Raw genomic sequence first — 72,089 nt, 5'->3', positions numbered from 1 at the left:
GGGCTTAATAACTGATGTGTTTTGCTTGGTATTAAGAATATTTTAGTAGCAGTTAGAGATCATCTTTCTGTCTGCTAAGTAGTCACGACCTGATAAACTTTAAGCTCACACAATATTCTCCTGTCTGTCTTAGATGATTAAGGAGGAAAGCCTCCTCCAATATTCAGACTCATGATACAATTTAACCCTGGGAAACAAGAGAAAATGATTCAGAAAATTTTCCAAATTGGATTTGTTATGGGAAAAGAAGCAAATGCATCAACTTCCCCAGATACATTGTTGGAAGCATCCCTCGTTCAGAACGGTCGAGCGTTCACATGGGTCTCCACCCAGATGCATTTCCTCCAGGAGAGTCGGAACACCTGGCCAATTGGCTTTAAAAAAAGGCCATGAGCGTGGGAAGAGCTGCTGGAACTGATCTCCAGAACCCTCCGAGACTGAGACTCCGAAATGTGTGTTTAACTATCCTTCGAAGCTCACTTTAACGAGGCCTATTCAGGAGAGTTGTAATGTGATTGCCCAACGCCCTCTGGGACTCTGAACTGTCTTTCTGACCAAGTGTTCTTAGTTACCTTTTCGATATGGATGCCATTAACACAAACCTGCAGGATGGACTCAAAACACAGAAACAAGACCCACACCATGTATCTGCAGACGCTAAGCCACATAAACGTGTGTTCATGCTGCCTCCCCCATAGAACACGCTTCCTCTCCTCACTTCAGCGAGTAGAGGTTCTCAGGCATGTAGGAAAGAGAAGTCCAAGCCTATTAAGGCCAGAACAAAAGCATTGGACTGTTCCAGCCAAAACACTGTTTGTCTAGAGACACAGATTGGCCCAGAAAATTTTCAGCAAGATTTTGATGGCTTAAATAGTCTAGTTGGTATTTTACGTTAATAGTTAAAATTGGCTAATGCTGAGGCTGCTTGGAGCAGGGAGTGAAGATTTAAATACACACACACAAACACACAGGCACAACACATGCACACACAGATAAACATTGACACACACGTACACAGAGACAAATGGGCACACACAAACACACGTCACAAAACACACACCATACACACACACACACACACACACACACACACACACACACACAGAGCAATATAAAAGCCTTTGAACTTTTGCCAGCCAGTTTATAGCCCCTCGCTGCCAAGAACCCTAATTACTTAACTTTCAAGCTGCACCCAAAGCTGAGAAAGATTCTCGGCAGTGAAGGTGCCGGCCCCAAACAGGCAAAGGACTAGACTTCAACCTCACACACAGCTGTTGTCCACTTCACCCACACAGACATGGAGTTCTCAGGAGACAGGAGATGCTAGGTCAGTGGAGCATCCTGGAGATGGGGTGGGGGAGGGGAGGAGGCGGGGTTGGGGGGAGGCCTGACTCAACAAGTCACATGTCTCTATTGTTCATGACTATGGAACTGTGGTGTGCCTCACCCCAGTGGTGTCAGTTTGAACACTTGATTCACTGTTGGTTATAAGCCAGTCTAGTATGTTCTAATTATTCAATCTACTGTGATAGAGAATGATCAAGAATAAATTTTTCCTGGAAACAAAAATACGAAGATCTGGTGGCTGAGGGACCTGATGAGGGGCTTAACCCATCCCAGGCTTCAGGCAACCTTCTTTCTAAGACTCGGTGAGTTAGGGTACAGCTGAATAGTTTTCCCAGGAAACTGGCTACATGGTGAGAGAGAGGGCCAAGGCCACACCAGGCACTGCACCAGGCCCACAGACAGTAATGGGACAAAACCATGAGAACAGCCGTGTAGTGTGGTGACTTGGCTTTCTCATAGATGTGGGAGCCACACACATGAGGCTGGGCCTGCGGGCCGGATGCCGCAGCAGAGATAGACAACCTTATCCGATGGGCTGTGCAGGGTCTTGCAAGCTTTGCTTAGGAGACTGGTGGAGCAGCTGGGACACAGATGGCTACGAGGGGTCAGATGAGCTGGCAGAGAGCCGAGATGGTGGCTGGGAATGTGGGCTTTGTGAGGAGGATTAGGCTGTCTGTGAGGGTGTCGATGATACGGGGAGGGGACAAGGCTCATATCTGAAAAATGGAAATAAGATGGCGTTGTGGATGTGAGATTGAGGTGAGCAAGAAGAAAATGCCTGGCTCTTCAGCCTGAGCAGGTGAACGAGAACCCACCCAGCAGAAAGGACACCCCACCCCCTTAGAGAACTGGACTTTAAGTTCTCACAGTCTCGTAGATAATGCATTCTGCCTAAGAGAAATGTGGCTCCCAGAGTAAAGAGCTGGGCGTAAACGCTGTCACCTAACAGGGAAAGGCAGTGCATTTGCTGGCTGAGTGCCCTCCAGGGCCACACTCCCCTTACGCCATCCTTTCACAGCAGCAGTGGTCTAAGGATCAAATGAAAGGGGGCGTTAAAGATCAAATGTGGAAGTAGCCAAGGTGTTTCCTGTCCTGACCAGTTTCTCCAAATCTGACCCGGAGGAAGTGCTCCGTGTAGTCCCTTGAACAGACTTTTGCACAGGTGATAATCTGAATACGATATTAGCTCCGAGCTACGTGCCAGGCCCTTAGTCACTGCAGCCTCTTGCAGCTCTTGCTGTGTGAACTGCTCCCATTCACATTTTACATGGACACAGAGGGCCAGCACCCCACACAGGGAGGGGTGTAGCTAGAGCTCGGTCTTTGACAAACTTAACAATTTTTTGTTTTTTCATTCGGACTCTCACATCGATCAGAGTTCGCTTAAACCTATTTGACAAGTGCTAGGATTACGGACAGGTACTCGCCCTGTGTGAAGGATATTAGCTTTCTCATGGGCTTCCTGCATGCTGGGCAAATGCCCTACCAGCTGTGCCACACCTATAGTGGGATCCTGGAAAGCCTAGCTGTCCAGTCTGTGCAGGTCAGCTCTCGAGGAGGGAGGAGGATGGCTCCCACACCGGTGTGGACTCTCTCCATGTTAAAATGGAACCCAACGGCAGTCACATACACTGTACAGGGATAGTTTATATTCAATGCAACATTTCTCCAGAGCATTCTAGAGTAAAATAAAACTGATCAGTTTGGCACCACGGCCTAGGGGCTTGGGGTGGAAAGGCCTACCCCCAGCCCCCAGCAGGGTCTGAAGTAGCAGACTTCTGCTCACATTGCAAACCAGCTCCAAGGCTTCTGTTCCTTCCTGGTCAGCAGACACTTTTCAATCATTTTGAGCACTTTGATTCATTTAGTGAAGTATTATTATTTAAATGAATACTGTCTTGTTCTGATAAGATACATGTTTCCAGCCAAAATAGTGATTAGACATTTAAATAAGTCCTAAATCAAAGAGCAAAATTATGAATTGGTTAAGCATCTGTAATCACCGTAGTTCAGGGTGTGAGCAAACAGATCCGCAGTTGAGCAGTGGATCTTCATCTGTAGCTGGGTCGCTGCGGTGGGAACCTTTAGGGGGTAGAGCCTCACTGGAGAAAGTGGAGAAAGTGGCTGGGATGCAGACCTAAGGGACTAACTCATTCCTGCGTCCATATGTCTGACGAGAGAGGCCTCTCGACCACGTTCTGCTTCCATGGCTGTCCCCACTGTGATGGATGGTATTTTTTCAAACTGCAAGTGCCAGCAAATCTTTCCTGTCTTAAGTTGCTCCTGTCGGATGACAATGACAAGAAAGAGTAACTGACTCGGGACCCTTTCTGTCCCAATGACAAGAAAGAGTAACTGACTCGGCGAGGCTTCGGGAGCCATCGCAGAAGTCAAGGGAGTTCTCTGGAGATCTGGCAAACAATTCCAACTGCTGGAAGTCAGAAGAGCTATAAAATATAAACTGTGTCAGGGCAAGAAAAGGGGCACTTTCACACCCATCTGCCAATGAGAAAACAACGAGGATGGTTTCTACACAGATTTCTCAGCTTGTATTTTTGTTCTCACTGCAAATATGCCTCTCTCCATTTCACACATGTTTGCAGTACTTGAGAAAACAAATATTAGTGTTTATTGAGAATTATATGACCAGGACTTTTCTAAGTATTTTATAAGCACTGCTTAAACTTCTCTTTAAACCTTAAAGAGCAAACATGCCAATATGCCTCCCTCAAGGCTATCAAAATAGGCTAGTAGCTTACATGGTAAGGTCACATAGCTGGTGAGAAATGGAAAATTTGCAGAAGGTTAAGCCAAATTTTTCCTGTTGCATACTTTCATTATTTTAAAATCATGAAGAGATTTTCCCCCCACACCAAATTATGATACAGTACAAGTTCAACTGCCAGCAGAACTTGTTTGAGCCCAGATCATGGTATGCCAAAGCAAAGGAGAGCCCTTGTTTCTGGAGCAGCTGGAGAGGCTTCATGGGAGTCTTAGTACCCAAAATACAGCACTTGCATTTTTTCAATATAAAATGAGATCACGTGGCGGAATTTAGGACAGACACCGAAACAGAATCTGTTCTTCTTTGTCTTGAGATGTGAATTTGTGTTAGGAAAAGTGATACAATTATGAGGCGACCCAAGTCACTTTCATTTCTAGGGTGTTTTATCACATTTGGTTTCAGGCAAAATCAAAAAATCTTATTCATTTCTTTTCTTCTTCCACAAAACATCCAATGATACTTAAGCTATTTCACGTAAGCAGTTTGAAGCTAGCGGTGAGGAATTTCTTTCCGTCCCTCTGCAGCACACAGGAGACAAACTCGACATTACAATACAGGGTTTGGTATGCTGACGGTCCCAGCTTACGAGGGTCAGACCTACAAGCTTTTTATTTTAGGACGCAGCAAAGGCGGAATACACTGGGATGAAGCCCCGCTTCAGATGTTCATGGTGATCCCTTCCTGGGATGGCCGTTTCTGACGCAGTCCTGTCCTGCCTATGTCAGTCAGGAAGGTCAAGCCTGGGCAGCAGCTGACGCTGACTGTTCAGGATGCAGTTATGAAAAGTGGTAAAGCAGGCTTTGTCATAGACAGCTCTGATAGCTGGAGCTCACAAACGCTCTAATACGCCTTCTCTGTGATGACCCTCGACTGCCTGAGAAACCTGGAGCATTTCTCAGCAAATGAACAGATAAATGCACGCTATTTTATACCAGCCTTTGAGCAACACTCAACAGTGAAACAAATCATCTGGCAAGACTTGAAAGTCAGAGCTCGGAGCAGGTCAAATGGGTTCACGTACGAAGCACAGGCTAATCGGTAGTGCCAGAAGAGAGGTGGGCGTGAATCTGAGGAAGGAAAGTAGGGATGGAGGAAGGGGAATGTGCAGAGGAAGGGGAAGAGACTTCTTGGTGACATGCCGTCTCGGCAGTCTCTGCTGTGGTGGTGAGGTGTGGCCTGATCTCAAATGAAATACAAGGTGTGGGATGTTTATATTAAAATTAAATAAACGTACGGTTTTAGGGCTAATTCAACAAAGAAAAGAGTGACTGCAGTCAGCAATCAAAACTCTTTCTGTGTGCATGTCTGTGAGCTGCTTGCATGTATGCATATGTGTGCCTGTGTGTGTACAAGTAGGTGTATGTTAGCACAGGTATGGGTGTGTATGTGTGTCTCTCTCTGACTGGGAACTCCTTCAGTGGGCTAGGCTGGCTTGCCAGGAAGCCTCCCGTCTCTACGTCTTCAGTCGCTGGGGTGGTAAGCAAATGTCACCACACCCCACTTTTTCTCTGTGAGTTCTCGGAATTGAACCTGGGTCCCTGTACTTTCACAGCGAGCGCTTTACCAACAGAGCCGTTTCCCCAACCCCTGGACATTTCATTGCCGGGGATTGCCTGCCATCCCCGCAGAGATCAACGATGGGTTCTCTCCAGCGGCAGCTGCTGTAGGGGGAGCATGACACACGGCTTCCCCACGGCGCTGTGTAGCCTAGAGCTTTTAAACACTTTGTTTTACCTTTGCTGTATGTCCGCTGTGTGTCTGTGTCTCTCTGGGTGTGTATGTATGTGTCTGTGTATCTGTGTGGGTGTCTGTGCGTGCGTCTGTGTATCCGTGGAGGACAGAAGATCACAAAGGTCCCCCGGGACTGGAGTTCCAGATGGCTGTGAGCGCCCGTGTGAGTCCTGGACACGGAGCCTGGGGCCTCTGCGGGAGCAGCCAGGGTCTCAGCCCTGCTTGACTGTCTTGATGAGTGCATTTGAAGTGATCTTTCAGAGGGGCCTTTGTACTTACTGTGAGATTGACTAATGAGCATACTGAGTGTGTTCTTGCTGCTAGTTTCCCATAAGAGCTGCTGAAAGGAAATGTTTAACACCCACTAGGGAGGGAAAATAGACTCTGTCATAAGATTATTAGGTTATTGATTTTTTTTTTCCTTTCCAGAAAAATCACTTCCACTTACTGATAATTTCTAGAAATGGGCTGCCGGTGCCTTCTTTCATGTAAATGTAGAGAAAGGGAAATTATTTCCCCATCCTCAAATTCCTTTACATCACGAGTGGGCAAGCAAAGTGTCATTATCTACTCACTGTGCAGGCTGAGACCTCAAGCAGCCTCGGCTCCCCCTAGTGGTGTCTTCTGGATTGGCATTGTAGTTTCAAATGAGTGGCTTTCTGCTCTTTAAAGCTCTGCTTTTATTTAAATTGTTTTGATAAAATTATAAAATAAAAGCCTGTCCCATTTAAAGTAATATTTTTACAAGATTTTTAGTTTCTATGCTTCTTCCATTTGTCCATTCTTACTAGTATCATCATTAGCACTGTTTTATTTGATTTATGCTCAATGGACCTCTTTTAATGGGAAGTGTAGTGAAGGATGCCACCAGGCTTTCTAAGGGAGTCCATTACTGAGATCATGTAGCCTCTTCGTGTCTGTAGGAACTCAAGGTGTAACACATGGAGTCTGTCCTGTAAATCATGCGGAGCAGCAGCCTTGGGTCATGGATGTCAGCTCCCTGAAGCTCACTTACTGCTGCGGAACACACAGCTTCCTCCGCAGAGCACCGAGCTCCAGTGTGTTCTTGGCCCCGGAGGACTGACACTTTAGTTTTGGTTCTAGTGGCCCCTTTGGAACTGTGTCCAAAGCACAGCGCACAGTGGCCAGCTCCCGAGGACACCTCGAGGCTGCTTTCCTCCATGGTGGGTGGTGGAAGGAAAGCTGTGTCCTTGGGGAAAAGTCAGTGTGGGAAGGCACCAAGTGAACTCTGCCTCGAGGAAGCTCATCACCAATAAATGCCGAGCGGAGAACAAGCAGACAATTAAGCCTGCACCTTCGTTCTGTCTCTGATTTTGACTCTAGACGTAGAGATGCCTTCCCCCAAGCCCGAGTCTAAATTAATACATCTCAGAAGTGCCAGGATACACAGCCAGAGTCAACACACGTGACGCTGGTGTTTGCTGACCTTTCTTAAGACAAACTAGAAACTGGAACGTTTTACACAGATGCTGACACAGCTACTGAAATTCGAAGGGAGAAAGATTGGGGAATGGCAGGAGCACAGAGACTTTATTAAGACTTCAGACATCACCTTCTCCTCTGCCCCCCTCCCTTGCCTTTGTCTCTCCAGGTCTCCCTGTGGGCTATCTCTGCTCCCTCATGAACCTGGGAAGGCAGTGAGTACACTGTCCGAGTTGCAATTGGTCCTAACTCTAAGTTCCCAAGAGCATCTGACAAGCTAGGCTTGGCTGTTCACCTGGCCGGGTAAGCTGTATTAAAATGGAAGATGCCATCAGCAGAAACAGAATAGCCAGGGCCGTGGTACTGCAACTCCTAGGATAGCCGGAGAGTTTCTGGAGCTTTCTCTCTCCTCACCAACCTTGGGCTTGCTACCCAGGTCACCTGCCTCACTACTTTCAAAAGCCACTGAAAGTCCCCAGCCATCTTTAGGCCGTCACACTATCTATAAAACCCTCTGTCAGCCTGGGGATTTGGCTGTTGGCAGAATGCTTGCCCGGTGCGCCTGAAGCCCTGAGGTTGATGTCCAGCACTGCATGAACCAGGAGTGCTAGGCATACCTCTGCCATCTCAGCCCTGAAAAAGCAGAGGTAGGAGGATCTGCAGCCATCCTCTGCTATACAGTGAATTACGGCTAGCCTGAGCTACATGAGACACTGTTTCAAACAACAACAAAAGTGTCTCGAGGGGTGCCGATGTGGGCGGAGCTTAGTGTAGCATGTGCTGGGGATTTAAGCTTTGACTCAACATTGCATGCAAAGTGAAGAAAATATAGCTAGAGAGACTTTGTTTTCTGCTATTATCGATGGAATCTGCCTCTACTTCTTTATCAACATTACACGATACAAAGAACTTCAGCAGCCAAAATAATGCCCTCCTCCCCCCAACTGTAGACTCAGTGCAAAAGAAGTGCCAGGAGGTAAGGGGTTCGCCATGCAAGCATGAAGATCTGAGTTTAGATCCCCAGCAGCTATGTGATAAGACAGAGACAGCCACATGTGAGTTTGTAAACTCAGCTCTGGACTTCAGAGACCAGGCAGTCTTGCCAATTGATGAGTCTCAGATTCAGTGGAAAATTGTCTCAGGAAACAAGGTGGAATGGAGTTGGAGACATGGCTCAGTGGTTAATATAATCCCTGTGCTGGAAGGTTCTCCCAGAAGTCCTGAGTTCAATTCCCAGAACCTGTGTCAAGCAGCTCAAAACTGCCTAACTGTGGGGCTAATCCATGCTGTGGAGCCACAACGTATTCAGATGTTAATTGCTTATTCCCTGGAATTCTTACTCTTCTACAAGCAAACCCTCAAGTAACTGAAAATGACATTTGTGAACCTTGCCTCCAAATAATCCCTGTTTGACCAATAAAAGGCCGAGACCTGAGCAGGGCAGACATGAAGTAAACAGGGCTAAAAAGGTTCAAGGGCTTGGAGAGGGCAGAAGGATCATGGGAAGAGGATGGGAGAGGCACCCTGAGAGGACAGGAGGAGAGAAAGAGAAAAGCCAGCTTGCCATGGGTTAAAGAACCACATAGCTGGGAGGAGCTTACTCTGAGGTTTACTGTTGGAAAGAAAGAGGCCGGATGAGAGGCCTGAGCAAGTATGTATGGAATTGCGGACAGGAAGTAACCCATTTAGGAATGATAAAAACAAACGGCTTGGGATATGGAGCTGGGAGGTAACAAGGTAGCTTGGGGGGTTGACATCTGCCCATCCCCAGGTTTATGGCAAATTAGAAATATAACAGGTATCTGTGTCTTTTACTGATATGATAGTGGGCTAGAAAATAACCGCATTAATAATTTCATGGTTAATAGTGATTATTAATAGACTATTTTCAACAACATGTAACTATAGCTGCAGGGGACCTAGTGCCCTCTTCTGGCCTCCACAGGCACTGCACTCAGGTGCGCAGGCTCCCCACACACAAATACATACACAGACGCGTAATATATTTTTAATTAAAAAAAAAAAAACAAGGAAAGTGATATAAGAAGACACATGACATCAGCCTCTGGCCTCCCCACATGCATAAATGAGTGTGTGCCCCTGTGTGCCACCCCCAACCCTCATATAAGAACAAAACAGTCCAAAAGGACCTGGCTCCTTCCCAAATCACTTGAGTGAAAAGGCTATGAGCATATGCAACCAGAAAATACACTTTGACTTCTCCAGAAAGCCAGTATCCATTACTTGTAATCGAATGGCTTATCAATACTTAGAGCAGCCTAATTCTGACAAGCTTTTCTATTAGAATAATTGCTGTGACAAACCCAGGGGTGATTCCTAATCAGAGTCAGCAGGAACTGCACCAGTATCACTAGTTCGACAAATCAAACTGAGATATTTACACACACACACACACACACACACACACACACACACACACAATATTCTTCAAACATGGAAGGCTGGTGCCTATGCCCATTTCTCTACAGCTTCAAGGCAGAAGCATGTGGCTTCAAACATACATCCATTCATTTTGGTTGGTGTCAGGTCAGTCTATTGACAGGAGTTCACATCATATGGGGAACCTTAGCAATTAATTTATTCAAAGGTCTTCTTTATTAACCTGTATTTTTTTCTCATCCATTCATACATAGTATGCATGTATGTAGTGTGTGTGTGTGTGTGTGTGTGTGTGTGTGTGTGTGTGTGTGTGTGTTTGTGTGTATGAAATGTACTGGTTGACCTAGGCCATCGGTTCTCAACCTATGGGACACAATTCCTTTGGTGGTTGTGACGAACAACCATTTTGCAGGGGTCAGCTACAAACATCAGAAAACACGGGTATATACATTGTGATTCATAACAGCATCAAAAGTATAGTTACCAAATAGCAAAGAAAACCATCTTATAGTTGGGGGTCACCACAACATGAGGAACCACACTAAAGGGTCGCAGCTTTAGGAAGGTTGAGAACCACTGAACTAGCTTCTTACGTACTATCGCCTTGTCCTGTTTGAGACAGGACACCGCTCACTGATAACTAGGACTTGCCATTTAGGCTGGGCTGGCAGGGATCTGCCTGTGTCCACCATTCCGGCTCAGAGCTTACATGCATGTGCCACTATGTCCAGCCTTTTTACATGGCTGCTGGGAATCCACATCACGGCCTTGTGCTGTGTGACAAGTACTTTAACTGTTAAACATCTCCCCATTGGCATAATATATGTGTCTTGGCCAAGATAAGGGGTCTCATTGTGACATTTTCAGGCACACACGACATGCTTTGTGTTTCTGCGCCCTGATTCCTGCTTCCACCACCACCACCTGACTTTGAGCTGAAGTTGTCAGATGCATAGCTCCATCCAGCCTCAGGCTGGGCACTGTCCCTTCTGTGGACTGTCCTCACCGTGTTCTGTCCCTTCTGTGGACTCTCCCCCACTCTGGCCTCCCGTAGCAGCTGTTCCTCATCTTCTCATCTTTCTCCTGGAACATTAAATTTTCATCCAAAAGACATGCTCTCTCTTTGCCAAACACCCCATATGTAAGCTGGAGAGCAGCTTCCTTGAGTCTCCAGAGATTCCTGGTTTTAAGTTTTAAATATTGACTGAACAACATCGCTTTTCAATTCATTTTTCTTTAAACAAACTTTCATGAGGGTTGCAAGCTTTTCAAACATCTTCTCTCCCGTTCCTTAAATCCAATTTTTCTAAAACACTGTCTAAAATCTGCCTTCTCTCTCAGGAGCATAAAGCCTCGAGACATCTACCGCAAATTATGAAAACTGCAGTGCTCTTTTGCTAAGGATATATGAAACATATCTGTGAATCCAGCACAACTTCAAGAATGCCATCGCCTTTCCATTTCTCCATATGCCCACTGGAGGGCGGCCATGTCCTCCATTTTTATTTCTGGGAATTTGGCTCCTAGAGGAGATCCTGCCTGTCATGTCCTTCACATCTCATTCTCCCTTGGGACACTCTGCAAAGTCATAAGCAAAGAAATCATCACAGAGGAGGGAATCTCCTGAGTGCAGACCCCCAGCCCTGTGCTAAAACTTGCTCTGAGTATGCGTATATTATCAAATACATTACGACAAGATGAATACATTTAGGAGATGACAACAGTGCCAAGGTTAGTGAGAAGAATATACTATCCCACTCAAGGTTTCCACTTGATAACATTTACAGAGGGGCTTTAATGAGCTTAAGTATTTTAAGTTTGACGGAGGTTCAGTGGCAGCTATGAGCTTTTTTTATTTCAGAGGTAAAAGAATTTGCCAAAGCAGAAGACTAAGTTTCTCTTGGTTGTATCACCACCCAGCAGAACTTCCCATCCCCCCCATTTCCCGAATGAAGTCCTTGGGTTTTAGAAATACAGCCTTCTTACACATTAATCACTACCCACAAAACATGCGGGTTCCACCTAGAAGCAGCCCGGGGGTGACTCACACTTGCCTCTTCTGCAGATAGGCCCGAAGAGTCTGGAAGTTTCCAGCACTAGAAACATCGACTCTACTGTCGTTTCGAGCAACGTCCCACCAGCTTCTCTCACTATGTATGCAGGCAGTCCTCAGTGGAGACAGAACTAGTTTAATCTCAGTGTCTGCTCCCGTGAAATCTAAAGCTGTGTCCTGGGACGTGCTGGGGGTTCTTAATGGCGGAGGTGATTAGAAGATTAGAAGATTGGGTGATTAGAAGATGATGTCAACAAGAATACGAACGTATGGCCACTTCCACTTAAACAAGGTCCAAATAAATAAACGAAGGTCAAAAAATGTGATCAACAGGAAATGTATGGAATAATAGTCTTTATTAATTTGTGTTACTTTCATCAACCCCCCCATGTGTGTGTGGGGGGTGTGTGTGTGCGTGTTCGGAGGACAACTTGGCTAGGGTCGGTCCTCTACTTCCACTGTACAAGCACCAGGGATTAACCCACGCCATCAGTCTTGGTGACAATCATCTTTACCCACTGAGCCACTCCGATAATTAATCAGTTTTTGCCCATTGAAGAACATGATTACCTGGTGAACTTGGGGGGAAAAAAATCAGATTTTGCAACAAAAACTACATCTAGTCATATAAAGAAGCCAGGCTGTTTCTTCAGAGTGTCCTGGCCAGGAGTTTTTTCTCTGTTAGAGCCTGTGGGCTAGGCACATGAGCTTATGCCAAAGAAAACTGAGGAAAGTAAGAGGTTGGAAAGGCCGTCAAACACAGCACAGCTCTCACAGTGGCACTGGCTTTGCTTGGAGGAAAGGAGTGCCTGCACATACAAGTCCCAATAACATATGGCGACAACCCACCCATGGTGGAAGATCCCAGTGAGGAGGGGGCCTCAGGAATAGTCTTTAAGTGCCATCGTTCTGGTCTTGGTGTCTCACTCACTAGTTCTCCTACTGTTGAAGAAGGAACATGGAGAAAGATGCAAAAGCAGTTGTATTTGTTTGTTTGTTTTATTTTGTAAAGTAAAATTCAGCAAATTCATCATCGTATGGTACTGTGAAAAGGTACTTGCCTCCTAGTTAGCATCTGAGTTCAGTCCCCTGAACCTACAGGATGGAAGCAAACAAATGACTCCCACGAGTTATCCTCTGTCCTCCACGAGTGCTCTGTCTAGCCTACCCAAACACATAAATAAGTGAATGTATTTCCCGGATGGGGAAATCCAGTCGTTGAAATCCAATCCTTGTCCAATGGTTGTTGTCCAGTTGGACAAGGCTTTGAGTGTTTGGATCTGTGTCCATTGTTTTCCAGGCACCATCACAGCAACCTTAGCTGGTCTGGGAAATGGCTGCCCTGTGCTGAAGGTTTCTCGGTTTCTCTCCTGATGGAGAACACTCCGCGACTTCTGATGCCCCAGCTTCTAGAGAGCCATAGCTTCCTCCCACACACTATCTCCAGGCTATTCAGGGGTGTCACTGAACTAACTGGGACAAGTGTAGCCAGTTCTAATCTGTTTTCTTGGCTGATTTCTTTCTTGGAGTTGTTGTTTTTGTTTTTTTTTTTTTTTTAAAGATATTTGTTATTTGAAAGACACTATATACTCTAAAGTACATGTTCCTTAAACAGGTGAAATTTTGGTCTTATTTTTAAAGATTTATCTTTATTTATGTGGTACGTGTGTTTTTGTGTGCCAGTGCCTAGTGCCTATAGAGAGCAGAAAAGGGTGTCTGATGCCCTGGAGCTGGAGTTCCAGGCCACTGGGAGCCTTGCGGTGTGGGAACTGAAATCAGGTCTCTGGGAGATCAGCCAGCCCTCTTAAACATGAGGCCAGCTCTCCATCCCTGGAGCTTTAGTTTTAATTTTTATAAAGGCAATCCTTGTTGCTTGTATCCAGTGTTTGTAGGTGAATCAAACCAAGCAACTGACAGTTTACAGATCAGTATGGATCACATAATTTCTCTCCATCAGAGAGCATGAGGGAGTGCAGAGGCAAATGCCTGGTCTTGATGGTTTAGAAAAGACAGAAGAAAAAAAAATTAGTTCCTGCATTACAAACACACAGTGTGGTGATACATTCCCAAATATCTACTTACAAGGGGACTGAACTTTTATCCAAAATTGTGAGACAGCCTGTCCTTCACTTGTAACTGTATTTGCAGAATGATGAAATTACTGAGCAAATTACTGCTCTGCATCCCAGCTCAACACCAGCAACCCTTCCCTTTTAGACTTTAAAAACAAACGAAGAGGAAGTCAAAATGGAGCCCTTGTAACGCTCTCAATGATCCCTTGTTCAAGGAGGGCCGGCTGACCACAGGTCTAGCCACTGTAGACTGGACCTGTCTGCTCTCCCCTGGATCAGGGACCACGCACATGCTTTTGTGCACAGCTTTCTCCTGGCACTCGAGGCTGGAGAAAGCTCATCCCCTGAGAGGCAGGAAGAGAGGTCTGCTTTCCAGAACCCGCCCTCACCTCATGTTGACCCTCAACACACTCTCCCTTTCTTGAGCTCCACTTCATGGTTTGTAACTAGAAAGTTTAGTCTACCTGACATCCTGCCTGTGGCTTTGAAATCCTGACCCTAAATGTTTATTCCCCAGCCTGCTTGTTCCCAGCTCACGTACAGTCTAGGCCTCCTCCTAACAGTGTCTCTCATGCTGGTTGAGGTGTGCCGACTGCTCCTCAATTTCAGGGAATCTTATGAATGTGGAGGAATTGGTCCAGGGACAAGAAGGGGTGGGATGGGGCTTTTTCCCACCTTTTACCAGTTTCCAGAAGCAATCTTTTGCTGCTGAGGTGTAATGTAGGCAGAAAAGTGCCCCCAGGAGATATTCCAAGCCAGAGCTTGCTCCAAAAGAGGCTCAGCTTAGTCATCCAGTCCACAAAGCTGTGTTTCTTTGGGGTCTCAGACACAAGCACAGCCCCGTGTTTTGAGGAGTTCTTGTTTGCTGTTAGAGCTTAGGGATGAGTCCTTGGCTCTATGCTGAGTGAGCAAGGCTGCACTTGTAGACTGGCTCAATTGCAGTATCTTCTCAGGGAGGAAAACCAGATATGACACCATGTTACCGTCCAGACTCTAGGGGCGTCAAGGGGTCAAGGTCGGGGCTAGTGCTTTAGAGTCGCCTGCTATGCTTACTGCACTGGCTAAAGTACGCAGTGTTGGGCTAAAAATAAAGGCTTGTAGAGATGCATATATAAATACATGTGCATGATTTGCATTTTAAAAGATGGCCTACGTTCTTAAACATCCTCACATGGTTTTTAGAACCTGTGCTGGAGCAGTAAGACTAGCATCTAATTAGTTGCTGTGTGCGTCAAGGGGCTGGCAGTCAAAGAAGCCCTGACTATCCTGGGGTCTCCGCTCAGCTCCGTTCCTGCTGCTTGGCATGATGCCCTGGACTGCTGCGTATCCATCCATCCATCCATCCATTTGGAATCAGTCCTATACCTTGTCTCCATGATCTTTTGCCTCTATATCTTTACTGGAGTCTATGGCCATGTGCAGCCCTGCACCCTTTGGAAGCTCTGTGTACCTCTAGGTCTGCAGCTGGTTCCTTGCTATCTAATCTAGCTGCTGCAGTCTCTCTCTCTCTCTCTCTCTCTCTCTCTCTCTCTCTCTCCCCTCCCCCTCTGAGGCTCTGAATCTCTTGAACTGCACTGTGACCTCTTTAACCCTTCTACGGGCCTGCTGTAACCTCGATGCATGGAAAGCGGGACGGATGGACTTACAGACAGACAGGCACAGACAGATGGACAAGCTAACTGTGCAGTATGTGATCTGAGAGTTAATATTAGTGATTAAGAATGGTACAAAAGAACCTACGTTTATCAAAGGCCAGCTATCAAGAGAAATCATCAGGTCTGTCCGACCAAATGAAACCAACATAGCTTGTGAACTCATTGTTATTCAATGAACTGTGACATTGCGGAAAGACAGAAATGAAATTACCTGTAATAAAATGAAATAATTATTTGATTTTTGGCAAGTGTATAACGGATTTGGCCATGGGAGCCCTGGGAAGTTGTATTTAATTCCTTCCTAAGGAAGGTGGGAATTTCTAAAGACATTATGCCCACACCAGGACTGACCACCGGAAAGAAGGCTGCACAGCTGCTTAACGAGATGGTTCACCCAGTTTCAACCTTTGGGGGTAAATGGAAGAAGGCTGGAGAAATAGACTTCCATCAGTGTGTTGGGCCTAAATTCGCACACTGACAACATACGGGGCCTTCTCTGGTAAAGCGGTTGAATCCTACTTCTAAACTTATTGACTTACAACGCTATAAACAATAATTTTAACCTTCCCCCACACTAAAAAGTGAAGAAGCAGCTTAGGGAGAGCGGAAAGAAGAGAAAGCAAAGCTCACAAGAGCATCTGCCCTGTCTTAAGATTACTTCCAAGGTCAACAAGCACAATATTATATGTATTTTAGCATAAACACAAGCACACACACACACACAGAAATAAAGAGAGAGCGATAAAGAAAGAGAAATACACACACTGTGTGCGTGTGTGCTTGTAGAGGGTATATGGGCTTTGGTGCCAGTGTGGGGGGCTAAAGTAAACCTTTGGTGATGATACTTTTCCTTCTTGTTTGAGACAAGCTAGCTGGCCCACAGGGTTCCAGGATTCTCCTGTCGCTGACTCCACTTCATTGCAGGAACACTGGAATGACAGATGTAAGCCACCAGGCATATGTCTACATGAGTTCTAGGGTCTGAACTCTGGTCCTCAAGCTTAGACAGCAAATGCTTTGCCCACTGAGGCATCTCCCTGCCTTATAATACCACATTTCAAAGATGAAGTTTGTGTTCATTTGGACATTTTTGCAATACTTGGAATTATTATGTGTGTTTCGTGCATTGAATCTTTTCCATGATAACCACTTTTAAGAGGTTCTGTGCCGACCATTTCACAGTTCTGCTATAAACCACGCTTGTCCTGCCCTCGTAGGAAAGTTATCAGGTTGCTTCATTGGTTATTTTGATATTTTAAAGATCAGGATTTCCTATTTGAAAAATTACTCTGGAAAAAAAAAGATTCTTGCTTTTAAATTGTGCTGTGCTCAGTAGGTATTTCAAGCTTTGGGTGTCAGTGGCATCCTAAGTTTTAGTGAAATCTAGATGGAACTTCTGACAATTAAAATAGCCCATAACTAGTTATTTCTTACCCTTCAGGGTTCCTTGATCACTGAGAACACCCCCTTGCTCTGTGGACTCCCGTTCCTTAATGAATTCCAGGTAAAGCTGGAGAAAGGAGCCATATCCCATCTCTCCATCTAAAATCCAGGTATACCTTGTTCACTGGTCCTAGAGATGACCAACAAGGGTAGGTAAATACGAGCTAGTTTCTCAGCTCAATCACTTTGAATTATTAACAGCTGTATTCATTTCTGCCTTGTCACTGTGGCAAGTACTTGACAATAACAAGTTAAAGACTGTAAACTTCATTTTGGTCATAGTTGGAGGGTATAGACCGTTGTGGTGGGGGTTGGGGGCGTCATGGTAGCAGAAGTATGAAGTGCTCATCATATTGCATCAGGAGTCAGGAAGCAGAGGGCAATGAATGTTGGTGTGTAGTCTGCTTCTCCTTTTCTTTCAGTCCAGGACCTCAGCCCAACTTATATGGCTCCCCTCACCTCAGTTAGTCTAGTCTAGGTAATCTCTCAACAACTCATCCAGAGATTGGCTCCCATGGTAATCCTAAAACCCATCGATTTACAACCAGCATGAGCCATCCCATCAATGAAGCAAATCGCTTTCTCTCCCATCACCTCTGCTTCCCTTAACACTCCCACCCCACCCCAGAGAACCTTCCAGCTCCACTGCCTGCTTCCACCCCCACCCTCCAAACCCTCCACCCTCCCACCCCCGCTCTGAGGTTACATGTCAGAAGTCTCCCAGCCACACTGGAGCCTTCTGGGCCTCCCTGCTGCCTCCCCTCCATAGGAGTGAGAAACAACAGACAGTTGCTAAACCTTGCCTCCGAGGCGTGCTGTCTGGGGTGTCCATGATGAACGCCAAACACTGGGTTCACAATTTTAACTTTGCTGGTACCAACCCCTGAAGGTATTCTTGAAGTAACTCTGGTGAGGCAGCAAAATAACCTGCTTTTCTACCATTTGCTCATTTTAAAATTAAGATTTAAAAGCAGGGTTTTTCATGTTTCATGAAATGTTGGTTTCACAACTCTGGGTTTATATGAAACTCAATTCCTATGGGTCAGAACTGCATTAAAATATAAATCAATTTTTGCAGAAGCTTTTCAGGGGGTCTAATAAATCTATTCTAAGCCTCAATATGAATCTATCTTCTCATTAAGAATAAAGTTTATTAAGCCAATAGAAAACTCTTGCCTTTGATTGTAGTTACATTTAATGAAATCTTGTTAGATTTCATTGTCTTGCTTTCAGACAAACCCCAGGAACCTATTGAGCTTTAATTTTTTTTTCCTATTTTAACTTTTGTAATGTAATTTGGAATGCAAAACCATAAACTCTAACATAAAACAGGAAAGCAGGGGCTATAAACCCTCCCTTAACTTTCTTCTTCATTAGAGAAAAACGAGATCAAAAGTATGTTGCCACATATACCACACGGATTGGGCATCCGGGTGCAAGCAGCCACGGCACAGGAAGTCCGCATCCTTCCTCATTCATCTACCAGCGGACATGAGGGCTCCAAGCTTACATACAGCCTACTTTATGTTGTTGCCTTACATTGTTAAGAGTCGTGCTTATGTCTGACTTGAAACCTCAAATTGATAAGACTGCAGGAATCTAGAAAAGGATTGGTGAAGAGGCAACGGAAATGGTGACTCACGATTGTAATTTCAGCACCCAGGAGGCTAAGGCAGGAAGAGATTAGCCATTAGTTTGACGCCATCCTTGGTTACCCGGTCAGTTTGAGGCTGGCTTGTTCTATTATGGCAAGAGCTTACCTTTCAAACATTGATTGAGTAAATAGTATGAGTGGAGCCTGTAGAGGAAATTAAGGTAGAAAAGATAAAAGATAGCAGATTGGAGACCCTGCACTAAATGAAAAGCTCAATGAGGGTTAGCCTGGGACAACAGCAGTAGGGTTACTAAGAAAGCTGCCTGACCCAGAGGAGGGCTTCAAGGGATTGGAGAAATGAGAAATGGGGGAGCAGAATGCAAGAAGGCCCCAGTCAGTCCAAGAGAAAAACAGCCAGGAAGACACAGCGATGGGTATGGCCATATCGTCACACACAGCACACCCCTTGAAAGGAAGTCTTCCTGAACTCAGATCCTTTCACAGACTGGTGATGAATGACACCAGCAGGAAGAACATTCCTGACTACAAACGTGGGCCTTATGCCTTCCGGTTTTACTGGGTAATTTTATCTCTTTGTAAATAGGCTATAAAAAATTCTTGCAGCCATCCGTTCTCCCCAATACTCACAAAACAGAGAGAACTGGATGTGCACAGTGTGATAAACCCTTCAGATGTCTTGGGTCTCTTCAAAATCATGAAATTTCCCACACTGGAGAGGTACACTGGACTTAATGCTTAGCTAGCATCAAAAAGCTTCCTCCAAGACAGGGGAAATGTTCAAATAGTGGCATGAATTCATCCATCAGGGGAATTCTGTGCATACAAGGAAGGCGGGGAAGTCTTCACTGCTCCTTCACTGCTTCGTACTCCAGACATTATGAAAGATCACAGTGGAGAGGGACCTTATACATGTAAACTGTTTGGTAAAATCTTGTACTCCACAATATTTAGTATTCATGCAAGAACTAAACTCAAGAGAACCTTCGCATGTGTAAGCCATGCAGGAGAGCCTTTCACAATTTCTGTTTCTGTCTTTAAAAACGAAGTGCTTCACACGCATAATCTCTGTGTCCAGGAGACATGTGGAGAAGTTGTTCTAGTTCTTTTTAAAGACATAAAAGAACTTACACTGGAGGAAACCGTATAGCCACAAGATGTGTGGGAAAGCCTTCACTGTTTATTTATAGCATCTGTCTATGTACTTGACATTCACCACACTGGTAAGAGATCCTGCATATGTAAACAACAAAAGCCTTCCTTGTGTTTTCTTCCTTTTAAATATTAAAATCTATTTTTCTCGAGGAAAGTAGGACATTCCTGCCTTTTTTGCAATTCCATTTTCTTGGAATGTCATTTCCCGTCCTTTCGCATTTAGTCTGTGAGTGTCTTCACTGGCGAGTTTCTTTTAAGGGTCATCTTACGGAGTCTTAGTGTTTAATACATCCTACCTGGTCTTTTATCTTTGCATTAAAATGTAATTATTTGATTATTATTAAACACAATGGATTTATAGTCATTTTATTTATTTTCTTCTAATTACTTTTGGGTAGTCGTCAGTCATTTCCCACTTTATTTTCATCTCTGAAGTTTGGTGGGTTCTGTACTGACAATTTTTTTTCTACTTTTCTCTCATATGTAGGCAGCTACTGTCACACTTGTCATGATAGCTGTAATTTGATATTGTTCTCATACAGATTTTTTTTCTTCGTCATCTTGTTCTTTTTGCTGTTTAACTGTATTATATCATAATAAGCATTGTTTCCTAAACATATATATTTGGAGCCTTCCTATATATGAATATCTGTGTCTTTCTGAATATTAGGATAATTTCTGTCCTTGTTTCATTGAGCAGGTTTTCTGTGCCCCTTAACCTTTATTTCTCTCCTTCAAGTATGCTGCTGTTATGGAAAATCTTTTCTTTTATATACCCAACTCTCTCTGTGTCTGTTTCCCTGTCCTCTCCCCCTCTTTATCTTGAGCTGATCTATTGCGGATTCTGGGTTAGGTTTGTATTAGACTTACTGAGTAGTTTATTCTCAAGATTTCCATTTTGTTGTTTCTGAAAACCTCTCCCATTAACATCCTTTGTTGTCTTCTGGATTTTACCTACCTATTTTCCTTTTATTACACTTTGTCAATCTCTTTAATAGTCTTTCTTTTGAATTCTTTATCAAGCATCTCATGCTTTTCAATATTGTTGGATCTCTTACTGCGGATCCTTGACCTCTAGAAGGTAACAAGAAACCTGCTTTTGATCATTTCCCAGTTTTCTATGTTGAGATTTGCCCATCCGGTGTAATGGGTATCTCCACCATTCTTAGGGCATACCCTTGTCATAAACAGCTTTCTTCTGAGTATGAATTTTGAGGTACTGGTTTTCTACACAGCGTTGAATTCCCATCCAGCTGGTTTTGTAGGGCAACTGCGCCTTGCACCTTCCTTGGCTCTAAGTAGCAGAGGATGCGTCATATTAGCGTCGGAAAGACTCTGTGCCTTTGTGGGTCACTCCAGAATAGTGACACTCTATCAGCTCAGGCATGTGAACATCCTGTGAATCTACTCACTCGATGGCAAGGAGTCCCAGTTGCAAAACGAGGGTTTCCTCCAACTCTGTTGGTGTTGCCTCTGTTACTTCTGCAGGTCCCTGGCATGGGCTGTGCCAGTACTGCTAAGAGGGGACATGGAGCAGTTTTTCATTGGCTAGAGCCTAATGCAAGCCCAGATCCTTCATAGGGAGAGTGAGTGGCAGAAGCTGCAACACTCCCTCCATGGAGTTCACACCCAGTCTTGTCAGCAGTGTATGAGCAAACAAGGTGTGAACTTGACTTATGGTAGACATCTTCATGGGTGTAGTTGCAGCAGCTGTTTTGCTATGTTTCTCTGCTGCTACTATGAGCATGCTCACCCAGAGAAAATTCAGAAATCCCTTGTCTGCGGGCTTTTCCCTTCTAGATTATTTTAGCTACAGCCAAGAATTGACTATAGTGTAGAACAAAGCCAAAAAAGGGTGCATTTTCTCTTGGCTGGGATATTCCTGGAGTGGGTGGGAGCAGTGGGAGGCTGTCTGACAGCAGGTGAAGCTTTCCTCTAGACCTTCTTAGTTGGGCACCAGGAGGAAAGGGCAGTAGGAGCTCCATCTTGGTCTAGATGCTGCAGCCCACCACTGGGGGAGAAATGGGGGGATGAGTTGTCAGACCACAGAATTTTGTTACTACCTTGTTAATGACAGCTCTGCATAGACGGTTAGTGACCAGAGTGCCAGACCACACGGATGATTACAAATCCTGTCACACATGTGAAAACATAACCAGCCACAGTTTGGTCTCAGAGGTCTGGCATTTCACATCCTGGTCCTTAAGCTCCACCCTCCTCCATACTGCAGCACTTCTTCCTTATAGCATAGCACTCCTAGTGGACTCATGTTACTTGATCCACCGACAGAAGTCTAGTCCATGATGTAGTTGTCCGTTGAACCAGTGCCCTGGAATGCCTATGAGGTCTCAGAGATTTGAACACTGGAGAAGTTTATTAGCCCTAACACAGTCTGAACTCAGACCCCAGGCTCCTTTCATGATGGCTCCTAGTAACAGTACCCCAGGAGTTTATTGCCAGATGGTGTAACTTGCTTTTAAAGGCTGGATTGCTGTGCTGGTTAAAATACTCTTGTCTAATTAGGCTGCAAGTCTATACAGGGTGGGAAACTTACTAAAGATAGGATTTCGGGATCTGTTGGTTCTTGAGACTCCCATCATGCCTCTGTGCAGAGGAGAGTCTGTTGTCCTACCTACAGAGCTGGGTGACAGATGTCTGGATGTTTTGTTCATTTTACTGACATTTGTCCAACCACAAAGGCACTTAAATGGATTCCATTTTCTCTTGTTAATTTAGGGGTTTCCCACAGTCCCTCACCTCAGGATGCATCCACACGCATATTGCTATGGTTCTTCTTTGTGAAGGGAGGTAAGTGCTGGGAGCTTTAATTCAGACATCTTTCCATTATACCCCTAAATATTTTATTTATCTACTATGTGCAATGTAATGTAGCCAGTAAAATAGAAGAAATGTTTAAAGTCTGAATTGATTTATGTTATATTAAATGACCATAAATGTGGAGAAAGTGTGCTTGTGCACACACATTTCCTTAGTGTAATTAAGTATTCCACTCTTGATTTTACCCACAAGTCACATCACTGTTCTCTGTCATTTGAAGATAGTTTAAAACACTGCAGAATGCATATTAAATCAACCAAGCACACAAACCCGCCCTCTTCTACATTTTTAAACTCCTGCACAGTCTTATTGTAGCTGTTAGGAACTGTGCAGAGTGTCAAAATGGAAGTCAATTAAGTTTCCCAAGCTCTGAAGATGGCTGAGGCTGATCTCCTAAGATGTACTCCTAGAAAGTACATTTTACTAATAGTGAGACCACTGACCACTTTTTCTATTCTTCTTCATCTCTGTGATGTTGTCTCAGACTGTTGGCAAATACAGGCACTGGGAACTTTTGAGTCAGTATGTCATTCAGTAGTCAAATGGCACAGTAGTTTCAGGCGTCACCTCAGTACATTAGGATTTTAATTTTCTTCTGATTCTGTAGTGATGGGAGATAGAGGGGGTGCTTTTGAATTGAGAGATATTCCAGTAAAATCATAATAGCTTTCTGTCAGTGTTGGATGAGCAGAAACCAACTGAGCCCTTTAAAACACCCTTCATTTCAAGCATCAACTAGAAGGGAGTGCTTGGTGGGCTCAGCGACCTAAACAGAACACTTTTACTTGTTTTCAGAGAGAAGGAAAAGCCCACAGTAATGTTCTCATCCCTTACTGGTTCCTAGAGGGAAAAGGAAGCTGCTTTTGATCCATAGCCTGGGTACAAAGGCCCTTCTAAATTCTAAGAAATGCTGTGTAGGCCAGCACTCTGCTGGTGCTGCTTGTCACATTGCCCACCTTTCCACGAGCTCTAGAGTGTAGGCATGAGCCCAGCCTGCACCCTCTCTTCTGGTAGTCTCCTGAGAGTGAATTCAGTGCTTCTGAGAAGAATATATGAAGTAGATGTGGAAGCATATCAGTTGGATAAATGAATAAGACATAGAAATGAAGTGTGACATCAGACATCAGGGAGCAATATAGGATTGTTTCACTATTGCTTGAGAACTTTCTGGGCAGTAAGATTTTACTGTCCATTAATGTAGCAAAAGAAGTAGATGGTTTTGAAGGTCTAAAGTGATGAGGTTCAAGGATGGAAAGGGTTTGGAGGATAAATTTTAAGTGAGAAGTTTTAGCTGTAAGACAAGTCCCTGGAAAATGCTTTTAAACAGCCTGTCAAGCAAGAGAAGCACGGAGGGGTCAGAGGGAAGCACTCTGTCTACTTTCCTTGAGCAAAAGAGAAAGAAAGGTGTTGCCAAGTCCTGATAGCGGTGTTTGCATCCGTGGAGAGGACCCAGTCTTTCAAGACGATGGTAGAGTTTGGTGACAGAGAACACAGAGGAGGGCAGAGATGAAAATGTGTGGTAGGGATGAAATGTTGAGATCTGTCCTGTTATAGCAGGAGCCACTGGCTGCCAAACCAACCCTCTCTTCTCCCTACTTGAGACAAAAGCACCAGTAGCACAAAGAAGACTGTTTGTCCGTGTATATTGTGTTTACCACACTGTGTGTGGTGCAGGTCAGAACAACATCAGAAAGGGACTTCTCAGAACCAGGCAAGAATGCTTTGTGTGGGCATCATTATCCATACAGAGTGACAGCCTTCAGAATGGGGAAAGATTTTTACCAACTCCACATCTGATAGACCTCTGATATCCAAAATATATAAAGAACTCAAAAAAAAAACCTAGATATCAAAAATAATAATCCAGGGCTGGAGGAATGGCTCAGAGGTTTAGAACACTGGGTGCTCTTCCAGGAATCCTGAGTTCAATTCCCAGCAACCACGTGGTGGCTCACAACCGTCTAAATGAGATCTGGTGCCCTCTTCTGGCATGCAAGACAGAACACTATGTGCATAATAAATGAATAAATAAATAAATAAATAAATAAATGCATAAGCAAATTAAATAAATAAATAAGCAAATAAATAAACAAATGTGTGTGTGTGTGTGTGATCACCGCTGTGCCCTTCATTTATGGATTGTAGTTCATTCCAGGGGTACTCAAGTTGTTAACTAAGGATTGCCACCACACCAATGAAAATGGGTTACAGATCTAAACAGTACTCACGAGAGTGCACTCAAATGGCTGAGAAACACACTTAAAGAAATGTTCAATATCCTTAGCCATCAGGGAAAAACAAACCAAAACTACTTTGAGATTCCATCTTGCACCCATCAAAATGGCTAAGATCAATAACACTAGTGACAGGTCATGTTAGTGTGGAGCAAGGGAAAGACCCCTTTCTCATTAGTGGGAGTGCAAACTTGTGCAACCACTGTGGAAATCAATATGGCAGTGCCACAGAGTTGGTAATGAATCGACCTTAGTATCCAGGTATACCACTCTTGGACATATACTTAAAGGATGCTTCTTCCTGCCACAGGACACTTGCTCAACCATGTTCATGTGGCTTTATTCATAATAGCCAGAAACTTCTGTCCCTCAACAGAATAATGGATAAAGAAAATGTGGTACATTTATACAATGGAGCATTACTCAGCTATTTAAAAACTGACATTATGAAATTTGCAGGCAAATGGATGCAACTGGGAAAAAAATCATTCTGGGTGAGGTAACCCAGACCAAGAAAGTTAAACAATGTATGGGACCCCCTCAGCCAATAACTCAATTGAATGCAACATCAGTTCCCACTGAACGCCTCACCAGTGACAAGAGCTGGCCAGTAAGACTCCATAGCTCTCTTTACTAGGAGGCCTCATGATTTTCTAGTCTCTCAAACCCAGTTATTTGAACTTGTCTGTCACCTTTTCAAGAAGTGGATATTTCAGGTATTTGTATTTAAAATATTGACCTGTCCATTGAGCCATGTAAATAACTGTTGTTTTTACTGGAGAAGCATGGCACTAGTTCACGAGATTCTCTTGTAACTGTGGACAGAGCATAAATTTTAATGATTTTTTAAAATATGGAAATTGAGTTATATGACATTTGAGATCTTTTCACATGCTGATACATACTACTGTTCTGTGAATAAATATTTTTTTAAAGGTGAAAAAAGTGGAATGCCTTTTCTGCTGTCTTCCTGTACAGTCTCCTGTCTCACATAATACAAAACAGAGCACAGCAAAGGAGGATTAGGTGGAGGAGTTTTATCCTCACGCAACATGGTTTTGTATATTAAAAAGACACTCTTAGTATTTGCAATTGTTAGACAAGTCAGGATAGAAACCTGGCATGCATGTTCTGCCAAAACCTGCTTTGGAAAGAGGGCTGCTCAGTGTTTATTGAAGTTTCCAGGTCAAGGAGAACTCCGGACACATGGCATTAGTCCCTCCATGAACTTGCTCCAACCTGATGGAGTCTTTTCTGCACCGTAAACTTTTCACTTTTCTTTATATTTATCTTGTTTCAGTTCTGCATTCCTGGAACAAGCAATGGAGCTGGCCCACGTAGGTCAGCAGAGGCTGATAAAGGTGACCAAGGCTCACCAAGTGCTGGCCTGGCCGTGTGAAACATGCTGCCTTCTGGAACCTTCTGTCATTCCATGTGCTTGGTGTGCTGCCTCCCCCATGTCTCACCTAGTAACACACTGCACTTGACTTGTGAAGATTCTGCCAGAAAGTGACTGTGTGGGTAGGACTGTACCACACACAGGACTTACAAGGGGATCTGCCATATAAATACTACTAGGCAGACTAGGGCCACAAGTCAGGCATTATGAGACTGTCCACTTGGCTAAGTGTTCCCCAGGAAAGCTATCCTGTAAACATCCGTGACCAGATCCCAGGGGGTCTCATCAGGCCATGGGTAAACTTCAAGGCCAACCTTAACAGAAGAGCTGTAGAGAAAGCCAGAAGTAAAGATGACAGAGCAAAAGGCACAGATGTCCTTTTAAATCTTTCCCTTGAAATGCTTGCGTGATACCTTCTCCCTTCCTACTGTACTGATAGGAGGTAGGAGCCCAAGAAATTTCATTCATCCTTGAACCCCTTCGTTAACATGGCAGAGGCACCCATGCACACTGTTCGGCTGCCTTCAGCTGAACTGTTCCATGGACGGAAGGTGAGGCCTAGCTTTCCTTTTTCTTTCTTATTAACTTTAAAAACATTTTAATTCATTCATTGTGGTTGAGAAGGGTGGGCTTTTGTGCCGTAGCATGCATGGGAGGTCACAGGATGACTTGTAGGAATTTACTCTCTCCTACCACGCGGGTTTCCAGTCTCAAACACGGGTCCCCAGTCTTGGCAGAAAGTGCCTTGATTCACTGAGCCAGCCCATCTCTCCTAAGTCACTGCACAATGGTGTTAAATTCAAGTAAGTATTTTCATAAGAAGGAGAATGGAAAAGTAACTTGGGTGCCATTCTCTTGGCAGCCAAAGGCAAGCTGTTGAAACCTTAGCAGTTACTTGCTAAAGCAGAGAGATCTCCAGGAAAAGATCATACTGTGAGCACCATCAAATTTAGTATGACTCCTCCCTATGATGATTTACAAAGAGAATCAGAAGTCTAAACACTGGCAAACTCCTAAGAAATCTCTAAGCGTTGGTTATGTTAGCTGAGAGTTTGTAGCTTTTAGGGGAGATTCAGAAGAGAATTGGAGAAATTAAAGAGCTCATTGTCTATGTCCTGAAATCTGTATCAACTGATGTGAGCCATGAAGCCTCGCAATGCTGGAAAAGCAACTGTTGCTAAGCTGTAAGTACAATGAGCTAACACTGAGATCAGAGGGCAGTAGAAAAACCATGGAGCTCAGCCCACCATGTACTGGAGACAAAAACACTACTCCCCAATCACTGTTGTTTCCAGTAGTCCCAAGGCAGCCATTATCAAATGCAGAGATACAGAGATGGGCCAGCTGCATGGGCCAGTACTTCAAAGGCATTTGGGCACATTTAGGATGCAAGATTGGGCAAGGACTCCACATGAGACTTTCTTCAGACAAACAGACCATCATCCATTAGCACTGAGGTCTTTTTATTGGTTGAGACATTTCAAGCCCGAGTTACACATGTTTGGAGTTAGTCCATCCTAAGTAAACCTCTGATCCTGCAATCTGCACAAAGAGCCAATACCATTGTGAGGGGACAGACTACAATAGATAGGAAAGAACTTTCTGGATTTGATGGAGGACAGGGAACCCAGATATCCTTTCCAGACAATAGAAACAACACTGGCCCCAAATCTTACTCTGTGGCCTCGAAAGAAGCCTTTGCAATTTCTTCTTCCTGAGGACTCATTGTCAGAATGAGCATGCTTCTTCTATTTGACCCTTGCCACGTGGGAATGGCCAGCCATCTGTTTCCTTGCCACTGTCGAACATGGGAGCCAAGGACTTCTGGTAAAGTCTCATTTTGCTCATTGTTAGACGCAGATCTGCGCTCCAATTTTCTGATATTATATTTTTAAAAGAGTTTGTTCAGTGAAAACCTGGAGCAACCAGACCAGTATTTCAGGGAAGAATTAACAGCTTGCAGATTGAGATGGATTCCAGGCCAGAATAGTAAATCAGGCTCAAGATCAGTGCAAGCTATGGCAGCTAATGGGTTGTGGTGCTAAGTTGCAGGACCCGTTCTGCTGTAGTAATAGAAACACACATATGCTATGTGAAGAAAAACTACTTTGAGGAACCATCACAGGTGATGTATTAGCCCGCAGTACAGAAACAATGTGTAAAGGAACCTGTCCTGTGAACGCCAAGCCAGTGGGGATGAAAGCCGTCTCACATGAGGGATGCCTTGGGTCTTCAGATCCTGTGATTCAATGATGGCATCTGCAAAGCTCACACTTCAGAACTCTACAATCAAGTAGAGAGAGGAGGGAAAAAAAAAACCTCAAAGCCCTTCTGCTTACATAGTTTACAATTTGTATTGGGCAGCATCCGTGGCTCTCTCTGGCCACTCGTGGCCCACTGGAGAGGGATTGGATATGCCAAGATCGAAGGAAGAGTCCAGAGCAGCCATAAATATAGCATCTCCAGTCTCTTCACTCAGTCCAAAGACACTGACCACCCTCCAAAGCCAGGGAAGCTTCATGAAATGACAAGCTTATACCAGCATGGGAAACAAACAGAGCCCTGAAACAGGACCAAGCCAAAATCACCAGCTGTCTGGATGCCGTCTCCAATCAAGCTAGGGTGATCAGATACTCGCCTCTAAATTGCCAGTCATTGTGGATCCACTCTCACCTGGTGGTCCTATCCACATTTAGCAAAGCAGAAAAGAAGAAAGTGAAAGTCAGCAAATGGAAATACTTTCTCAAAATGAGCTTGTAAACCAAAATTTAAAGCACAAAAAGAAACAATGCTATACACAGCCAGGATGCCTGCCATTTTAATTATTCCATGTAAAAAAAATATATGGAATAAACTGATATTAAAATTGTTTACTTAAAATTTTATTGCATTTGAGAGAGAGAGAGGAAGAGGGCTAATGCATATGCATGCAACAGAACATTGGTGCGGGTCAGAGGACAACTTGTGGGGACTGGTTCTGTCCTGCTATATGGGGTCCAAGGCTGGGGTTTGGATTGTCAAATTGGGCTGCAGACACGACATATTTTCCTCGTGAAATATCTTGCTCAAAGGCAACTTTAGTTCGGGGGGGGGGCTTATATTTGATCATATCTAATATTGAAGGTCACATTATGCTTTTTGATGGCTATAATCCATGTAATTCTGATTTTATACAGATTCATGTTTGTTCTTTAGTGGGCATGGTAGACAGTGAGTTAAGATCACCTGACTGAGCGACCGTGAGGTGGTTGAGGTTTCAGATGCATTTTCATTCAGATGCAGGGATAACACGGTCCCCTTAGAGTCCATACCCCCTCTGATGTAGGGTGTCAATCAGCAAGGATCTCCAAGAGTCACCAGATAAATCTCCAATCCAGCAGAAGGTGGAGTCCATGTTTCCAAGGATCCATTACGTCAGGCCAGCAAGGATCTCAGGGTCCCCATGTATCCATATCCTCATGTCTCCATAAGTGCAGGATGTAAGGTTAGCAAGGATCATAGAGTTCCCATGCATTCTATGTTTCCATGGACACAAGATGTGTCGGACCTGGCAAAGACCTCAGAGTACCAATGGCTTCTGATTCTGTGGGCTTGGGATGTGAGATCAGCAGAGGGCAGCAGAACTCTGAAAATGAGAGCAGACTTTCTGTCCCTAACCTGTACAGGCCATTTCTGTGCATTCTCACCAACACTGCTCCATGGCAAAATGGACATATGATACACAGGTCTTCAGTGGGTACCTGGGCATTAGCTTTTGATTGCTATGTAATCATTTTGTAGCAGTTTTCAAAACAGTGAGAAACTGAAACCAAAGATCAGTGGCAAGTTCCTGACTAAAGTGAGGTGAGGACGGAGCCGTTCAATGCAGATTGTTACAACTGCAACAAGGAAAACAAAGGCCATTGTCACCAAATAGTCACACAGTTCCTATAGATATCTGAATGGAGCTTAACACTCAAAGCTAGCTTCCTGTTAGAAACTTTTTGGAAAGTTTGTTCTGTGTCATCTATGGATAATTCATGAGGTGAAGGAAACAGAAACACATTTAGGGTTACACTTCAGATCTTAGTCACACTGTAAAGGGATTGCATGTAAGTTTGGAAGGAGGAACATTCATTTAGGTTTTTGTTTTTGTTTTGTTTTGTTTTTAAGTCAGGATCTCAGGCAATCCTCTCCTGTCTGAAGAGGGTTGGGATTACAGGAAAGCATTATCATATCCAACAAAAAAGGCACCTTTTGGGTCTTTTCTTCTTTTAATGTGTGTGTGTGTGTGTATGTGTGTGTGTGTGTGTGTGTGTGTGTGTGTGTGTGTGTGTGTGTGTAATGTCCAGAATTAGCCTTGGTTCCTCCACCCTTCTCTTTGAGGCAGAGTCCCTCCGTTGAACCTAGATCTTGCTGAAATGGCTAGCATGACTAACCAGCTTGCTCTAGGGGTTTCTCTAGCTCTGTCTTCAGGCAGAACGCCACACCCATCTGGCGTTTACGTGGGTTGTGGGGATTCAAACTCTTGTCCTCTTGTCCTTGCAGCAAGCTCTTTAACTGCTGAGCCATCTCTACAGCCCCTTCCAAAAGAGATTCTCTTGCTCCCGTTGTGTTCTTTCCAATGTAAAGGTCTATGGAGATACAGCTTACATATAGCACAATTTGTACTTTTTAAAAGGAAATGATTTAAAAAGTGAAGAACACATTAAATTAGGTGGAAACTATTTCTCAGAATGTTCTCCTGTGCTTCTTTGCAGATGGATGCAGGAGCTCTACAAACTTACACAAGTGAACTGCACAGAGGATCCTCTTTTTGGACTGACCGCTGCTAAATTAAGCAGCTTTTATTCATACAAGAAAACACACACATTTATTTACACAGGCATTATCATGTATTACAAATTTCTTCCTGCTTATGGGTGAAGGATGCTTTTTACATAAACAAACCACAATATGTCCACTAGTCTACTGCTGACCAGGAAGGTAGTTTTAGTTTGGAGTTTTATACATTAGAGCACTGGATGTATAGACAAAGCTTGCTAACTCTGTTAGTGAGTGCCTGTTCTTTCTCTCTTTTCTTTTTTTTTTTTTTTTTAAGGTTTTCTCCAACCTTCCGTTCCCACCAGCAATGCATTAGCCTCCCAACTGCCCGGCATTCTCATAGACTTCTGGTTTCAACAATTACTTTAATTTTTACCATTCTAGAATGTGTTAGGACATTTCACTGTGTAATGAAATCATAGTAATTGCATTAGACTCCTTGACTTGTGGTGCCCTGTCTTTTTGAATCATGTACATAATTCATATTTTTAGAAGAAAATTGAGCTACTTTATGCTTTGCTACAAGAGTTCCTTATGTATTTTGTACACACATTCACACATATGCATGATGTAAACCCTCATCACTTGTAAGTGTCATGTGTATTTTCTCCCAGTCTGGCGACATGGAGTCTCTATGTTCTAGTGCATGTCTTTAAATTAGGAGAAATGTATAGCTTCTATGGAGTAGAGTTTATGAAGCTTTCCTTCTTTTGGTTCTTGTGTGGTTGAACCTAAAAGAAAATCTTTGCTCATTCCATCAAAAACATATGAATGTTTTTGCCTGTATTCTTCTAGAAGAGTAAAGCATGGTGAAATGTGCTTAGAACTGTTATTCACTTTAAGCCAATTTCTGTAGTAGCTGAGAAGTCAGAATGAAAGTCTTTCCCCCTTTTGATATCCACGTCTTCTAGAACCATTTGTTAGAAACATAGTTCCGTCTTTCGATCGCAGTGGCTCCTAGAGAGCTCAAAGAACAGCAGGCCCTTTGTTAGCCCACCCCATTCCAGCGAACATTGTTTTCAGTTTTACCTCATTAGCACACTGTCTTCATTAGCGGCATTTATTGACACAATTCTTGTGGCCTGTTATAGACTCCAGAGGACCTTTGGCAGTGTCTGGAGTCATGTTTGGTTATCATGGCTATAGGGTATGGAGGAGGCTCTGGGCATTGGTGGGTACAGGATGAAGGAGCTATTTCACAATGCTCAGGATGGTTCCTCACAGCAAAGAACCCTGTGGCCCAAATACCAAGACCACCCAGGCTCAGATAGCTCACTCTACCAAATGTCACAAAGCAGTCACAGGAATACCAAGGCTGCTCATTTAAAACCCACCTTAGTTATTGTAGATTTACTGCTTTAAATTTTAGACGATTTTTGGTGTTCTAAGGATGGAAGATCAAAGCCTGGTCAGGTCTGAATTGAAATGTTTGTTCAATGTGTTGGTTGGTTGAGAAAAGCTGGCATATTTCTATCACGGGATTTTTTATTATTATTATTCATAAGGACCACACATCTGTCCATTCAGAACAACAGCTTCATCTTAGCCAAAGAAGTTTAGTTTGTAATGTTCAAGTCTACAACGCTGTGTTAAATTATACCAAGGATGCTGCTCTTCCATGCTGTTAAAATGACACTTATTTCATGAGTTGTTATAGTATCCATACAATAAAATATACACTTGTGTACTGGTTGAGGGTCACCTGACTATATTAAATTTGCTTTTGTTTTAACGCCTTTTGACACACTCTATTTTCTGTATTGTCTGAGCATCTAGTGAATGTTTTCCTCTTCTATTCTCTCCACTATCGGTTCTTTGCCTCACTCTGCTAAAGCCCCAGAGCTGAGAACTGTGTTCTGTCTTCACCACTAAGTACAATGTTAGTTTTAATTATATTTATAGACAGATTTTATCTAATTTACTGTCCTCCCAGCCATTTCCATAAATAGTTGCTGAATGCAGGCAAATGCCTGTTCTCTATCAGTTGAATTGTTCTTTATTTTTTCTTATTCTACTAATGTGATTAATTACATGGATGTATTTTAAAATATTAGACAGGCTACACATTCCTGGAATAATCGTATCTAAACGTGGTGAATTATGTTTTTACCTGATACTAGATTTACTATGTCCAGTGAGTCCCGGAGAGGTTTGACTTTATCACGACACTAAAGAAGAGGATGCCTGTTCACGACATTACTTTTTAATGAGTTTAAAGAATTTTTTTTTTCTGTGCTGTCTTGGAAATTTCTTTGACAGATTTGTTAATGCATCACTTTTTCTAGTTCCTTTTTTTTCATTTTTTTATTAGTTACAGTTTATTCACTTTGCATCCCAGCTGTAGCCCCCTCCCCCGAGTTTAAAGATTTTTTTACCTCTCTCTTTTTTTTTTTTAAGAGGAACTTGTTTTTAACTTAACCACCCAAAAGAAAAATTCTTAACATGTCCAACTTTAAGATATTGCCCAGTCAAGCAAATACAGAAACTCACAGAGAGGTTATGCAGAGAGTGAGAACCGTTGGGACACTCAAGGCTGACAGCTACTATCTTTTGACCCAACCAGACATAATTATTTTAAGCAAAACCACGCTTTCGCGACTTTTGATGTTGCTTCCAGTCAATTGATTATCACCAAGAGTTAGAAATTATTTAGAGATTTTAAAAGTTTTCCTAGGAAATATTGTTGCAGGTAATGGAAACTCCATGCTGCTGTGGAAAATGGGAAAGACGCACTAACTTCCAGGTCTGTCTATTGGTACTTACCTTTGGAAGTTGAGAGGGACACTGGAGGGTGGTCGCATACCAGCAGTCTGATGGTCGCCCTCTGCTGCTTAACAATGACAATAACTCTTTGTGCTTGTGGCCTTCAGTGTGCATTCACAGTGGTTCTTGCCAAGCATAGGGCTGAGCAGTCAGTTAGGGAGCACAGTGCACACTGGCTTCTCTCTGCTAAGAATCTTGCAGCTGTAGGCTCTGCAGTGAGAGCTGCAAAGGACTACTGTTTTAGGCCTTGCTTCTATTGCGTGGGTTAGCAGCTCATTTTAGCAGGAATTCCCAAAATCCTAACCAATTTTAAAATATAGTTTGCTTGTTTGGTAAGACTTGTTGAAAAGGTATTAGCTGAACGAGTCTTCTAGCCATTCCTACTGTGATTTTATGCCGGCACTGACTTTTACAAGACAATAATAGTAATAATAATAACAACAACAACAACAACAACAATAATAATAATAATGGAAAGCTAAAGTTTAATTACAGTATTTCCTCTTGACTATTTTCTTAGCAATTTTGTGTCTTGTTTCAATATACTAAAAGGCAAATAACTGTAAAAATGCCTTTATAAAATGTCTGCTATACTTTATTCTTGCCTCTTCAAGGGTTTTTTCCAGATCACAAATGCTGGGTTAAATGGCTTCCCTGTGTTTTTATCTCACTTCTATTATGCTTTCTCATCGGAGAAGATAGCAGTTTTCTGTTAGACAAAAACAGTTATGAGTTTTGCAGCAAATTATCCTACATTCCTAATATTATAAAAAGCTTCCTGGACTTCATATGGTCATAGCCAGGACTACATCCTCACCTTCTACTGATGAGCTTCCTGATTCTGCTCACTCTTGCCCAGTGGCTGATAACATCTGTAAGAGGCTGTGGGAGTCAGAGAAGAGAAACCAGTGTGCAGTAATGGGAAAGTGGAGAGAAACACCAAGAAGTCCATTTTCAGCATCCACCAAAGAGGTTAAAACCATCTTCTATGGTTTATGATTCTGAGTATCAGCCAAATAGCCAGCTGCTGAATGTTTGGCATTATGTTTTCTCTGTTTTATGACTTCTAAATGTAATAATTATGGGCTCAATCAATAAAGCTGTGCCTTTCAAATGGAAGGGCCTAAGTTTGATCCCCTAGAACTCACAAAAAAAATTCTGGGTTTTGTGGCCCATGTTTGCATTCCTGATGATGAGGAGACAGGGACGGGAAGAACTCTGGAGTTTGCTAGCCAGCCAGCCTAGTTTAATTCAAGCCTATGAGAGACTCCATCTCAAAGAAGGTAGACAGTGTTCTTAAGGATGATACCCAAGGTTGTCCTCTTCACTCCACATATGTGCACACACACACACACACACACACACACACACACACACACACACACACAATGTTCCCACAGACAAGTACTAGCTGAGTTATCAATATTCCTAAAATCTGATAATTTTTTATTATTTCAGATCATTTATCCAAGAAAGCACAATGTCAGGGAATGTTAGGAATTTATAAAAGTGTTTCCATGAAGATGTTCTGTTTGTTGCTCTCAAGCCTGTTGCTAGCAGGAAAGAGCCCATAATTCCTTTTCTTATCAAAAGTGCTTCCTGTTACCCCTCAGCTAGAGGTTGGGAAGAAGCCACGCAGAGGATGACCCACAGTTACCTCCACAGCATATAAAGTGTGCACAGTGACAAGATAATGCACCATGAACCCGAGGAAGGAATAAAGCATGCTTTGGCCTACTGTCTCTGGTGGGCTCACCTCCAGCCCGATGGATGCCCAGCGTTGACACTTTCCGGATGGCTTAGGAGACAGGTGGTCTCTCTAGCTAGTACCCCCTTCCATTCTCTGCCAAACACTCGCTGATGCACTTCACCAGCATGAATGCTCACAGAACAAAACTCCACAGACATTTTATAGAGAGAGAAAATGAAAAGCAAAGAGGAGGTGCCGAGGCAAGCATGTTACTGACGATGCCAAAGAGTTCAGCATCAAGCCAAGACATCCACCACATGCCACAGCTGAACAGAGACAATCCTACATAACACACATTACGTAACGAGAGCTCAGTGTACGCAACTCCAAAGCTCCAGTTCTCACAGACAAGAGCCTGGGTGTAGATAGTGGCCTGGAGATCACAGCTTAGCCTATAACAAGGGAGAGCTTTCTAAACTACATTAGTTCTGAGAAAAACGAAACCTAGGCTCGAATCTTAAACCAAATCTGAACTTCTTGCTGTCTTAAGCAAAACAAAAGAGCTGTGTTAATCAGATATCACCTCATCCAACATTGCAAACTGAATTTTCTGCAGGGCTTAGGGAGAGAGATAGCCTCAAGTGGTGTTCCTGTCGGGCCAAGAGTGACGTCAGCTTCGGAATCGCTTTCTGTGTTGGTTACCGAAGTGTTGTGTTGGGTGCAGCAGAGGACCAGGCTGCTGTCATCGTAGAAGCGATGTTAACTCATGAAGATAGCGAACGTTCAGCATCATCAATAGAGGCACGCTCCCTGAGGTCAGTCGATTGCCAGCTGGGTGACTTTCAATGTATGAGGTTATTCCTGATTGATTAGCCTTCAGGGACATGTTCACTGAAGCGAGTTGTCATTGCTCAATTACGTTTAAATCCAGCCCTAAGCCTGGCTTGTTACCGTGGCTATAGAACAATCATTGCCTCATTAGACAGGTAGAAACCCAGTCCGTGTAGCTGTTTTCTTTCTCCATGACAATAAAACAATCTATCTTTTCTTGGCAGCCCCCCTCCTGAGTATTCTATATTAAGAGCCCGTCCCATCTTGTGTTTTTCCAAGTTTTTGATAGTAACTGGTGAAAACAAGGAGGGTTGTAACCCTGGAGGAAGACTAGGAATCGGTGACAAGTTTGAATAACCGTGGTCTGCCGGTCTGTGAGCTAACCACTTCCCCTGTACTATCCTCTGTAATTCCGACAGCAGCTTGGTGTAGTAGTACCATCCTCCTGCTGGCTTGATAAGCCTCAGACAGAACAAAGTTTAGTGATTCGAACGAACTCTCACTGGCAGTAAATGGCACAAATGTAGACTCAAACCCAGATATTCTGCTCTTGTCTTTATCCATTGCACGCAAGTCTGTAAACCGGGACTGGTGAGACGGGACTATACAGTTCTCTCTTTGTAGTACCAACTAAATGCGTAGTCTTTCTTCATCTCCAGCACGCCCTCCTCTGATCATTGCTAGGAACCCAGAGATATAGAAGCCATGTAATGAGAGCCTGTGTGCTTGCCAGACACATGAGCCAAGTACTTCAACAGAGTCACAATACTTCAAAATAAATGTTTGCTTATTTTGTTTTGGGTTGTCTTTGCTTTAATATGGGATCTGCTTCGATCCTCTGTGAGTTACATAATACAAAGGAGTACATTTTTAAGTAAGGCGCAGAGCTAACACAGCTAAATCCACTTAGAGGTTGCCACAGGAGAAGCCAGGTCCTTAGTGCTTAGAACTGAATCTTCGGCCCCTATGCTCAGTGAGGACCAGGGTGATTTTTGGCATTTAATGCTGTATGTCCCGAATCCGGCATAGTATGTACTCCCAAAGTGGCACTTGAAACCTACCCTTAGCCTATCCTTCGCTGATAATGGTATCAAAGCTTTTCCAACACGGTGTCCCACAGACCAAATCCTTCAGCTGCTGCAATGTGTTGAGTTGTGATGTGTGCCATGTCTTCTCTTAGAAACCCTTGTTCCTCTGGTCTTCTTTCATGTCATTCTCCCTCCCATCCACAGCTTCCATGTTAAAAGTTGTGAGTGCATCTCTGACGTAATTCTGAAGTGGACTTGATTTTGCAGAGAAGTTTTGAACTCACCACAAAACTGAGGAGAAGGTACAGAGGTTCAAACATATTCCTGCTTCCTACAGGCCCAGCCTCCCGAAGCTCTACATATTAGCAGCACACTTGATTTGAATCATGAACCTATATTGACATATCACTATCACCTGGTGAGGACAGTCTAGATTAGGGGTCTGCTTTTGGCATTGTGTATTCTTGGGATGGGTCATCATCCTTCTTGTTACATCCTTAGCAGCTTATTTATGACCCTTCTGCTTCTACTCCACGCCTTTTGATGCCCCCCTCTTCCACCTTCCCCACCTGTTCCTTCCTCTTCCTTTCTTCCTCAGTATCGTCTGCATCTAGTACTGGTTTGCAAACATAAGTATAACTAACCCATCAAATTAGGAAATAGAGCTGTATCTATACAACTATCGAATGCATAGGCTAGATCTATGTAACCACACCTGAAAAGTGCCAGTAACCTCCAAGCAATCCCTTGGAGGTATTAGATGGCCTTAACTTGAAGGCAGTTGGCCTCTTGATAGGATTGGCTGGAGTCTGAGAAGCCAAGAAGGGATCCTGGTGGGACTCCTATACTGTTGCTATGATCTGTGTTTGTATGTTTCTATAAGCAACATAAGCATTTATCTTAGTCTGTCTCAGCCATAGGCATTCTCATTTCCCAGCTCAGGCCAAAGTTCTTACTAGTTGGCCTCTATTTCTCTTCCTCCCCTGTGTCAAATCCATTCATTCTTTGTGTGGGAAGAAACAATGGCAGTCTTCAGAGAATTAACTGGACAGAATAGATTCTCAGTAACTTTTCAGAACATTTTCATGTGGGCTTAATTTTGCCTGGACTCTTTCAATGTGTCTTCATTTGCTAAATGGTTCATTCTTTAAATCATTCTGGTCTTGTTCCCAAGCTGACAAATCCACTTCTATAACAATGGGCTGCTTATTCATATTTTTATTAGACCACAGTGCTCACATCCTGCAAGCTGCCAAGTAATTCTATCTAATACCTTCCTTCCTTCTTTCTTCCTTTTTCCTTTCTTCCTTCCTACCTTCCTCCCCCTCTTTTCTATCTATTCATCTAAGATGTATTACTTATGTATTTATCATCTACAAATTATCTATCCATGTATCATCTATCAACTATCTATCGTTTATTGATCATCTATCAACCACCTACTTACCTATCTACCTACCTACCTATTGTCTGTCACCTATCTTCCACGATTTACACTCTCAGATCTTGGTACTATGATCTGGCAATGTGTAGACGTGCAATGTGATCATAAAGTGATTGTGAAGTCATTAAAAAGCATTATCATTGCATACATGTTTTATTCTGATGTGTGTTTTGTTAGCTGATTGCAAGCAGCCCTGATCTAAAATAATTCATACATGTGACAACAGGATTTTAGCTTTCTCATTATGTACATTACGCATGTTCTTTTTTAACTAAATGGAAATTCCCACTTTTCTGTAAAGATTGATGAAAATTCCATCTCACCCTTAGCTATCTCTCACTATATTTATGTGCAGTTACATAACCCTAAGGATTAGAAGTTAACACTCTCAAGTCCCGCGGTGCATCCCTTAACACATTAAAGAACCTCAGAGGCACAAGAATGTGTTGGTGTCACATTAAGGGACAAAAACAAAGACTTCCTTTTTGGTTAATTGGAGCCTAATTGGAATTCTCCTCTTCTCTCCCTTGTTTTCCTACTATCTTTAGTTTGAGGTTACTGGCCTGCCGGTTGCCTGTCTGTTCTGTGTGTCTGATCTATGTGACTGCTGTCTGTCCCTCTACCCCTAACAAGAAATTTGCTTTATATTTATTGAACAGCAAAGAAAACACAAACATGGGAAAGAGATGCAGGATGTCTTACAGACGTCCCTGACAGGGTTGGACAAGGGGAGAGGTCATTTTACTGACCCCAGCTGACCCAGAAGCACTTGGCACTGCAAACAAACTATGGCTGTATGTTTGTTGTATACGGTTGCTCCTGATCTGCCGATTGCTTTCAGCAAATTCTCTGTGTGAATGAATACATTGCTGTCTAATTCATTACACAGCTATTATCCCCACAGACTAAAATAGCTTAGCAGATTGCATATCAATAATTCCTAACAGGAACGCCACACCTTTCCCATTCTTTCCTCTGGGTTTTTTTTTTTTCCTCTTTAGGCATCTTTTAGTATTTTGTTCACTACTTGCATATAAGCAATTGTGCAATTGCTTTATAAAGTCACAATTGACAAATAAAAGGCAATATGATCATTTTTGTTGCTGATATCTGGAAGGCTAGACAGTGTCACTATGACAGCAGAGACACATGAGGAGGCCACAATGGAATACTACTCAGCAATTAAAAACAAAGAAATCATGAAATTTGCAGGCAAATGGTGGGATCTAGAAAAGATCATCCTGAGTGAAATATCCCAGAAGCAGAAAGACACATATGGTATATACTCACTTATAAATAGATATTAGACATATAATATAGGATAATCGTGCTAACATCTGTACACCTAAGGAAGCTAAGCAAGAAGGAGGACCCTGGGTAAGATGCTCAATTTTCATTCAGAAAGGCAAATGAGATGGACACTGGAAGATGGAGAAAACAGGGAACAGGACAGGAACCCTATCACAGAGGGCTTCTGAAAGACTTCACCCAGCAGGGTATCAAAACATATGCTGAGATGCATAGCCAAACTTTGGGCAGAATGCAGGGAATCTTATGAAGGAAGGGGGAAATAGAAAGACCTGGAGGGGACAGGAGCTCCACAAAGGGAGCAACAGAACCAAAAAATCTGGGCACGGGGGTCTTTTCTGAGACAGAGACTCCAAACAAGGACCATGCATGGAGATAACTTAGAACCCCTGCATAGAAGTAGGCCAAGGCAGCTCAGTATCCAAGAGGGGTCCCCAATAATAGGACCAGAGGCCATCTCTGACATGAACTCATAGGCTGGCTCTTGGATCAGCTTCACCTGAGGGGGGAGCAGCCTTACCAGGCCACAGAGGAAGACAAAGAAGCCAGTCCTGATGAGACCTAATAGACTATGGTCAGATGGAAGGGGAGGAGGAACTCCCTTATCATTGGACTGGGGAAGGTGGGATTGGGAGGGGATGGGGGAAGGGGCTACTGCTGGGATACAAAGTGGATAAACTGTAATTAATAAAATAAAATTGAATAAAAGAACAGAGACAGCCTAACAGATTAGGGGGGTGCTTCCCAAAAAGCCACAGTGCTGCATCAGGTAGTTTTGAAATCAGCTGATAGTAAGTGACTAGATTTTCACCAGTATTAATCCCCATTAGTTAGCAGGAGAATTCATGGATGCTTCAAACTGCACCAATAACCCCAAAGTCAATTTTTGGATCAGAAATACCGGAAGCCCAGTGAGGTCTTGGGGAGAGGTTGACTTCCACTGCAGGCCAAACACACTCACACAGAGCAGGCAACACCCAGCTCCCCCAACAGATTTTCAGCAGGCACTCAAAATACTCAAGCCTTTCATTTACTCACACCAACCAGGAGAAATTATGATGGAGCCAAAAAGCTTGGGAACTCTGGGAACTACTGTATCTGATTTCAGGTTGCTCTCCAGAGAGGTTCAGTTTGCAGGATTAAATAATTGCCAGTAATTTGGGGTTTGCATCCGTGAAGGCTGTCCCATAGGCACCATGTGGCCACCATTAGCAGTTTGTAAGGGATTTGGTGGAGATATGCTGTGTTCTCAGGGACTTTGGGCGACACATGTGTCGGGGCCCAAGGATGGGATTTTGCAACTTTTACAAATTAAGATCTCCAAACTATACTCTGAAATGACCTTTTAGAAAAACCACTTTTAGTGTGGTGGCATGCGGCTTCTTGAAGTTGAGGATCTGCTTTAACAACCCCACTATAGCTAAAATTAAATGAAATATAGTTTTATTTTAGAACATGTAATTGGGACTGTTTAAGTATGTGTGGTGGTTTAGGATTTACACGTAGAAGACATTTAGAGCATATTCAGTGCTTAGCAAAAAGGTCCCCAACAGTATCTGCTGCCCACATAGATAAGTCATCTCTTTATTGACAGAGACGGACAGCCACCATGTCACTTGCTGGATATTTTCACCTAGGATCCTAATAATCATGGGTTGTCGATCGCTGAAGCTTCTAAAGATCTCAAACCCCAAGAAGGGAGAATTTTTTTTCTACCCTGGTGTTCTGTCCGGAGCCTGACTGGAGGCAGGCGACACATTCAAGTAATTTAAGGTGAACTTATTTGTAAAACTTTTTTAGAAGATGAAGGGGGAAGTAACACAGAATACTGAAGCAGCTCAGAAATCCTTGGAGGGAGAAGAAAACTGTTAACAGTCAAGCTTTATGAGGCGGAAGGATATGCTTTAAAAATTCAAAGAGAGAAGCGGGAGAGATGGCTCAGGTCATTAAGAGTGCATACTGCTGTTGGAGAGGACGCCGTCAGCTCCAAGAATTTATTTTGAGTCACACATACACAGACACAGACACACACACACACACACCCTGTAACTCCAGCTTCAGAGGATCCCTATACACAGACACAAAGGGAGAGACATAATTTTAAAGTTAACTCCTTGTTTTAGTAACAAATAAAACACTTTTACTGTACTAGACCGACAGCTGCCTCACGAAAGCACCACAAACACTTGCCATACCCCATGCATGTCAGCTGTCACTCTGAAGAGGGAGCTCCACTTAGGGTTCTACACAGTTGCTGTCGATTACATTTTTATTCAGTTATCTACCACAAAGAGGAAAAGGCTGTGGCAGAATTGAAGCTAGACGAAAAGATGAGCTTCCTATCCTTCTCCATGACTCATTTTCAATGTTGGGGAAGACACCTCACACCGAGACAGCACTAGGCCCCACTGACAGACCATCTGAACTCCTGACAGGCAGAACAACCCCGTGCTGGGGGTTTCGGCTTGGCTTGCTCCCCACTGCTGATACCCGACTTGAACTGCCAGCCAGTTCATCCAGCCACCCGGTCATCCATCTTGGCATGGTCCTGCCCTTCATGCTGCAGCCTCCGCATCTGAGCCTGGAAATCTTCAAATGGGGGGGTTGTTCTCCAATGCCGTCAGAGATTCTCTATGTATCTCTGTCAGCCCCCTGCCTCTGCTGTCAGCAAGGACTCTCAGGGCTCCTCGCATTCTGTTGGGGCTTCTTTAATACTTTCAAGCTATTCTCTAAACACGTGTCCATGTGTAGAAATACATTTACAGTGTGATGTGTCATGCAGCCTTCATTAACTAAGATTGGAAGAAAAGAGCCTGTGCTTGCCAGTGGCCAGCTCTCAAGAGAAACTGGGCCAACTTAAAAAAAAGTCCAGCCATTGAGGCACGTTCCTTATGAATTTGTCACTCAGCAAATCCTGATGTTGTGGGGAGACACAGGCACGCCCACCTTTCCATGTCAGTGTGTCGCAGTACATCACCCCTCCCCTTGTCCTGTAAGGTGTGGCAGAGTGGGCTTCTGGGAAAGTGTCCTGCAATACTAGAGCTGATGGATGCTACCTCTCTTTTTTTTTTTTTTTTTTTTTTTTTTGCCTCCTGAGGAAGCCAAGATTCTCTCTGCCTGACATTGTACTGACTTGTGGAGAGAGAAGAGACAGGGCGGCCACAACGAAGCTGCACTTCTTACCTTCTTCATCATGTGTTCATTCGGTTCTCAGGCTTGTTTCAATGTACTGAAGCTTCCAAGGAAAGATTCTGCTCTGTAGATAGGTCCTGTGTGAATGTCCCATTGGGTGAGACAGAGGCTGAAACCATTCTGCCATCTTCTCCAACTTCACTCCCACCTCAGCCCTCCCATGCATACCATCGGTAAAGGTAGCAAAGCTGCACCCAGGGGGACAGTCAGAAAACCCATAGTCTGGAATATGATACAAGATAAACCCTCTGTTTTCTCATTTAAATCCAACCACCTCTTAAAGATGAGTTATAAGGCAATTGCAGAAATTTGAACACCTATGAGCTACTTCACAGCATCAGGGAAATGCTATTTATTCCGGATGATGGGATCACTGTAATTAGGTATATGACTCAAGATGAAATGACACATTGAGTAGAATTTGTTTTGAAGTAATTTAGAATATAAAGACGAACCATGACCATGAGTTCCTAAAAGTTCATCCCACACTTATTCACCTTGGAAGATAGTGGAAGGGTTTTTGCTTGTTTGTTTGTTTTGTTTTGTTTTAAGAATTTTTAAATGAGGTACATGTGTATGTCTGTGAGAGTATGGACATATGAGTGCGGGTGCCCTCGAAGTCGAGGAGAGGTCATCAAGTTTCCTGGAGCTGAGGCTTCAAGCATTTGAGAACTACCTTACATGGATGCTGGGTAAACTTGGGTCTGCTTCAAGAGCAGCGAGCTCTTAACCACTGCGCCATCTCTCTGGCCCTGGCTGTGATATTTCATAATGAACAATTATAAGGTAGAAGAGTGAACAAATCTGACACCCTTTCTCCTTTATCTTTTCTCCTGTATAATGAGAATGTATAATGAGTGGTTTATGAGACACCAGAATCATGGGTCATCTAAGGCACACTTGCTGGCTCCTCGGATTCCTGTATTTGCTCTGAATTTCAATAGCAATTTGGCAGCTGCCCCGTGGCAGACGCCATCAGGTAGTGTAGCCTGTGGTTATATGGCTGAGCGGGTAGCTATCCTGTATCCTAAGGGAACAGGCGTAACTTACAACAGAGAACCTGAGCATGTTCTGTGAAGGGCCCAGTGGATCTCAGATGACTGACGACACTTTTCCAGTGCTGTGACCTGGGTCTTTAAAGGCTGTAAACTCTCGCCCTGAACGTTATTGGCTTGTTCATTGAACTTGTCATGGTAGCACAGTGTGTTTGGGTCACAGCTAGAGATCTTTACCTCCTTCTCCTGTGGTTTCAGAGTCAACTTGGAACCCTGAGCAAAGGCAGCCTCCGAGACTCCATGCTGCTTCTCTATTCTTGCCAGGTGAACAGCCCCTTCGTGGCATTTATCCACGGACCTCAAATCCCCTCATTTTTAAACTAACAGTAAACCTCTGGAGATGTGATCGGGCTTGCTTCTTTCTTTCTTTCTTCCTTTCTTTCTTCCTTTCTTTCTTTCTTTCTTTCTTTCTTTCTTTCTTTCTTTCTTTCTTTCTTTCTTTCTCTTTTTGAATTTGGTAAGTGTAATACCAGACTAGCCAAAGTCTACTGGGAAAGGCCATTGTAGGTGGATGCTAACCTCTCAGCCGGAGCAGAGATGAAATGTTGCTTAAGGTGCAGGAAGGGGGTTGGAGAGATGCCTCAGAGGTTAAGAGCACTGCTTGCTCTTCCAGAACTCCTGAGTTCAATTCCCAGCAACCACATGGTGGCTCACAACCATTATAATGAAATCTGGTGCCCTCTTCTGGTGCTCAGAAATACATACAGGCAGAACATTGTTTACGTAATAAAATAAATACATCTTTTAAAAAAAAGGGTGCTGGAGGGATCGAGCAGTCAGTCTGTTGGCACCCTTGCCTTGATCTTTCCAATGCTGTCTATACTGAATTTTACATGCAGATGTTTGAGCAATAAATAACATGACTGCACTGGTGGTTTGCTGCAAAGTGGCCCCCTGAGTGGCTTCAGGAGACTGGACAAGAGCCCCTTTGAGTCCTGCTTCCCGTAGATAGGGATGTAAAAGAATAAGCAAGAGGTCTGTGGAGAAACAATAAGGACTGTGAATTGAGCGGAATGAAATGCTGGCACCAGACAAGGAGACTGCCTTAGAGGATTTCCGAGAGCGCCAAACCCTCTGCTGGCACGCGGGGAAAGTCCGAGATCAGATCTGAAAAAGCAATTAATGATACATTAGGAGCGTCACCCTGGTCTGCTTGGTGACTAGCTAACACACAGAGTAATTGAAGAGCGCATGCCTGTCACAGCCTCTAGCCCATTTCTGCCTGTGTTCACTTTGCCACAACTCCCGATCCTCTTGAGAAAACTTGGATAAGCAGGTGGACATTCCCTTATTCCTCAGCCGACTCACACAGTGGGTCCATGAAGGGCAAGTTACCTTGTGAAGGTTCAGTTGTGAAGAGTTATCAGTGTGTGTGTGTGTGTGTGTGTGTGTGTGTGTGTGTTTAGTTACAGGTATCATTCACCTCCATGAGTTCTATTGAGAAATTACTTGTTATTCTTGGTTCCCTAGACATGCTTGCCAAGACATCCCCCCATTGGGCGGCCCTCAGTCCTTGGCAACTCCTCCCTCTGCACTCTCCTTCCCTCAGCATTTGAAATACAATTTCACCTCTATCTGCCTCACCAGGCAGCAAGGACTTCTTAAAAGGTATTTTCTTTTTTTCTTTTTTTTTTTTTTTTTTTTTTGTAAATATAAGTAAGGTTTTTTTTTTCCCACAGCACTGTGTGTTTACATTTCTTAATACTCTCTTTTTTAATGTTTCAAATAAAGATAGTGCACACAGGCAGTCATACTGTCCCATTGGAAGGTGACACAAAAAGGAGTTGACTTCTCCCTCCCAGGCAGGAAATGCTCTGATGATTTGAATCCTAGAGGACCCGAAGGTGATCAGAAGATTTACATGGTGGAGACTACACAAGAGGGAAGCTTATTTGTCAATAAAGTTCTAGGCTTTTTCACAAACGTTTTTCTAAGGAGTGTTGTGCTGTTGGTGGCAATGAGCTAGACAGTGTTGGCTGAAATCTAGACGATTGAAGAGGAAATTCCCCTAGATCAGAGCAGCCAATCACCCCTTGGGGAAGGGCCAGAATGAGCTGTGGTAGGCTGAGTTTGCCTTTCAGGGTGGGAGTGTCTTCAGTGAAGCCTGGAGAAACTTCTCTTGGGGGTTGATGGAGAGAAACAGATATAGCAGGAGACATCAAAAGATGGCAGCTTCACACACCAGTCGAGAAAGCGCTGAACTGTAGAGAGGAGAGCATCTAGGGGGAGGCTACACTCTGAAGGACAGCCAAGGACTGATGTCCATGGGGTGCTTTGGCAGCATGGGCAAGACATGAGGTCATATTAACATTCTTCAAATGTGTGTAGAAAAGACAGCTTCATAGGTAACTAATAAGAGGAAACACTGGGCGGCTAAATGATAACCGTGTAATTAAGTTTTATCAGTGCAAATTAGCAGCACAATGTAATAGTTGCAGAACTGAAGTCAGTACACTGGCTTTTAGATCTTATAATGCGGATTTTAGAAGCAACCAATATAGTATTTCCTCTAGACACTGGAGAGATGTGAATATAATGTCTGTGCCACCATTAAAATTGCTGCAGATAGGCTGGGTATGGTGGCACCCTCCTGTGATCCTAGCACTAGGGGAGGCAGAGGCAGGCTGATCTCTGTGAATTTAAGGCCAGCCTGGTCTACAAAGTAAGACCTGGACAGCCAAGACTAGACACACACACACACACACACACACACACAGAGAGAGAGAGAGAGAAAAATAGAAAGAAAATGAAAAAAAATTACTGCAGATAGCCATTTTCACCTCTGCACAGGTGAATGGAAAAGGACAAAGGTGGTTCACTTCGTGAATACTTCAAAAATATTCCTTCAGTCATTTCCCTCAAGATTATATGATAAAAGATGCGCACATTGAGCAGTCATATAAATTCACGCAACCCGTAGGACACTTGTAAGCCAATTATTTTGTGTTAGTTAGAATTTAGCCTCATTGTGGGAAAACTTCACCATGCCTCCAGCATGCAACGGGTACGTTCGCAACAGGACGGTACAGTTGCCCAGTGACATGTCACTTGTGCTTGAGGCCACACAACAAAGAAAAGTATGCTGTTTTCCTAACCCAGCACTGTAGAAATGTCTTCACAGGTACATACCTAATGATGATGGTGGTGGGGGTGGTAGTGATGATGATGATGACCATGATGGTGATGATGGTGATGGTGGTCATGATGTGTGTGTGTGTGTGTGCGTGTGTGTGTGTGTCTGAGAGAGAGAGAGAGAGAGAGAGAGAGAGAGAAGAGCTCACAGCCTGTAGGAGGAGTGCATGTGCCATGCATGGCAGGTGTGTGGAGGGTCAGAGCACATGGTTGGGTTCCAGGGATTAAACTCAGGTTGCCAGGTTTGCATAGCAGATGTCTTTGCCCCCTGAGAAGCCTCAGAAGTCCTTCATTTACATCTACTTTTTTTTTGTTTGGTTTGGTTTGACTTGGTTGGTTTTGTTGTTGTTTTTCAAGACAGGGTTTCTCTGTGTAACCCTGGCTGTCCTGTACTTGTTTTGTAGACCAGGCTGGCCTCAAATTCAGATATCCATCTGCCTCTGCCCCTGAAAAGGTACTACCAGGAAAGACTCCTTTACATCCACCTTGGGCTCAAAATAGCCTCTGGGCCACAGGAGGAGAAAAGGGGAGAAATGGGTTTGGGGCAGTTCACTAGGATGTCACCCTTCTTAATATTCTTGGCAGCTACATTTGCAAAGTCAATTTTCCAAATGAAATAAAGGTCTGGGGCTTCGGACGTGGGGACATTTGGTCCAAAGGCGTTCAAGTACTTTGTGTGGAAGAACGATTACATCTGAACCCCCCCACCCCTTACATATGCAGGCCTCTGTCAGCTAAATTACTTTCAGTTAAGTCCTTTCCCCATGGATCAGTATAGTTCTTCAGTCTCTCACACGCTTTGATTAAGTAAGCTATTACACAGCTCTGTTTTCTCTAATATCTTTTTATGAAGTCAGCACAAAAGCGTAACCTGGACATGTCCAGATATCTCAGTGTTTAGTTAAATCCCCCCTTTCTTTTCTCTCCAGAGAGTCCAGACTGAGAGCTCAACAGAGGAGAAGATACGATTGTGTGTTATTTATTTGCCTTAGCTCTGGAGGGCATCTTCTCTGGTTCACTGGAACTCAATCTGCATTGTCTCACATTCCTAGCACAATGCACAGGAAACATTCAAATGCAGTTACCACTTTAAATGAGAAAGAACAACCTTGCATCTGCTGAAAAGAAAAAAAAGTTATCTGCTATTGGAAATGTGGACAGATAGAAGAAAAAAAAAGCAGTTTTCTGAGTAAAAATAGCACGGTTTTCTTTATAGGATGCTTGACTAGGAAACTGGAGTGATGGCGCATTGGTTCTAGGCACTTGTTGCTCTTGCAGGGGACCAGTTGAGTCCAGCTCTCAGCACCCCGTCAAACACCTATACCTCCAACTCCAGGGGTCCGATGCTCTCTTCTGGCCTCTGAAGGCATTGAACTCACAGGCATAGATTCCCCCAACCTGTACACGATTTAAAAAATAAGCTAAATATTTTGAAAGCATGTTGGATTATGGTAAGACAGAATTCAGAAGTAAGAAGAATCAAAAACAAGCTTTCAAGTTTCTAGAGACAAAAAAGACTCGTGGGGCAGACACTGCAGAGTATTGACAACATTTTATTTTCTTTTTTTCTTTTAATTAGTGATCCTCCTGCCTTAGCCTCCAGCTTGGTGATTACAGGTGTTGACCTCACACCTTACTGAAACATGTTGTATGTTTTCTTCAAACTGGCTCAAGTATTGGCGTTGCTGTGTCAGTAATGGTGTGGTACGAGGCAAAACAAAGCCATCCACACTTCTAAGCTTTTATTGTGTAAGTTTTAATTATTTTTTTTAGATTTTTAATATTTAAAATGATGCATGACACATGTATAGGAAAATCATAAAAGCATTATGCATAAAGTAAAATCTAAGCCTAACTCAAACAATAATTACTTTTAACGAAGGTTAAAAACCTGCACACACACATCTACTGTTTCAGCAAACTATGAGGGCAGGGGGTTGGGCAAAAAGGCTGCAGCTGAAGAGCATCTTTGTGTCAGAAGGAAGACATGCCTGCTGAGGTCATTGCAAGGGAGCTCTGAGACAAGTCTAAGATTCTAGAGTTTTCTGTAAATACCTGTGACTACTTCAGCGGAATCCAGCTCAAACTGCAAATAATCTGTGAGACAAATAAGGTGCAAACCAGGCTTGGCGCTGTATTTATCCTAGCACTTGGGAAGCAGAAGCAGCTGCATAGTGAGGCCAGCCAGTGCTGTATTAGACCGCTTCTAAAACACACACACAAAGCACACTTGGTATGAGTATCTTGCACCACACTGTAGCTCAGGCTGGCTTCAGACCTGTGGAAATCCTCCTGTCTCGGTCTCACACGTGCTGGGATGGATTACAAGTGGGTACCACTGTGCGGTGAGATGCCCCAAAGAATAAAGACAAAAAAAAAAAATCTTTGAAGAACAAGTAAGCTGTTTGTATGCCTTCTAAAACAGCCCCGCGCTGCCACCAAGGGGTCTGCTGTTGGTGGAATGCCATGGATCTGTATCACAGACATGGTATATGCTGAGCCTCAACACTCAACAAGGTTACAGAAACAACAAGGAATATTTTCTGAGCAGAGTGAAGGTCACTCTGAAGTGTCTCTTGAAGGTCAAATATCCACACCTCTGCTGCTTCTCTCCTGCCTTTTGAAAAGCTTTGCTCATTAGAGCCCTTCAATAGTCAAACAAAATAAATGCCGCTTTTGAGGACAAGTGAGCTAGAGACAGGGTCTCCATGCACAGGTAACCTGCAGAATTAAAACTGCTTCTCATCTGCATCCTCCATGGACAGAGCTTCCTAGCAAAGAGGTTGTGCTCAAAGTTTTTTTCCAAGAAAATTGAAAACCCATATGCACTTCCTTTCGGTCTGTTCGTCTGCTAGCGATTTTCCAGACAGGGTCGAGGCTGTGCTTCGAGACAGCCTTCAGCAGGGCTTCAGAGAGGCCCCGTGCCATGAAGGAACAACATTCCCATCCAAGTCTGTTCTGAGGGCTGAAGGGTATGCAGTTCCCTTCATGGGATGAAACACTTATAAATCCCAGTAACATAAGCAATTCTAAAATAAAACCCAAATTGGAGTGCGGCTGCTTTGCACATCATTCTAAAGATTTCCGGGGAATTAGGACTGCGTTTCCAGCCCAAATCATGGCTCTCACCAGCAGCAGTTTGCCTTTGACTTGTTTTCTGCAAAAGCATGCACGACCACAGAGCCACCTGAGTGGGCCAGTTGGGGAACCCTGAGAGCTGTGCGGCCATCAGTCTATCGAGGAGCAGGGATGAACATCCCCTGACAAGTCCCTGCATCTCTGCGATTTTTCAGGCTCTCAAGATGGAATGTGATTTATAGTCTTATAAATTTCATTGCTTCAGACATTTGGTTTTGCCTAATCACGGCTATGAAAAGAGCTCAGAAGTTCCGTCTCGGTTTTTCTTTTAACCAAACAAAGAGTGCATAAAAAAAAAAAACAGCTCAACCTTTCAAATGTGTGCTGTCCCAGAAGAACAAAATGGGCTGGCTTGAAATTAAAGAGAAATGTAATGTTATTTTGATATGTTGCAAGATGGATAATGAAAAGATTGTGTAAAATAGTGCGTATGGTGTGGTTGCAAAGGCAAAAGCAGACTTTCCAGGGCCTGCAACTTCCCATGGGCCCTGTATTGAGCTCAGGGAAAGATTTTGTAGATGTCTTGTAATTTTTAACTGGAAAAGAATAAAAAAAAAAACCTGAAGAAAAATGTGTTTCCTGGGACTCCAATTAGCAGGTGTGTTACTGTCTCACAGTCATCAAAGCCTGATCGCTGTGATCTGTGTGGGAGCTAGGGGAAACACTATGGTTTGCTCCTGCTTTAACGATCACCCCACCCTCTGCAGCCAGACCCAGGGCTGCAGGAAATGAAGGGACAGCTGAAAATGAACGACGGGATTTGACACCTGTGATTGGTTTTCCTGACAGGAGTTTCCTGGCAGCATAGACTTGTCTTTAAAATTCAGAAGATGTTGGAATTTCATTGCTGGGAAACCATAAGTCCTTTTTGCTCATTCTATGTTTAGCACTCAGAAGACTCCAAACTTCTCTATAAGTAAAATTGTTTTATGCAACTGGAAAACCATTCTGTGCGACTTGGAACAACTTAATGCTTGCAAGGCAGGAACCAAGCCCGGGACAGGCTTTGATAGTTCAATGAACCAACCCCAAGGTTTCATTGATATGTTAATGAACCAGCCATAAGCTGTGAGCCCCAGAACTCACCAATAAGCCCCACTGGAAAAAATACAAAAATTGGAACTTTGGAGGTGGCCTCTAGGATTTCACGGCTGTGCTCCTGAGACATGAAGTCTCACGTTAATACCTATTGGCAAGGGGACTTTGTCACTGTCCGCTGTGTGACTCTGACTTCTCTGGCCAGTGGTCTTCTAGCATGGTTGCTGAGTTCACACACCCCCGGCTGGAATGTCAGCACTAGCCAATAGCCAATGTTCTCAATGACCTTCTGGTACCTCCAATTTCCAGTCTCCACAGTGCCAGTCTGCCACAGCTGAAGGGCTTCCTGGCAGATGTGGGTGGAGCGTAACTGCTCCAGAAGCATACTCAGCATCTTTACCAGGGAGGAGTCCCTGCATCCTTGTCTGCCCCAAGTGCTCCTACTAGGTGAGATGTCTGTTCACATAAGATACCTTAACCTTGGCAATATCTTGGAACTGTAAGGAATGTATGTACAGATGAAACAAGCATAGTCAAAAGGAAACCATCATGTGGACATCCTAATTGTGAGCGCCTCAGGATCCACCAGCCATGCTCTCCCTAATAAGGGGTGGAAGACTGAATACTCCAACCAGGTAACTTCTACACCCACAGTCCACAGGAAATCAAGTACTAAGGTGCGCAGAGATCAAGCCTATTAAGATTGCATGATAGTCACTTTAAGTAATACTTGAAAGTAGACGAGTACAGGAAAATGATTAATGAAAAAAACCCGGTCTTTGAGATTTCACTTTACACCCATCAGAATGGCTAAGATCAAAAACTCAAGTGACATGCTGGAGAGGATGTGGAGAAAGGGGAACCCTCCTCCATTGCTGGTGGGAATGTAAATTTGTACAACCACTTTGGAAATCAGTCTGGCACTTTCTTAAACAATTAGGAATAGTGCTTCCTCAAGATCCAGCTATACCACTCCTAGGCATATATCCAAAAAATGCTCAAGTACACAACAAGGACATTTGTTCAACCATGTTCATAGCAGCTTTATTCATAAAAGTCAGAACCTGGAAACAACCCAGATGAGGAATGGATACAGAAATTGTGGTATATTTACACAATGGAATACTACTCAGCAACTAAAAACAAGGAAATCATGAAATTTGCAGGCAAATGGTGGGATCTAGAAAAGATCATCCTGAGTGAGGTATCCCAGAAGCAGAAAGACACACATGGTACATACTCACTTATAAGTGGATATTAGACATATAATATAGGATATACCTACAAAAATCTGTACACCTAAAAAAGCTGACCTAGAGGGAGGACCCTGGGTAAGATGATCAATTCTCACTCAGAAAGGCAAATGGGACGGACTTTGGAAGGAGAAAACAGGAAACAGGACAAGAACCTACCACAGAGGGCCTCTAAAAGACACTACCCAGAAGTGTATCAAAGCAGATACTGAAACTCATAACCAAACTCTGGGCAGAGTGCAGGGAATCTTAGAAAAGAAGGGGGAGATAGTAAGACCTGGAGAGGACAGGAGCTCCACAAGGAGAGCAACAGAACCCAAATATCTGGGCACAGGGGTCTTCTGTGAGACTGTCTCTCCAACCAAGGACCATGTATGGATATAACCTAGAACCCCTGCTCAGATGTAGCCCATGGCAGCTCAGTATCCAAGTGGGTGTCCTAGTAAGGGGAACAGAGACTGTCTCTGACATGAACTCAGTGGTTGGTTCTTTGACCACCTCCCCCTAATAGGGGAGCAGCCTTGCCAGGCCACAGAGGAGGACAATGCAGCCAGTTCTGATGAGACCTGATAAGCTAGGGTCAGATGGAAGGGGAAGAGGACCTCCCCTATCAGTGGACTTGGAGAGGGCCATGGGAGGAGGTGAGGGAGGGAAGGTAGGAGTTGGGAGGGAATGATGGAGGGGGCTACAGCTGGGACACGAAGTGAATAAACTGTAATTAATATAAAAAATAAAGCTTTAAAAAATAAAAATAAAAATTTAATTAATAAAACATAAATGAAAGGAGACAGGTCTTTCTTAGGATTGTCTTCACTCATTTCCGTTGTGATGCAAGGTCGCTGGTGTGTGAGTCCCAGCACTTTCTCCTGCCTACAAAAAGCATCCACCATCTGGGAAGCCGCTGGCTTCACTTGATAGTGACAGTTCCAATCTGCTTCCCTCTTCCCCATCACCATTTTTTTTCAGTTCTAAAGATCTTCTAGAATATTCTCCAACCCTGGTGCATTGCTCACAGACAAGAAAAAAAAATAGCCACTCAGCAGTTGCACACACTGTGGTTGGCATTAACAAGCACATAAGTGTGAGAAGCACACTTCTGGTCAGAGTGAGATAGACACACAGATAAAGGACAGCCCCAATGGGAGTGTGCCAGGAAACCAGTCAAATGGTGGTCCCACCGTCTTCCATGGTCAGCTATTGAAGGAAGCTGAGTAGCTAATCCCATAGAGCCTTCATTGAGGGCTTCCTCTGGTGAAGTTTCCACTGAAATGTGAACCTTTCCCCCACATTCAGATACTGCTTTTGAGCTAAGCTTCTGATTAAGTGGATACATCAAAGAGGCCCCAGGATGCAGAGAGAAAAGAACATTGCATCACCCAGAGCACTTTCCGGCCAGGAATGGATCTTTCTTGCCTTCAGTTCTTTTCCAACACTTGGTCTAGCCCCAGTTTTAAAGCCAGCCATCATCTCCCTGAGTGTTTACTCTCCGTTTAACAATTTTCACAATCAGAGGTCTTTTCCTGAGAGTCTGCCCAACACCCCTCTCTGAAGCTTCCTTCCATGGCTATTTAGCTGTGGCTTGAAGTTCTGAAAACTGTCGGGGGTGACGGGTGGAAAGGGAAGTTGTAAATGTGTGTGGTGCCTGTCTTCTTGAAGGCTGCTGAGACGGCACAGCTCACCTGTCACCCATTGCCATGAGTAAGGGCAAACTCTCTCCTTTCTGTTGTGAACTCTCTTTACTCATCTCCTTTATTACAGACAGCATGGAGCGCCGTGAACTTGAGTTCCCAGACACTACCTGAAACCTTCTCTGCCAGAGCTTTATAGCTTGAACAGCACTGGCCGTTCTCTTTCTGCGACAGGTGTGGTAAAACTGATGAGAACTTTGGGAAAATGAGTCTCTCAAGGGGTGATTTCTTTCTCCTAAAAAATCCTAATGAACAACACTCAATAAAAATAAAATAAAATAAAAATAAAACTGGGTCATCTGATGAAAACAAATAGGTATGTTTTTAAGCAAACCCTTCATTTCTTTTACCTTCTGTCTGAAGATGAGAAGAACAACAAAACCTCCAAAAAAAAAAAACAAGAAAACTGTGACTGAGCCCAAAAGCAGCTCTGGTGATTTGTGAGAAACATAAGGTTACACAACCAAGACTACACCCTGCTGGAAGTGAATGAAACATGCCTTTCCCTAGGAGACTCCATTCACAAGCAGCTTTTGACTGTGCTTTGTAGGAGGGTGGCTGCACCCCTAGGCGGACCCATAAACTGGACATCTGTCACACACACACACACCCCCCAAGCACAGATAAGGGCCTTATTTCTAGGAACAGAGATGGAGACACCCTGTAAGTTTTGTGAGAAAAAAATCAAGTTGTGGGAGCACATGATGGTTATTAAAATCATATCAGGGAAAGAGATCATCCAACAACTTATCGGGCATGCCAACACTGAAGAAAACATTGTAACTCCCTTGCCTGGACCTCATAACGTGATGGACGCCCAGCACTGGCACACAGGGCTCGGCCCCACACAAGCCTATCATCTGATACCTGGTGCGTGCAGTGTGGACAGAATCGACTCCCTGACTCAAAGCTGTCCTCCACGATTGATGCCCATCCACCTGTTTGCCAGTCTGGACCTGGGCCTGACCCTAACTTGGCCTTTTATCTCAGGCTCAGCTCAACTCAGCAGCTCCCCCCCCCTAAGCTTGACTCCAACAGCTGCAGCCCAGAGCTGTCCTAGGCATTGGTCTGGTTCACTATCTAATCACTACAGACTTTCAGCCCACTCCTAAGTCTCTTGAACTCTGCTGCAGACTCTTAACTTAGTTCGTTCTACAACCCATGCATGAGTACACATATACACAGATATATTTACTATGTGCTGTGAGATACATGAGTTAATATTAGTAACTAGATTGGAATAAAGAAGTTAACTGTCCTTGGCCAGGCCACCAAGGTAGAAGGATTTCAGGAAAAATGGTACTAAAATTTTTTTATTTTTATTTTTTATATTAATTACAGTTCATTCACTTTGTATCTCAGCTATAGCCCCTTCCCTCATTTCCTCCCAATCCCAACCTCCCTCCATTATCTCCTCTCATGCCCCTCTCAAAGTCCACTGATAGGGGTAGTCCTCCTCCCCTTCCATCTGACCCTAGTCTATCAGGTCTTACCAGGACTGGCTGCATTGTCTTCCTCTGTGGCCTGGTAATGCTGCTCCCCTCCCTCAGGGGGAGGTGTTTAAAGAGCCAGCCACTGAATTCATGTCAAAAACAGTCCCTGTTCCCCTTACTAGGACACCCACTTGGACACTGAGCTGCCATCGGCTACATCTAAGCAGGGGTTCTAGCTTATCTCCAGGCATGGTCCTTGTTTAGAGTATCAGTCTCAGAAAAGACCCCTGTGCCCAGATATTTAGGTTCTGTTGCTCTCCTTGTGGAGCTCCTGTCCTCTCCAGGTTTTTCTATCTCCCCCTTCTTTCCTAAGATTCCCTGTATTCTGCCCAAAGTTTGGTTATGAGCCTCAGAAAAATGGTTTTTATTGGAATATCTTGACTCTGTAAATTTATTGCTTTTTATAATCCCAGGGATGTAGGTATATAGAATAGGTATATAAATCAGGTATTTATTGATAAGAAATCATCCATAAATGTTCTTTAAACAATTGTTAGGTATATAATCGCTAAAGGTGAAAGAAAATTGGTATTTTATGAGATGCATACTCTTGCTTATTTTTACATACAGAAATAAATCTTGTGCTGGGGAGATGGCTTAGCAGCTAGAAGTGCTCCCAACAAGTCTGATGGCTTGAGTGTGAACCATAGACCTCACATAAGAAAGCCAGAAGAGGTAGTGTTCATCTGTAATCCCAGCACTTCTAAAGTTTGATGGGAGCTGTAGATGGGAGAATCATTTCAAAGTCCACAGGCCAGCTACCTGAGTCTGCAGCTCAACAAAAACTAGAGAGACTTTGCCCCAGCTAGGCAAAAGGAGAGAACAGACTCATTTTGAAATTTGCCCTTTGACCTCCACATGCATGCATGGCTCACACATGATCCTACTCAAAATACACATAATAATATTTGTTCAAAGAACTAAATCTTGACTATTTGATACTGTTGTACATGAAGTATTTTGAACATCTGAAAGATCCCGGAGTTGATGTTTGGTTTGTAATTGTCAATGCTGAGACACTGCTTCACATAAACAAATATGAAGTAAAAACTGATGGAAGTATGTCCCTTCAGAAATCCATAGAACATCCACCCTAACCCCAAGCCAAAGTTGATTAGCTTTGTGAAACTTGAGTCAGTGGCTCAAACAACAGTCTTTAAAAATCAAATGCTTAACCACCATGCGGTCTAAATGTTTTTACTTCATACATGCTGCAGAAGACAGTAGGAAAGTACTGAAAGTCTTTGCTTTCTGAGATTATTAAATTTGTTCCTGTGAGAGCAGAAACCTTGTTTGGACAGTGAGGTCACTGAAGCTGGCAACATCGCGATGGTCGGGGTCCTAGCTGAGGTGCTTTAGGCATCCTCCGTGGCCCTATAACACATGAGGACATGCGCAGTGAAGATCCAGTGTGCTGTCACTTCAGAGCCAAGGCCCCAGTGAAGTCACATGATGTGACAAAGGCCAGCACTGGCAGAAATAGTCCTGGTTCATTAGGACTTTGGTTTTGAACTAATCTTTGGTGATTGTGTGATCAGAAACCTTTAGCTGCTGACAGGTTTTTTTTTTTTTTTTGTGACTCCTAAATTCAGCTCCATGGCTCCGTAGAAGGTTTTCACTGCCATCTAAGGAGATGGCGCGTATGCCCATGGGCTGATTTTTCCCCACAGAGACTGATTCTGTTTGTGAGTCATTGTGCATCGCTATGGATCCACAGGACAGTGACCTTTGCGTCCTTCTCACTCCCAAGCTCCCGGGCCTGTGTAACCGGAGGTGTGTGTTTCTTTGCAACTTGTGTTACCAAATGTCTGACTTCCTCCTCTCTTGTTCCCACCCCAAGGGACACATTTATTGATTAAAAATAATAATAATTAGAATTAGGTAAACCAGAAATTTACTGATAAGAATGAACAAATCTTGTTTTTTTTCTTCTCTTCTCTTTTATTTATTTTCTTTTATTTCATGTTTGTGGCTCTGGTGATCAAATTAGCAAGGGATACAAATTTGCAAGGGCAAAGGCCTTACCACAAAGCTACATCCACAACCTCACACCCTCACACCCTCACACACCTATTAAAGTCTATTTAATGCTAAGAACCTAACTAGCAGGTCCGTTCTGCTTCTTAGAGGTTGTGCCTTGTAGCATAACATCCTCCAATTTCCCAGCCAAGTCTGTGGACAGCCCTCAGTCATGGGCGGAGCTGGGGTGGGTACTGAATCAGCTTGCCTATGCACAGAGTGACTTCCCGCTGAATAGTCAGGTGTTCCCCTCACCTGGCAGCTCAGAGGCCTGGCAGCTCAGAGATGATGCGTACAGGATTTACTTCTTTCTCCCTGCGATACTGTCTTGCCGATCTGACTAGAACCTTCGCCGCCGTTCTCCTCGGCCATCTGACCTGTTTCTTTCCATTGCTCACCATAAGCTGCAGTGCTTTGCTGATTTCCCATGGACTTCTCTCTCTACCCTCCCCTGACATCTACCTTCTCACCACATTTCAGCCATGCAAAAGTACAGCTTAATTCTGGCTTTCACTGTTGTTTCTCTGCTTTATGCCAGCATTTCGCAAGATTTCATGAGTGTGTGTGTGTGTGTACATAACTAAAGGTGCCTGTGGAGACTAGAAGAGGGTGTCAGATTCCTTAGAAATAAACTTAGAGGCAGTTGTGAGCTGTCAGACATGCACCTGGGTGCTGGAAAATAAACCTGAGTTCTCTGCAAGAACATAAAGTGCTCTTAACTGCAGCGCCATCGCTCCAGCCCCACGCCATCCTTTTTAGTTGGAATACCATCCCATAGTGTATCCCTGCGGTCACCCATGCTCTAGATTTTCTTTTCAACACAGCATCTTAAAACACAAACAAACTCATGTCACAGATGTCATGTTTGAAATCTGTTAGGCTTCTTCAGAATAAAATCCCAAATTCCTGCTGGGACCTACAACCAAGTGATTGGCAGCCTGCTGTGCCTCTGCCCTTTGATTCTGTTTCTTTAACCCCATTCTGGCCTTTGTGGATTCCTCCTTGGTTCTAAAAGGCTAAACAAGCCCAGGGGATTGTGGGGAAAATGCCCTCTGTGGAGAATGTCCAGCCAGAGGTTTACTGGAAACTTTCTCTAGAAGCATGTGCATGAACATCTTACTGAGTGCTCTTTAGAGAGGAATGAGCCTCCCTTCTCTGTCTTCTCAGTTGTTTTTCTTCATGAAATTTGTCCTGCTAGAATCTACACCTTGCATTGCAGATATATTTGCTTATTGAGTGCTTTTTTTTATTACTGCATGAAACAATACACCTTGCAGACTGGAGGTGTGAGCAAAGAATGCGACCTAGGACTGGAGTCTCCTTTCTGCAAGGCCTTCTATTAATAATTGGAGGATTTCAAACAGTGCTTGACAGGCTTTGTGTATTCTGATTCATATATATATATATATATATATATATATATATATATATATATATATATATATGTATATATACCTCTTGGCACAAAAATTGGGTCCTGTCTTGTGGAATATGATAGAGATGGAATTAGAAAAACTGCATGCATCAATCTGGCTGAAGCAGAAACTCAAGTTCTGACCTTGAATACACCCTTCACCGTTTCATTATTTACCTCTATAAACCAGCAGTCTTTAAGCATGCATCCGAAACAGTGGGATGCCAGTGATTAATGGCTCCTGTCCGCAAAGAATTATCTACGTGTTAAATAATATTATCATTGCTAACAGTCCTGGAATTCTGCTTCAGAACATTGACTGTGGGGGGAAGCCTTGTCTAAACTGTCTTAAGAGTCTTGAATCTTTAACCCTGGTCTTACTATAGCTTCCCCACTTCCTGCAGCCTAAATGATGAGTTTAGAGAGTTTAGTCAGGGAATCTTGTGAAATTTTCAGCTCTGCCTTTAAAGTTATGCCTTAAAAGAGAAGTAAAAAGTTATTTATTCAGAAAGCACAAATAGCCCCAAGGAGCAGCCGTCGCTTCAATAATCTTGATCTTTGGTCCTCAAATTCCAGAGTGAATGCTGCTAGCTTTCTGAATATATATGATTTAGCAAGATTTCACAAGGACAGTAGAATTCCTGACTACTTCCTGCACAGTAGACATACATCAAGATACAACAAGAAACTGGGAACCCACTGACAGGAAGGCCAGCCATTAAAAGCAAAACTGATCTAGAAATTCAGTAACGGGATCTGAATAAATTTAGAGTAATTCATTGTGGTGCTGCCCTGTGCAATGAGTGTCTCAGTACAGAGGCTGTGTGAAAATCTCACAGAAAATAATCAAGTGTCATTCACTTGGCTGTGTCTTGACTGCTTCCTGGATGGCAAAAAAGTGCATTAGACACTGGAAGTAGAGACACAAACGCCAAGTAATAAAATGCTGATGGAAGCTCATCCAAGAGTGGACATGATATACCAGAGTTAGAAGAGGACTTATCTTCTTCTTGGTTTAAAAAGTGTCAAGGGTAGTGGTCAAGGAAATAAACCCAAATCAAACTGCCCAGTAAAGTTTCATTGCTACCATGTATTAACATGTGGTTTGGGGCAAGTCGCTTAACTTTTCCTCTATTAATTTTTTCCTTAAAAGACGGTCATGATGAAATCAAGCCCTTTGGTTGCTGGGAAGATTAAACCGTTTCATGTGTATAAAATGTCTAGAAGAAGAATGTTGAATGTAAATACTATATTTCAGATTGCTTGATCTCTCCCTGTTGGTGACACACAACCCAGTGTTTTAGTGAAACCTCAGTTGGAATCACTATAGCAAGCCTGAGGGTCAGTGACAGTATTAAGTTCTTGCTTTGTGTAGTGACATATTTTTGGAATCCCAGCTCTCTGAAGGCAGGAGAATGTAGAGTTGAAGTTAGCCTGGGCTCCATGGTGACACCAGACCTCTGAAATGTTCTTAGTGAGATTAAATAATACTTTTGAGTGGTTTTCCCCCCAGAAATTTTACTACTTGGAAGCTTCATGAGCATGGAAAGAGACTTCATCATTCTGTTTTCCCGCTTCCCTGGATGTGAAGAAGGAGTGACATCTGTGTGTACCTCTCAGGGTTCTGATAAAGGATTAAGTCATTTAAATGCTTTCCATGGGGATGGGTGCACAAAGTCAGCCAATAAGTGATCAGTGCCCCCACTTCTAACATGAAAACTATACTAACAGAAGGGATAAATCTCTGAGTATTTAGAGAACAGTCAGCTTGCATCACTTTAAAGCACAAAATGTTTCCTTCTGTGTAAGTATAAATGATCATAAGAATGAAACAATTAAGCGCTTGTTAGGTCCACAGCCAGTATACCAGTAGATGAGGGAGGGGGTGAACAGTGCTTGCTTTCTGGGTTATCTCTTTGGTCATGTAGCACCTGCAGACAAGACCCACAGTTTTCATAAGCTGTGACCTGGGGTAAATTGAAGCCCCACAGAGAAGAAGATGAACATAGAAGGACAGCCTGGATAAGGGGTCTGTCCTGAGAGCCCCGCCTGCCTCAGGAGGCTGCATCTTGTTGGACACTTAATGCCATCAGTGTCTCCCAGGGATCACTCCAATTTATGAAAGCGCTTGCTTGCTGTGTACCGACAGGGATGCCTATGTTTGGAGAGATGCCCAGGTGCCCTGGGCTCACAGCAGAGTTTCTAGAAAGTTCTCTTCTCACCTACGTGTTTAGAACAGCAATGCACATTCATATATCTCCTGCCCTGCTGTGCTGCTCCAGCTTGCCAAACTCTTGTTTACAGTCATTGTGCCCCAGGAAATAGACCAGCTCCATCTGTCCTAAGACCTGGGGACAGACCTGAGGACAGACCTGGGTCTGTGCTCCCTGGCTAATCAGAGACGATGACAAGCAAACCAGCTGCAATTTACTAAGCTTTCTTTGTGACATCATGATACAGAATACATTGGCATGGTTTGTTCCGAGTTAGCCGCTAACTCGGGTGGGTGTAACCTGGGTGGTACCTCAGGAAGAATTCTAGACTCAGAGGTCTTTGGAAGAAGAAAAGTCCTGCCATTCAGAAAGGGGGTAATAATGAAGAAAAAGAACAGGAGACACTAAGAGAAACATAAGCACCAGAAATCTCAGAGACAAGGCTGACCACATGACCAAAGGGTCAAGACCAAACTTTGACGACCTTGATTCAGAGTTCCTGTAAAGATGCTAGCTAGAGATGGGACAGGGAAGGAAGACAGATCTGTTGGAGGTATCAAACAAGTCTCTATTCCCAAACTTCCTGATTTCTGGTTAAAGCACAGCCTGGAGGACAATTTCTGTCTCTGTCTTTTGCCTCCGGTAGTGGCAAGGAAAGTGAACCCTTGTATTCTAACTATTGGCAATGTCAGGCTAAACTGGCATTTGGAGGGGACTGCCTGGCTCAGACTCTAAAGGCAGAATACTTTCTGTGAAGTGGTACAAATGTTGCAAAAATTGTCTTTTCCTCCTTAAAAATGGTTGTTTAAACTCTTACTAGAGACTTTAGCAAGAAAATTTTCCTCAAAACTCAACCTTCGTTATACTTTATTTGTTTGTTAGACAGAATCTCATATACCCCAGGCTGTCCTCAAACTTGCTATGTATCCAAGGATGATCTTGAACTGTTAACCGTCCTGCCTCTGCTCCCTGAGTTCTTCAATTACAGGCATGCACCATCATGACTACTTTAGGTTTTGGAGATGATACCTGGTTTTCACATGTGCTGGGCACACTCTCTGCATTCTGTGGACTGAGACAAATCAGCCTCTCTACTGTTTTCCAGCCATCAGTGGTTATGAATTGCTTGCATCTCTGAAACAGCCTGTGAAGATAAATAAGGACTAATCCTTTATTCTCTCTCTCTTCCTGATGGTGCTGATATGATGGAGCAGCTGCCTCCATGTGAAGGAACCTGTGGACATCAGTTAATAAAAAAAAAAAAAAAAAAACCTAAAATTATAAATGGCTATGACAAGTTCTTCAAAATCTTATCTCAACAGAATTTTCCATATGATTGTACAACAGTGATTTTTAGGTGAATGAGGTTTTGTGCCACACCCTTGCACCCCATATGATAGTCTCCAGACACCTTCTTCTAGTGACGGCCTTTGCCACAGAAAGGCCTTGGAGAATGTTCGCTGAACTCTGTGGAGTCACCCTCAGGAATAACCTTATATCCATCCTCACCTCCAGGCAAGAAGAAATCAATAGTGTTTTGGATAAGTGCCCAATATCATTGCACAAACTAAGTGAACAACTATAATCCACCTTCAGCATTGTTTTTGTGTGTTTTTCTTTGCTTTTCAGATCGAGGCAGAATGTAGATGTCTCCCAAGAAGGACTCATGGGAGATGCTGTGTCTTCCTCAGGGTGTGGCTTTTACAAAGTTCTCTGCACAGGTTTTACTAATGTGAACCTGTAGAGAGTACCTCCCTACCCCCCAGCGATTTGGACCAAGGGAGACTGTGGCAGATAGTGTAATATGAGTCACCTGATGGGCTTCAAGTCAAGATGGCATCCGAGGAGGGTAAAGTCAGCATCTTGTCAAGTCATGGATGCCTGGGGATTTCTAGTTACTGCTTTAGTTTACTGGTTTTTTATTTTGGCTTAAAGATCCTTATGATTCTAGACTATTACTTAAAAATAACTGGATTCATTTTTGTTATGATTATTGATGTCTTTAAATTGTTCTGGAAAATATTACTGACTAGATTTTTCTCAATCAACGATCGTGATTCAGAGTTGGGTTGCTCTGAAACCCATGGTGGAGACTGTTTCCACTGAGAGAGCAAAGAAGTACGTGTGTAACGGCGTGTGTTCAGCTTAATGTCACTTAAATTCTATTTCTGTCTCCCTCAAAATCTTTCCCTGATGTCTCACTCTGAAATCAGAGTGGGATAGGAAGGCCTCCTAACTCTTTGTGCGGGTCTGAGATTGCACTCAGTGAGCATCCATGAAAAACGCTGGGATGGGAGCTGTTCTTCTGCAGTGGGCATGGGGGGGGGGGAAGACATGTCAGCACCATGGAGACATTTAGTCAGGGATGAACATCTGAACATCGACTGACAGCACCTCCTTCAGCTTCCATGACACTTATCTCTAACAGATCTGTATACAAACAAGACTTAATCCATGCAGAATCCCCAATTTCTTTATATGCTGCTGTGGGTCTGTCTATCATGGCAGAGGGAACATGAGGCAGTTGCTGCAGCACATCCACCGTCGGGAAGCAGAGAGCAATGAATGATGGTGCTTAGCTCAAGTTCTCCTTGGTACGGTCTAGAACCCAAGACCAGGGAACAGGGTCACCCACTTTTAGGGGGAATCTCCCACCACAACTGATCTAATGCAGAGGAGGGCCCACAGGTGTGCCCAGAGGTCAACTTAATCTAGAAAACAACTCAGAGGTATGCCTAGGTAATAGTCTCCTGGGTAATTGTAGATCCCACGAAGTGGATAATCAATAATTAACTCACACTGTATTATTAACATTGTCCTCTTAGTTTCATTTTTTTGCCCATGATTTCATTTATCTCTTTGAATATATTTAATGTTCTTGACTAAAAGTCTTGGTGTATACTCAATTCCATGGCCAGGTCTCTTCAGGGATACTTTCTATTGATTTCGTTTTCCTTGAAAAGAGACTAAGCTTTCTTTTTTGTTGTTGTTGTACACCTAATAACTTTTAGTTGAAAGCTAGACATTTTGGTTGCTGGAGAAATGGCTGACAGTTAAGAACATTTGCTGCTCTTGCAGAGAACGTCGGTTCGGTTCCCAGAACCCACATAATGGGTGTCACAACCACTCCAGGAGACCCAATGTTTTTTTCTGGCTTCCACTAGTATCTATACACATCATCATCATATACATGTGTGTGTGTGCGCGTGCACGCGCACACACACACACACACACACGCGCACACGGACACACACCTGACCTCACCTCAAAACCTGATGACTTAAAACAGCAGTCTGTTGCTTCCCCTGAGTTCCTTGGACGGCAGAGCAGAGATGCTGAGCTGAGCTTGCCTCCATTGATCAACTGTACTCATTTGGATGTCAGTAGGAAGCTGCTGGGAAATCCTGGTTGCCAGGGAGTCATGGCTATACTCCAAAGGATTTGCAGTTCTTCCTCAGGCCAGCTTAAACCTGTTTGGGGGTTGGGGTGGGCAGAGAGAGAGAAGAGAGGGAAACGGGACAGAGACAAAGACAGAAGGATCCATAGAAAGTTAGCATGGGTCAAAACAGGCCACATAACCTCTCAGATTCCTGCAGTGGAAGAAAACCTCTGGATCTGGAATTGTCTGCAAAGTGAAGCACCAGGGACAACAGTGCTCCAAATGGTGCCGTGGAGCCAACTTTGTAATTCAACAAGCCACGCGAACTCGGGAAAGTTACCGACTGAGCCTGCCAAGTCCCTGTATCTATGTTGACTGTACTTGTTGCTAATATCCAGAGACAACCTAGAAGATTATTTCCCTATAAAAGATACTGGGAAACTCACGAGAGCGCCAATAATGCTTTTGTGGTCTTTCTACACATGTATAAAATCGTGTGATTATATAGCCACGTGGAACTGGCTGTGTCAGGGTTAATTTCCAAATTCGCAGTATCAAAAGGACAATAGGGTTTTTTTGTTTTGCTTTGTTTTTAAACAATAAAAATTCTTTTTCTTTAATAATTCAGTCTGTCAGTTGTGCCAGGTTTTGCTCCGGTACATTCCATGTGGACAGACAACGCCAGCAGGCTTGAGCAGGTGTTATTTATGAAAGCTAGCAGGACTAATCCTTTGGAGTTTAACTAACACAAGCCGTATTCTGCATTAAGTCATCTCTGTGTCAGCCTCCTAGAAACTATTCATCTTAAGCAAACTATCAGCTGTTGCTAAGAGAGTCCAAATAATAACCACAGCCAGGGAGCGAAATGTCTCAACCTTTTGCTGAATACCTCCCCGATACTCTGGCTTCTTCCACTGAGTGTGTCACATTTGTACAGAAAGCATTTGCACAAAGTGTCGGCACAGGAGTCATGGAGCAAGAAGACATGCTCAGTGCGTATACTAGGTCACAACAGCAGTGCTGGCCCTGGCTCTTTTTTTTCCACTTTACATCCCGATTGTAGCCCTTCCCTCCTTTCCTCTTGGTCCCACCCTCTCTCCCTCTTTCCCCATCCCCACTCCCCTACTCCTCAGGAAATGGAAGCTCCCCCACACCAGCCCACCCCAGCACATCAAGTTGCTTCAGGATTGAGTGCATCCTCTTCCACTGAGGCTGGGCAAGTCAGCACTGCCTAGGGGAAGTGATCAAAAAGTAGGCAACAGAGTCCATGTCAGAGACAGCCTTGCTCTCCTTACTAGGAGACCCATATGAAGACTAAGATGTCCATTGGGTACATACGTGTAGGAGACCTAGGTTCAGTCCATGCATAGTCCATGGTTGGTGTTTCAGTTTCCCTATGTCCCCCTGTTCCCAGGTTAGTTGACTTTATGGTCTTCTTGAGGAGTTCTTCTTCCCTCTGGGACCTTTTATCCTTCCTCCAACTCTTCCACAAGACTCCCTGTGCTCTGCCCAATCTTTGGCTATGAGTCTTAGCATCTGTTTGATCCACTGCTGGGAGGAGCCTCTCAGAAGACAGATATCCTAGGCTCCTGTCTGCAAGCATAGCAGAGTATCTTTAATCTCCAATGAGATGGGTCTCAGGTTGGGCTAGGCATTGGTTGGACATTCCCTTAATCTCTGCTCTGTTTTTATCTCTGCACATCTTGTACACAGGATAAATTTTGGGTCCAAGCTTTTGTGAGTGGGTTGGTGTTCCCCTCCCTCCACTTAAAGTCCTATCTGGCTAGAAGGTGGCCTCTTCAGTTTTTATGACCCCACTAGGAGGAGTCTTAGTCACTCCCATAACCTCCCCAGAGCCTACCCTGACATAGGTCTTCAGCTTGTCTCAGTGATGTCCCATCCTAGGTTTCTCTTCTCTTTCCAAGACCCCTCACGTTCTTTTCCCTGCCCATCACTTATGCTCTGCCCATATCTGATCCCCATCCTCATTTTCCTCCTCACTCCCTCTCTTACTTTGTTCCCTCTCTTCATCCACTTCCACTGTCTATTCTATTACCCCTTATGAGTGAGATTCAAGCACCGTCCTTTGGGCCTTTCTTGCTATTTAGCTTCTTTGGGTCTGTGAATTGTCGTATGTTCATCCTGTACATATAAGGCTAATATCCACTTATAAGTGAGGACATACCATGTGCCTCTTTCTAAGCCTGGATTACTCAGGATGATCTTTTCTAGTTCTATCCGTTTGCTTCCAAATTTCATGATTTTCTTGCTTTTAATGGCTGAGTGGCATTCCATTATGTGTACCACATTTTCTTTATCCATTCTTCAGTTCAAGGACATCTGGGTTGTTTCCATTTTCTGGCTATTAGGAATAGGGCTGCTACAAATATGGTTGAGCAAATCTCCTTGCTGTATGGCAGAACATCTTTTGGGTATACGCCCAGGGGTAGTATATCTGGGTTTTGAGGCAGAGCTACTCCCAATTTTCTGAGAAAGCCCTGGTTCATTTTTATTATTCCAAGTTTGGGAGTTAAAGTGACTATGCTTTATAAAAAGAACCTAAAATTGGTTACTTTGGGGTTTTTTGTTTTTCTTCTTCAGATTTAAGTGATATCAAAATGTTTTCATACCTGGGAGCAGTTATGAAAGCATACTGTTCTTGAAGAGTACCAGAACCACACCAGAATTCAATCTCAGCACATCCTGTCAGGCAGCTGACGAGTACCTGTAACTCCAGTTCTGGGCATTCTGCTATCTCTGCTTCCACAGGTACATGCACTCACAAATCCATCCCGATATGCATAGACACACCCTGATACACATGCTTGAAAACAAAATAAATCACTTTAAAAATATTGGCATACCAAACTGATGAATAAAGTCCACAGCGTAGCTGACAGTCTGACAGAACACAGGCACGAGAGCCTCCACCTCGGCACACAGGCTATCCTCCTGCTGCTTAAAGCAAAGGAAGCTTTTCGAGGATAGCATCATTGTACTTAACACAAAGCCCCCGGGCGAAGGCTAAGCCATTGGACTGCCATCAAGAACAGGATGTTTTAGCACTGATCCTAGTGCTGGCCGAGCCCAGGTTTCAATTACATCCCAAGACCTGTGGGAGGAAGGATGGGTCAGTGAAAACATGATGCTTCCACCCAAAGCAGCTGGGTGAGTGAACAAGGAGAGAGGAAGCTCCCAAGGCTACAGAAATGCCATTATTAATTTGATTATGCCAATAGGCTCGCTACAATTGATATTTTCCATACATTAATTACTCCTCTATGTATTTCTGCCAAATAACTAGATGGTCTCCTGACTTTAACAATGCTGTTATTCACAGTCTTGGCATAATCAGAAGCTATTGTATTTCCCTGTTAAATGCTATGCAGTTCTTTATAGCCACCATAACAGGCATGTTTTCCACTCTTTAAGTAATTGTTCTACACTTTGATTTTCCCCCGTGTTTCACGCTTTCTGTTGATCTATAGATGTCAACACTGAACTACAAAGAGGCTGGGAAACCATGATAAGCGGGAAGTGCTCACAATAATTATCCGACAGCAGGAGTGTCTTTTTCACAGATGTGACCTTCCACGCGACTACTTTGATTTCCTGAGCAAAAAGGTCATTTTTTCTTGCTTTAAACCTTATTGAAACTCAGGTTCAGGCAGCTATGACCACGGATAGTTGTCTCACCAAGAAGGTCGTGTGGAAGGACCCATGCTTAAACCAATGTTAAAATATCTTCTTAAAAACTCCAGCACTGCCTTATATCCACTCTGAAAGTCTCTTCTGTCTAGTAGTCAAGAATCCTGGCTTCACCCAAGTGGAGGTCTCTGCAAAGTTTCCAGACACTGGGGTTCATGGAGCAAGGAGCTGTGTCCCTGGCTTCTGCTGGGGCTGACAAAGCTTGGCTTAGTCTGTAAGGGGATTTATAATAGAGATCTACAGCAGAAATAAATCATACACACACATATGACATTTTAAACAATAACAGGACAGTAAATATTTGTATTGCTATGGCAATATAAGCTCAATACTGTTGGTTTTGAATAGAAACTAGCTTCATTGGTCATATAAATCCTTCTTACTCTTCTATACAGAAAAGATACAGTATCAGACTAAGTTGGGCTTTTTGTTTTGTGGTGTGTGTGTGTGTATGTGTGTGTGTGTCCTTCACTAGGCCAAAATGTCTTTGAAACTTTAAAATAAAATAAGGCAGAAAGAAAAACCATAGCAAGTTTCCTTTACAAAATCCAATTACTGGCTCTACCTCTCTTGCTCTATCTGTCACTTGAAACTCTTCATTTGAAAACAAATCTAGTTTAAACATGGTCAAATTGAATGGCCCAACTTTAAAAAAATAAAATAAAAACCTTGGCCCATATCTGATGGAAGTTGTTGGCAAAACTCTTGTTGACCTGCACAAGGCTTTTCTGGAACAACAACAACAAAAAAAAAAAAAAAAAAAAAAAAAAAAAAACAGGTGAGACTCACAGTTCCATGTGAAGCTTTCACAGAGCTCAACAAATAAACATGGTTTATGCAACAGAAGTATTTGATCCCTGCCTGTTGCTGAGATTTCCGATTTTCTCAGCACTCGACCTGGTTTCTGTGTCTGACAGCTAGAATTGTGTAATTTTCAGCTTGAATTACTTTTATATATTTTGAAAGTTTTACCCAGGGGCACATGTTTTTGTTTGTTTGTTTGTTTTTCTTTTGAACATTTACTTACCTTTTACTTATGTGTGCGTCTATGTGAGTGTACTCACTGTGCGTGTGTGTGCGTGCCTGAATGCGAGAGAAAGAGAAGTTGCCCAGAGAGAAGAAGGGGACATTGGGTCCTCTGGAAAAGCAGCGCAAGAACTCTTAACCACCAAGCTATTTCTCCAGCCCCAACTAATATATTCTAATTTAATAAGGATATGTTTCTGATAAGTCTTTGACAGTCATGACAAATTAACTCCTTTCGCAAGAGGAGGATAATTGAATCAGAGTTTCTTCCTTTTAGTCAGTTATAAATAAACGTACAAGTTTATATATTCAGTTTTCCCCTTTATAGCTGGGATTGAGTCCCTTTTTACTAGACTCTGTTTATCTGCTCCTGTTCAGGGTAAGTTCTTACACATTTTCTAACCACAATGACTTTAATGTTATATGTTCTTGGGATTGGGGAGTGTTGTTGTTCTGTTTTAGTTTTTGAGACAAGATCTCTCTGTGTAACTACATAGCCATGCCTAGACTAGATATCTCTGATAGCTCAGGATACCCTCAGACTTGCAGTGATCCTCCTGCCTCTACATACTCCCTGTGTGTGTATGGGTGTGTCTGTGTTAGTGTGTGTGACATGTGTGTGAGGGCCAGTGAAGGACAGAAGGATGTAGCCTGGAGCTGGAGTTGGAGGTGTATGTGAGCTACCCAGTGAGGATACTGGGAACCGTACTCTGGTCCTCACGATCAGGACTCTTAACAGCATCTCTCCATTTCTATATTTTCATTTCTGATAAGCATCACACGAATTGCATATCAAAAAATTCTTTTCTTCTTTTAACACAGGGGAAAGAGAAATACCCACAAAAGTATGATGACACAATTCTGATTGTTTCCATAAAAATGTGAGTCATACTTTTCTATAATTAATCTCTCAGTATGAAGAACAACTGACATCCTGATAATAATAGATTTCATAGTTGTATAGGGTGAGCAACCCAAATTTCTGAGTGGTGAAGGTGGGAAAGAAAAAAGGTTTGGGCAACTTAATAGCCACTAAGCAGGTGCTTCTCCTGATGTAAACACATGCTGGAAAGCAGAGGATCATTTAAAGATCCTTGAAAGCTTCTGGCATAATGTACATGTAAAAGCAACAAATCAGTTGGAATGAGACAGATTGTGTAAGCTCGAAGAAAGGCAGCCACAGAATGCATGTTCTTAGGCATTTGTCAGGGTGTGGCTTTTCTCTCTGGATATAACATGGCCGTCCCCACCAGGGAACAGGGATATCTGTGGGGCTCTGAAGACCTTCAGCCTCAGCTATGAAAGAAGCTAAACAAGGCAGTGGGAAAACACACAGAAGGGCAGTGGGGCTGATAACACTAGACCGAAAAGAAGAAGTTGGCTTTTCAGAACTTCGTCAGGAATTCTGAATATTCCTGCCTCCTCCCAGCTAAAAATGGCCTTGGGAGATGCTACGACTAAAGGTTAGGACTCCATAATGCAACTTGAGGGATATCATAATGCACTCTGAGGAAACTGTTCAGCGATGAGGCAGCCTTTGAGTTCCCTGGGTTCCTGTAGGTAACCTCTCACCTATGACACTGTGAGTGACGTCAAGACATCTCCTGGTTCATGATGTTGAACATGGAGGGAACGTTGTTCCTCCAGTCTGTCATCAGAGTTCTCCCTGAGGAAACAGACATTGATCCCCACACTGCCTGGAGAGGCCATGTAAGTACTGAAAGTTCTGTGTTAAAGGGTCGTGTGTCCGCACACTTTAAACAATAACCACGAAAAGGTTAAAGGAGATGCAAAGATAGAAATGAAAGCAATCATGGATGCGAAGCCCAAGGACTTTTCTGAAGCGAACACTCACTCTCACACTGCAAGCAATGACAGAAACATAGGGTCTCCTGATAGCACCCCGGTGTGCCAGGTTTGTGTGAGCCTTCTGCTTTTTTTCTGGCTCATCTCATTTTAAGAGGAATACCCTAACCCCCCCCCCCTTTCTTTTGCACACTGTGTATTACTTTTGTCTGGTTTCAGACATGCACAGGGAAATCACAGCTCATGCACTCTTTGCAGCTGACTTTATTCCTTGATTCTGAAGTTCTGAGATGTTAAGCTTGGAAGGCAGCTGTATTTTTGTGGTTGAATACGATTCTACAAAAGGCTCTTCCAGGCTATTGTTGGTGAGCATTTGGCTTGTCCTTGGAGACCTATTTTTATATGGCTGCACACAAATAGAATTGCTGCCCCATAAAACATTCGTGGAGTTGGAGTGGGGATTCTACCTTGAATAACATAAAAGTGGTTTTTGTCAACATA

This window comes from Psammomys obesus, unplaced genomic scaffold (assembly GCF_907164565.1).
Source record: "Psammomys obesus unplaced genomic scaffold, mPsaObe1.curated_primary_1811, whole genome shotgun sequence".
In the NCBI taxonomy this organism is placed as follows: Eukaryota; Metazoa; Chordata; class Mammalia; order Rodentia; family Muridae; genus Psammomys; species Psammomys obesus.
The sequence above is the reverse complement of the archived record's forward strand: the minus strand, read 5'-3'. Positions refer to the sequence as shown.